This window comes from Pristiophorus japonicus, unplaced genomic scaffold (assembly GCF_044704955.1).
Source record: "Pristiophorus japonicus isolate sPriJap1 unplaced genomic scaffold, sPriJap1.hap1 HAP1_SCAFFOLD_931, whole genome shotgun sequence".
NCBI classification, from domain to species: domain Eukaryota; kingdom Metazoa; phylum Chordata; class Chondrichthyes; family Pristiophoridae; genus Pristiophorus; species Pristiophorus japonicus.
Genome location: NW_027254859.1, coordinates 1 through 70,738, shown reverse-complemented (window position 1 = coordinate 70,738; position 70,738 = coordinate 1). Strand labels below are relative to the sequence as shown.

Genomic DNA, 70,738 nt, shown 5'->3' with positions numbered 1-70,738 from the left:
TTAAGGTAGAGGTTGCACTATGCTTTTGCCATGAAGATAACCATAGCCAGCCTCAACATCAACGGCGGCAGAGGGGCACGCCGTAGATTTGACAATTTTTCGCTCCTGCGGGAGGGGAAATATGCGGTGTGCTTCCTGCAAGAAACCCACACCATTCCGGGAGACGAAGCCACGTGGCTCCTGGAATGGCAAGGAGAGGTCCGCATGAGCCACCTCACCGCCATTTCTAGTGGGGTGGCCATCTTGCTGGGCCCGCATTTTCAGCCGGAGATCTTGGGGGTCGAGGAGCCCGTGCCAGGCCGCTTGCTGCACGTAACGGTTCGCCTGGGGGACGTGCCGCTCCATCTCGTGAACGTGTACGCCCCTCATCCCGGCCCGCAGCAGACGCGCTTCTTTGAAGAGGTGTCCGCTCTTCTTGGCTCCGTCGACGTCGGCGACTGCATTGTCCTCGGGGGGGATTTTAACTGCACCCTCGAGGCGAGGGACCGCTCCGGTGCCCCGCAGTGCATGACGGCGATGGAGAAGTTGAGGGACCTGGTCGGGTCCTTCGACTTGGTGGACGTCTGGCGAAATCTCCACCCCGACTCCAGCGCCTTTACTTGGGTGAGGCCTGGAGTTGGATGGTCTAGAGTCGACCGCCTTTACGTGTCTCGGGCGTACGTTTCCTGCGTCCCGGCGGCCTCCATGCGGCCGGTGCCGTGTTCGGACCACCACCTGGTGTGGGCGGAGCTCGCTTCGCTCCGCGCGAGGACGGGGTCCGCGTACTGGCACTTTAACAACCGGCTGCTGGAGGACGTGCGTTTCCAGGACTCGTTCCGTCGATTCTGGTCCGACTGGAGAAGGAAGCAGGGGGGCTTCCCCTCCTTGAGGCTATGGTGGGACGTGGGCATGGCTCACGTCCGCGTCTTCTGTCAAGAGTACGCGAGGGGGTCGACCAAGAGGCGGGCGGCCAGAGTCGGGCGCCTAGAAAAAGAGGTGCTCGACCTGGAAGCCCGTCTCGGTCAAGTCGTCCAGGACCCGGCCCTGCGGACGGTGTACGAAGCGAAGAAGGCCGCGCTGAAGGACCTGCAGCTCGTCGGGTCCCGAGGCGCGTTCGTGAGGTCGCGGATCCGGTTCCTGCGGGATCTGGACCGCGGCTCCCCCTTCTTCTACTCGCTGGAAAAAAGGCAGAGTGTCCGTAAGCAGCTCTTGACGCTGCTGGCCGACGACGGCTCTCTCGTCTCGGATCCGGAGGGCGTCAACAACAGGGTCCGTGAATATTACGGGGCTCTGTTCTCTCCGGATCCGTCCAGCGAGGAAGCGCGTAGAGTTTTGTGGGAGGACCTGCCGAAGGTCGGCCCGGAGGGCGCCGAAAATCTGGAAGCCCCGCTAAGCTTGGCGGAGCTGACCGGTGCCCTCGCCCGGCTCTCGAGGGGAAAATTCCCGGGGCTGGACGGGCTGACCGTGGAGTTCCACAGGGCGTTCTGGGACGTCCTGGGGGGCGACTACGCGCGGGTCCTGGGGGAAAGTCTGGCGACCGGGGAGATGCCCCTCTCTTGGCGCAGGGCAGTCATCGTCCTGCTGCCTAAGAAGGGCGATCTCCGCCTCCTTAAGAACTGGCGCCCGGTCTCCCTCCTCAGCACGGACTACAAAATCTTCGCCAGGGCGATGTCTGCTCGCCTTGGTGCCGTGCTGGACCACATGATCCACCCCGACCAGTCATACACGGTCCCGGGCCGGACAATCCACGACAACATCCATCTGGTCCGGGACCTCATCCATTGTTCCCAGGAGACTGGTCTGTCGGTCACCTTCCTATCCCTCGACCAAGAGAAGGCGTTCGACAGGGTGGATCACGACTATCTGCTCGGAACTCTGCGCGCTTTCGGGTTCGGGACGCATTTCGTCGCCCGGATCCGACTTCTGTACGCCGCCGCGGAGTGTCTGATTAAGGTTAACGGGTCCTTGACGGCGCCCCTTCGCTTTAGGAGAGGGGTGCGCCAGGGATGCCCCATGTCCGGCCAGTTATACGCCGTTTGCGTGGAGCCTTTCCTGCGCCTCTTGCGGACGAGGTTGACGGGACTGGTTCTGCAAGGGCCGGGCGTGGAGGTCCTCCTCTCGGCTTACGCCGATGACGTGCTCTTCGCGGTAGAGGATCCCGCTGACCTGCGGAGGATGCGTGAGTGCCAGGAGATTTACTCGGCCGCGTCCTCCGCCAGGATCAACTGGGAGAAATGTTCCGGACTCCTGGTGGGTCAGTGGCGGGTGGACTCCCTGCCGGAGGAGCTCAGGCCTTTTGCCTGGAGCACGACCCATCTCCTCTATCTGGGAGTCTACCTTAGCCCCGACGAGGGAGCCTGGCCGGCGAACTGGCAGAAGCTGGAGGCCAAGGTCGCCGCTCGCCTAGGGCGCTGGACAGGACTGCTCCGAGTGCTGTCCTACAGGGGTCGAGCGCTAGTCATAAACCAGCTGGTGGCCGCAATGCTGTGGTACCGGCTGGTCACTTTGACCCCTCCCCCTGCGTTTGTCGCCAAGATACAGAAGAAGCTGGTGGACTTCTTCTGGAACAACAGGAAGCACTGGGTCTCTGCCGCGGTCTTGAGTCTCCCGCTTGAGGAGGGCGGTCTGTCGTTGGTGTGCGTCAGCGCCCAGCTCGCGACTTTCCGTCTTCAGACCCTGCAGAGATACCTTTACGTCGAGCCCCCTCCTAGGTGGTGCGCTCTGGCGAGGTATTTCTTCCGCCAGCAGCTCGACCTCAATTATGACACGCAGCTCCTGTTTGTGAACTTGGGGGGTGCCAGGACCGCCCTCCGGGAGCTGCCTGTCTTTTACAGGGAACTCATCAGGGTCTGGAACAAAATCTCCACCAAGCGCAGCTCTCCGCCGGCTGGAGTGGCGGCCGTCCTGCAGGAACCGCTGCTCGGGAATCCGTACCTCCACGGCCGAGGCTTTATGTGGCGATCGGAAGAGAGGGCTGTGGCTGGTGAGGTGACCAGGGTCAGGGACCTGCTCGATGGCGGAGGAGCGGGCTGGATGGCGCCAGACACGCTGGCGCGGCACCTAAATTCTGCCAACGTCCGCCACGCGGCCGATGCCATCGAATCGCTAAAAACAGCTCTGGGCCCTGACTCCGTTAGGTGCATCGAGGAGGCTCAAGCACGTGGGGAGATCCCGTCCGAACTGACCCCCGTCCGGACGGAATTCCTCATCGGCGCCAAACCCCGGAACCTCCCTCGGGGGCCGGCGCCTCACAACTTGAGCCGCCTCGGGGAAATCCCCTCCGTGCCTTTCAGTTCCGCGCGGAGGGGTTTCCTGTACGGGCTGCTCCTGCACACCCTCAACTTTGCCATCCTCGCCGGCCGTCCGGACACGCCATGGCGTACCATCTTGCCGTCCGGAGGAGGCGGGGGTCCCCGATGGAGGGCACTCTACGCAGGGGTCCTCCCACTATTCATCGGGGACTTGGCCTGGAGGGTGGTGCACGGAGCAGTGCCGTGCAACAAATTTTTAAGCCGGTTCACGGACTCCCAGGCCGCCTGCAATTTCTGCGGTCTGGAGGAGTCCGTGTTCCATGTTTTTATTGAATGCACGAGGTTGCAGCCCCTGTTCCACTATTTGAAGGGGCTGCTCCTGAAATTCTGGCTGCACTTCAGTCCCACTCTCCTGATCTTTGGGCACCCTGTGCGGAGGGGAGCGGGTAGGTCCGAAGGCCTCCTCGTAGGACTGCTCCTGGGCACGGCCAAGGGTGCCATCAGCCGGTCCAGGCAGCGGGCGGTCGAGGGGGTCGTTCAACCTGACTGCCTGCCTCTCTTCCGCTCTTACATCCGGTCCAGGGTGTCCTTGGAGATGGAGCACGCGGTGTCCACCGGTACGCTCGCGGCCTTCCGCGAGAGGTGGGCACCGGAGGGACTGGAGTGCATCATCACGCCCGGCAACCAAATTTTAATTTGATTTTACGTTTTAAAGTTAATTTGTTTTAATTGCCGGTGCTTTTAGTGTCCCCTTCCCTTTTATAGGGGGCACTGGGGAAAAATTGTGATTTTAGTGCCCAAAAAAAAAAAAGAAAAGAAAAAACACAAAAAAACAAAAAAGGGGGGAAAAAAAGGGCCTTGTAAATGTCTGGAGTGTCACCCAGGTCGGGTGGCACAGTTTAATGTTTATGTTTTGCAGGTAGACTCTAAAAGAGTTTCATGCACAAGGAACCAATGGTAGAGCAGTAGAGGCGTGTCCTGCTCAGTTGGAGCTGTGAGCAGTGAGGAGAGCAGCTAGCAACTTGAGCTCCTGCCTGGAGAGCCCTGAGACCAGCCCAGGAGGAGAAGGAAGGAAGGGGCTTCACCTTCAACTTTACCCAGAGGGAGAGGAGGAGAACAGAAAACATTTATCAACTTTTTACCACTTCTGCAAGGAGTTGGAGAGAGGGGGAAAAACCAACAACATCCAGTGTGGAAGGAGGGAGACTCTACATTTCAACAGGTGGGTGTGGGTGCATTTCCCCAAACAGACTTTGTTGTTTCGGTGGGGGGAGGAAAGAAGACCACTGAGGGCCGGAACATCGCGGGGGGTGTGTGTGTGTGTGGTAGTGTGTGTGGGGGCCTTGCTTACAACTGGGCCCCCCCCACAATTGGAACCCCCCCCACCCCCCCCCCCCCAATTGCCTAGCCTGGGATAGCTGGAGCTACCAGGCTGAAGATTGTTGTTTTTCTTAATCACCCAATTAAAGATCGTTAGGAGTGCCTGGTGGCTCCAGCTACCCCAGGTGAAGACATCTTCTCCCCCCACCTGAAGACCACCCCAAAGACTTTTGTGTTTTGCCATCTGGGGAGTGCACCCACCCACAGCTGCGAGGGGAGACCTGCCCTCGCAGCCCCCCCCCCCTTCCCACCCCCCTCTCTCTTTCTCCGTTACCCTCTGTTTCTCCCCTCTCTCTCTGAGGCCCCTTTTCTTCCTAATTTTAAAAAAAAACAAAACCCATTTAAGACAACTGAGCAGAGGGAGCAAGGCCTCTCCCCAATTGTCAACGAGGGGAGAGGTGCCTCGTTAAGGGCTCCTCTGCTCAGTTAATATACGAGGCCATTAAAGACCATTAAGGCCTGTGACTTTGGGGTGGGTGTAGCCCTTAAAGGGACCCCGTGATGGCGACCCCATCCACGCCGGTGGCAGGGCCAGCAAGGACGTATGCGCAGGTGGCAACCGCTTCCACGGCCCCTCCTGCGCCACCCGCTGCCCTGCCACCTTTCAGACTCATTACTAAAAAACACGGGGTCAAGAGCTACACTCACCCCACAATGACCATCGAGGAGTGCGTGCGGGCGATGGCTGGGGTAGTCGGCCCCTCGGCCATTGTCGCAGCCTCCAAGATGTCTGGGAAGGCCGTGTTCTTCCTGGGGTCGGAGCAGGCGGTGTCCCTGGCCCTTGAAAAGGGGCTCACGGTGGGCGGGACGTTCCTGCCGGTGGACCCTCTCGAGGCCACCGCACAGAGGGTCATCATTTCAAACGTCGCGCCCTTTGTTCCCGCTGAGCTCCTCCTCCCTCACCTACACCAACTGGGGGAGGTAAGGTCGGGGATCAACCCCATACCGCTCGGCCTCAGGGAGAACAGCCTGCGCCACGTGTTCTCCTTCCGCCGCCAGCTCTTTGTCCGGCTGGCGCGGGAGGACACGACGGAGGGGAATTTTAATGTGGTGCACGAGGGGACTGCCTACCGCGTCTTCTGGACGTCGGACGGCGTGCGGTGCCATGCCTGCAGGGAGGTGGGGCATGTTCGTAAGAACTGCCCCGCCTCCAAGGCCGCCAAACCACCGAAGGCGGCCAAGGCTGGCGCCGCCGCCACCCCTCCCGCTAGTTGCGTCCGCGTGCCGGGAGCCGTAGGTGCGCGGGCATCGTCGGAGGCCTTTGTTTTCAGGGCCTCCGGCGGGGGGGAGGGAGAGCGTCCGAGCGGAAAGAAGGCGCGGAACAAGAAGAAACATCTAGAGGCGGGTCCCCTCAGTGCGCCAGATAATTTGACCACCGCGCTCAGCCCAACCCCGTCACCGGCGAGCGCGTGGTGCCCCGAGCCCGTGTACGAGCCCTTGAATAACACCACAGAGGGGCCCGGGCGCGGGAAAGGAAAGGAAAAGGGGGGGGCGGAGCGGGAGGCCTCGGCAGACATGGGGGTCTCCCTGCCTCCGCGCACCCCCAGGAACAAAAGGAGGCGCGGCTCCGATGAGGCGGAGGGGGAACAACATCCCTCCGCGGAGGAGTCGGTGCCCGCCGCGTGTCCCGCGTCCCCCACCAGCGCTCCCAAATTGCGCTGCAGGCGCGAAGAGTCTGTCCCCGGGGAGGGTGAGGTAGTCGAGGCTGCCCAGCCGCTGCCTCCTGGGGATGGCACGGAAGATCTGCCTGTCGTGGGGGGCGTGGGGACCGCGGAGGAATGCGTAGCCGCCGGGCCGGGCGTCCCGGGGACTGAGGCGGGCGAGGCCGAAAAGGCCGAACCTGAGCCCGCCCAGCCAATACCCAACTTCCCCCGGGAGACGCTCGACCCGGCAGAAACACAATTTATTGGTTTTAATGACACTGTAGATGCTGGGCCGGGGGGTGGCAGCGGGGAGGGGGAGGAACACCCACCCTCGCCCCTTACTTTGGAGCTGGAGCACTTGGAGGGCCTGGGGATTTCCTATAGCCGGGTCTCTCCTTGTTCTCCGGTTCCTGGGGCGGGGGGGGAACCCCTTCCGCTGTCATTTCCCGACCCAGCACCATTTTTAAAAGAGCCCAGTGGGGACTCCTCTGCCGACGATCCTGGGGGTGGGATCGGGGCAGTGCCAGGGCCGGTTGGAGCGGCCGGTTCATTTGCCGTACCTTGTGCGGTCGATGGGCTGGCTGCTGGCGGCCACCTCCCGGAGGAGGACGGGGACTCGGTGGGGGACGCGGGTGAAGACCTAGAGACCACCGCCAGTGAGGCGGTGGATCTGCTCGCGGCCGCCGATGAGGCCCTCCTCATTCCTGCAAAGGAACTCCGGGACTTTTTGGCCCAGAGCCGGGGTCGCCGCGACCAAGCCCGACTGGCCCTGGAAAAATGGTCCGAGCCGGAGCTGATCAAGGGGTCTGTCCGCGCCGCCGTTAAAACCTTTGCCGCGGGTGGGCCCTTGACAAAGGAGCAGCACCTTGAGCTGCGCGAGCTCGAGGGACTCCTCGCTGGGCTGCGGAGGGAGCGGAGTTCAACAAAAGACTCCGCTCCCTCCCCCACAACAGGTTAAGGTAGAGGTTGCACTATGCTTTTGCCATGAAGATAACCATAGCCAGCCTCAACATCAACGGCGGCAGAGGGGCACGCCGTAGATTTGACAATTTTTCGCTCCTGCGGGAGGGGAAATATGCGGTGTGCTTCCTGCAAGAAACCCACACCGTTCCGGGAGACGAAGCCACGTGGCTCCTGGAATGGCAAGGAGAGGTCCGCATGAGCCACCTCACCGCCATTTCTAGTGGGGTGGCCATCTTGCTGGGCCCGCATTTTCAGCCGGAGATCTTGGGGGTCGAGGAGCCCGTGCCAGGCCGCTTGCTGCACGTAACGGTTCGCCTGGGGGACGTGCCGCTCCATCTCGTGAACGTGTACGCCCCTCATCCCGGCCCGCAGCAGACGCGCTTCTTTGAAGAGGTGTCCGCTCTTCTTGGCTCCGTCGACGTCGGCGACTGCATTGTCCTCGGGGGGGATTTTAACTGCACCCTCGAGGCGAGGGACCGCTCCGGTGCCCCGCAGTGCATGACGGCGATGGAGAAGTTGAGGGACCTGGTCGGGTCCTTCGACTTGGTGGACGTCTGGCGAAATCTCCACCCCGACTCCAGCGCCTTTACTTGGGTGAGGCCTGGAGTTGGATGGTCTAGAGTCGACCGCCTTTACGTGTTTCGGGCGTACGTTTCCTGCGTCCCGGCGGCCTCCATGCGGCCGGTGCCGCGTTCGGACCACCACCTGGTGTGGGCGGAGCTCGCTTCGCTCCGCGCGAGGACGGGGTCCGCGTACTGGCACTTTAACAACCGGCTGCTGGAGGACGTGCGGTTCCAGGACTCGTTCCGTCGATTCTGGTCCGACTGGAGAAGGAAGCAGGGGGGCTTCCCCTCCTTGAGGCTATGGTGGGACGTGGGCAAGGCTCACGTCCGCGTCTTCTGTCAAGAGTATGCGAGGGGGTCGACCAAGAGGCGGGCGGCCAGAGTCGGGCGCCTAGAAAAAGAGGTGCTCGACCTGGAAGCCCGTCTCGGTCAAGTCGTCCAGGACCCGGCCCTGCGGACGGTGTACGAAGCGAAGAAGGCCGCGCTGAAGGACCTGCAGCTCGTCGTGTCCCGAGGCGCGTTCGTGAGGTCGCGGATCCGGTTCCTGCGGGATCTGGACCGCGGCTCCCCCTTCTTCTACTCGCTGGAAAAAAGGCAGAGTGTCCGTAAGCAGCTCTTGACGCTGCTGGCCGACGACGGCTCTCTCGTCTCGGATCCGGAGGGCGTCAACAACAGGGTCCGTGAATATTACGGGGCTCTGTTCTCTCCGGATCCGTCCAGCGAGGAAGCGCGTAGAGTTTTGTGGGAGGACCTGCCGAAGGTCGGCCCGGAGGGCGCCGAAAATCTGGAAGCTCCGCTAAGCCTGGCGGAGCTGACCGGTGCCCTCGCCCGGCTCTCGAGGGGAAAATCCCCGGGGCTGGACGGGCTGACCGTGGAGTTCCACAGGGCGTTCTGGGACGTCCTGGGGAGCGACTACGCGCGGGTCCTGGTGGAAAGTCTGGCGACTGGGGAGATGCCCCTCTCTTGGCGCAGGGCAGTCATCGTCCTGTTGCCTAAGAAGGGCGATCTCCGCCTCCTTAAGAACTGGCGCCCGGTCTCCCTCCTCAGCACGGACTACAAAATCTTCGCCAGGGCGATGTCTGCTCGCCTTGGTGCCGTGCTGGACCACATGATCCACCCCGACCAGTCATACATGGTCCCGGGCCGGACAATCCACGACAACATCCATCTGGTCCGGGACCTCATCCATTGTTCCCAGGAGGCTGGTCTGTCGGTCGCCTTCCTATCCCTCGACCAAGAGAAGGCGTTCGACAGGGTGGATCACGACTATCTGCTCGGAACTCTGCGCGCTTTCGGGTTCGGGACGCATTTCGTCGCCCGGATCCGACTTTTGTACGCCGCCGCGGAGTGTCTGATTAAGGTTAACGGGTCCTTGACGGCGCCCCTTCGCTTTAGGAGAGGGGTGCGCCAGGGATGCCCCATGTCCGGCCAGTTATATGCTGTTTGCGTGGAGCCTTTCCTGCGCCTCTTGCGGACGAGGTTGACGGGACTGGCTCTGCAAGGGCCGGGCGTGGAGGTCGTCCTCTCGGCTTACGCCGATGACGTGCTCCTCGCGGTAGAGGATCCCGCTGACCTGCGGAGGATGCGTGAGTGCCAGGAGATTTACTCGGCCGCGTCCTCCGCCAGGATCAACTGGGAGAAATGTTCCGGACTCCTGGTGGGTCAGTGGCGGGTGGACTCCCTGCCGGAGGAGCTCAGGCCTTTTGCCTGGAGCACGACCCATCTCCTCTATCTGGGAGTCTACCTTAGCCCCGACGAGGGAGCCTGGCCGGCGAACTGGCAGGAGCTGGAGGCCAAGGTCGCCGCTCGCCTAGGGCGCTGGACAGGACTGCTCCAAGTGCTGTCCTACAGGGGTCGAGCGCTAGTCATAAACCAGCTGGTGGCCGCGATGCTGTGGTACCGGCTGGTCACTTTGACCCCTCCCCCTGCGTTTGTCGCCAAGATACAGAAGAAGCTGGTGGACTTCTTCTGGAACAACAGGAAGCACTGGGTCTCTGCCGCGGTCTTGAGTCTCCCGCTTGAGGAGGGCGGTCAGTCGTTGGTGTGCGTCAGCGCCCAGCTCGCGACTTTCCGTCTTCAGACCCTGCAGAGATACCTTTACGTCGAGCCCCCTCCTAGGTGGTGTGCTCTGGCGAGGTATTTCTTCCGCCAGCAGCTCGACCTCAATTATGACACGCAGCTCCTGTTTGTGAACTTGGGGGGTGCCAGGACCGCCCTCCGGGAGCTGCCTGTCTTTTACAGGGAACTCATCAGGGTCTGGAACAAAGTCTCCACCAAGCGCAGCTCTCCGCCGGCTGGAGTGGCGGCCGTCCTGCAGGAACCGCTGCTCGGGAATCCGTACCTCCACGGCCGAGGCTTTATGTGGCGGTCGGAAGAGAGGGCTGTGGCTGGTGAGGTGACCAGGGTCAGGGACCTGCTCGATGGCGGAGGAGCGGGCTGGATGGCGCCAGACACGCTGGCGCGGCGCCTAAATTCTGCCAACGTCCGCCACGCGGCCGATGCCATCGAGTCGCTAAAAACAGCTCTGGGCCCTGACTCCGTTAGGTGCATCGAGGAGGCTCAAGCACGTGGGGAGATCCCGTCCGAACTGACCCCCGTCCGGACGGAATTCCTCATCGGCGCCAAACCCCGGAACCTCCCTCGGGGGCCGGCGCCTCACAACTTGAGCCGCCTCCGGGAAATCCCCTCCGTGCCTTTCAGTTCCGCGCGGAGGGGTTTCCTGTACGGGCTGCTCCTGCACACCCTCAACTTTGCCATCCTCGCCGGCCGTCCGGACACGCCATGGCGTACCATCTTGCCGTTCGGAGGAGGCGGGGGTCCCCGATGGAGGGCACTCTATGCAGGGGTCCTCCCACTATTCATCGGGGACTTGGCCTGGAGGGTGGTGCACGGAGCAGTGCCGTGCAACAAATTTTTAAGCCGGTTCACGGACTCCCAGGCCGCCTGCAATTTCTGCGGTCTGGAGGAGTCCGTGTTCCATGTTTTTATTGAATGCACGAGGTTGCAGCCCCTGTTCCACTATTTGAAGGGGCTGCTCCTGAAATTCTGGCTGCACTTCAGTCCCACTCTCCTGATCTTTGGGCACCCTGTGCGGAGGGGAGCGGGTAGGTCCGAAGGCCTCCTCGTAGGACTGCTCCTGGGCACGGCCAAGGGTGCCATCAGCCGGTCCAGGCAGCGGGCGGTCGAGGGGGTCGTTCAACCTGACTGCCTGCCTCTCTTCCGCTCTTACATCCGGTCCAGGGTGTCCTTGGAGATGGAGCACGCGGTGTCCACCGGTACGCTCGCGGCCTTCCGCGAGAGGTGGGCACCGGAGGGACTGGAGTGCATCATCACGCCCGGCAACCAAATTTTAATTTGATTTTACGTTTTAAAGTTAATTTGTTTTAATTGCCGGTGCTTTAAGTGTCCCCTTCCCTTTTATAGGGGGCACTGGGGAAAAATTGTGATTTTAGTGCCCAAAAAAAAAACAAAAAAAAAAGAAAAAACACAAAAAAAAAAAAAAGGGGGGAAAAAAAGGGCCTTGTAAATGTCTGGAGTGTCACCCAGGTCGGGTGGCACCGTTTAATGTCTTTATGTTTTGCAGGTAAACTCAAAAGAGTTTCATGCACAAGGAACCAATGGTAGAGCAGTAGAGGCGTGTCCTGCTCAGTTGGAGCTGTGAGCAGTGAGGAGAGCAGCTAGCAACTTGAGCTCCTGCCTGGAGAGCCCTGAGACCAGCCCAGGAAGAGAGGGAAGAAAGGGGCTTCACTACCAACTTTTACCCAGAGGGAGAGGAGGAGAACAGAAAACTTTAAACATCTTTACCATTCTGCAAGGAGTTGGAGAGAGGGGGAAAAACCAACAACATCCAGTGTGGAAGGAGGGAGACTCTACATTCTACAGGTGGGTGTGGGTGCATTTCCCCAAACAGACTTTGTTGTATCGGTGGGGGGAGGAAAGAAGACCACTGAGGGCCGGAACATCGCGGGGGGTGTGTGTGTGTGTGGAAGTGTGTGTGGGGGCCTTGCTTACAACTAGGCCCCCCCCCACAATTGGAACCCCCCCACCCCCCACATTTGCCTAGCCTGGGATAGCTGGAGCTACCAGGCTGAAGATTGTCATTAATCATCCTATTAAAGATCGTTTAGGAGTGTGTGCCTGGTGGCTACAGCTACCCCAGGTGAAGACGTCTTCTCCCCCCACCTGAAGACCAACCCAAAGACTGTGTTTTTTGTGTGTTTTGCCATCTGGGGTGTGCACCCACCCACAGCTGCGAGGGGAGACCTGCCCTCGCAGCCCCCCCCCTTCCCACCCCCCTCTCTCTTTCTCCGTTACCCTCTGTTTCTCCCCTCTCTCTCTGAGAACCCTTTCCTTCCTAATTTAAAAAAAAAACCAATTAAGACAACTGAGCAGAGGGAGCAAGGCCTCTCCCCAATTGCCAACGAGGGGAGAGGTGCCTCGTTAAGGGCTCCTCTGCTCAGTTAAATATACGAGGCCAGTAAAGACCATTAAGGCCTGTGACTTTGGGGTGGGTGTAGCCCTTAAAGGGACCCCGTGATGGCGACCCCATCCACGCCGGTGGCAGGGCCAGCGAAGACATATGCGCAGGTGGCAACCGCTTCCACGGCCCCTCCTGCGCCACCCGCTGCTCTGCCACCTTTCAGACTCATTACTAAAAAACACGGGGTCAAGAGCTACACTCACCCCACAATGACCATCGAGGAGTGCGTGCGGGCGATGGCTGGGGTAGTCGGCCCCTCGGCCATTGTCGCAGCCTCCAAGATGTCTGGGAAGGCCGTGTTCTTCCTGGGGTCGGAGCGGGCGGTGTCCCTGGCCCTCGAAAAGGGGCTCACGGTGGGCGGGACGTTCCTGCCGGTGGACCCTCTCGAGGCCACCGCGCAGAGGGTCATCATATCGAACGTCCCGCCCTTTGTTCCCGCTGAGCTCCTCCTCCCTCACCTACAACAACTGGGGGAGGTAAGGTCAGGGATCAACCCCATACCGCTCGGCCTCAGGGAGAACAGCCTGCGCCACGTGTTCTCCTTCCGCCGCCAGCTCTTTGTCCGGCTGGCGTGGGAGGACACGACGGAGGGGAATTTTAATGTGGTGCACGAGTGGACTGCCTACCGCGTCTTCTGGACGTCGGACGGCGTGCGGTGCCATGCCTGCAGAGAGGTGGGGCACGTTCGCAAGAACTGCCCCGCCTCCAAGGCCGCCAAACCACCGAAGGCGGCCAAGGCTGGCGCCGCCGCCACCCCTCCCCCTAGTTGCGTCTGCGTGCCGGGAGCCGTAGGTGCGCGGGCATCGTCGGAGGCCTTTGTTTTCAGGGCCTCCGGCGGGGGGGAGGGAGAGCGTCCGAGCGGAAAGAAGGCGCGGAACAAGAAGAAACATCTAGAGGCGGGTCCCCTCAGTGCGCCAGAAAGATTGACCACTGCGCTCAGCCCAACCCAGCCACCGGCGAGCGCGGGGTGCCCCGAGCCCGTGCCCGAGCCCTTGAACAACACCACAGAGGGGCCCGGGCGCGGGCAAGAAAAGGAAAAGGGGGGGGCGGAGCGGGAGGCCTCGGCAGACATGGAGGTCTCCCTGACTCCGCGCGCCCCCAGGAACAAAAGGAGGCACGGCTCCGATGAGACGGAGGGGGAACAACATCCCTCCATGGAGGAGTTGGTGCCCGCCCCGTGTCCCGCGTCCCCAACCAGCGCCCCCAAGCAGCGCCGTAGGCGGGAGGAGTCTGTCCCCGGGGAGGGTGAAACAGTTGAGGCTGCCCAGCCTCTGCCTCCCGGGGATGGAGTGGAAGATCTGCCTGTCGTGGGGGGCGTGGGGACCGCGGAGGAATGCGTAGCCGCCGGGCCGGGCGTCCCGGGGACTGAGGCGGGCGAGGCCGAAAAGGCCAAACCTGAGCCCGCCCGGCCAATACCCAACTTCCCCCGGGAGACGCTCGACACGGCAGAAACACAATTTACTGTTTTTAATGAAACTGTAGATGCTGGGCCGGGGGGTGGCAGCGGGGAGGGGGAGGAACACCCACCCTCGCCTCTTACTTTGGAGCTGGAGCACTTGGGGAGCCTGGGGATCTCCTGTGGCCGGGTCTCTCCTTGTTCTCCGGTTCCTGGGGCGGAGGGGGAACCCCTTCCGCTGTCATTTCCCGACCCAGCACCATTTTTAAAAGAGCCCAGTGGGGACTCCTCTGCCGACGATCCTGGGGGTGGGATCGGGGCAGTGCCAGGGCCGGTTGGAGCGGCCGGTTCATTTGCCGTACCTTGTGCGGTCGATGGGCTGGCTGCTGGCGGCCACCTCCCGGAGGAGGACGGGGACTCGGTGGGGGACGCGGGTGAAGACCTAGAGACCACCGCCGCTGAGGCCCTCCTCATTCCTGCAAAGGAACTCCGGGACTTTTTGGCCCAGAGCCGGGGTCGCCGCGACCAAGCCCGACTGGCCCTGGAAAAATGGTCCGAGCCAGAGCTGATCAAGGGGTCCGTCCGCGCCGCCGTTAAAACCTTTGCCGCGGGCGGGCCCTTGACAAAGGAGCAGCACCTTGAGCTGCGCGAGCTCGAGGGACTCCTCGCTGGGCTGCGGAGGGAGCGGAGTTCAACAAAAGACTCCGCTCCCTCCCCCACAATAGGTTAAGGTAGAGGTTGCACTATGCTTTTGCCATGAAGATAACCATAGCCAGCCTCAACATCAACGGCGGCAGAGGGGCACGCCGTAGATTTGACAATTTTTCGCTCCTGCGGGAGGGGAAATATGCGGTGTGCTTCCTGCAAGAAACCCACACCGTTCCGGGAGACGAAGCCACGTGGCTCCTGGAATGGCAAGGAGAGGTCCGCATGAGCCACCTCACCGCCATTTCTAGTGGGGTGGCCATCTTGCTGGGCCCGCATTTTCAGCCGGAGATCTTGGGGGTCGAGGAGCCCGTGCCAGGCCGCTTGCTGCACGTAACGGTTCGCCTGGGGGACGTGCCGCTCCATCTCGTGAACGTGTACACCCCTCATCCCGGCCCGCAGCAAACGCGCTTCTTTGAAGAGGTGTCCGCTCTTCTTGGCTCCGTCGACGTCGGCGACTGCATTGTCCTCGGGGGGGATTTTAACTGCACCCTCGAGGCGAGGGACCGCTCCGGTGCCCCGCAGTGCATGACGGCGATGGAGAAGTTGAGGGACCTGGTCGGGTCCTTCGACTTGGTGGACGTCTGGCGAAATCTCCACCCCGACTCCAGCGCCTTTACTTGGGTGAGGCCTGGAGTTGGATGGTCTAGAGTCGACCGCCTTTACGTGTCTCGGGCGTACGTTTCCTGCGTCCCGGCGGCCTCCATGCGGCCGGTGCCGTGTTCGGACCACCACCTGGTGTGGGCGGAGCTCGCTTCGCTCCGCGCGAGGACGGGGTCCGCGTACTGGCACTTTAACAACCGGCTGCTGGAGGACGTGCAGTTCCAGGACTCGTTCCGTCGATTCTGGTCCGACTGGAGAAGGAAGCAGGGGGGCTTCCCCTCCTTGAGGCTATGGTGGGACGTGGGCAAGGCTCACGTCCGCGTCTTCTGTCAAGAGTATGCGAGGGGGTCGACCAAGAGGCGGGCGGCCAGAGTCGGGCGCCTAGAAAAAGAGGTGCTCAACCTGGAAGCCCGTCTCGGTCAAGTCGTCCAGGACCCGGCCCTGCGGACGGTGTACGAAGCGAAGAAGGCCGCGCTGAAGGACCTGCAGCTCGTCGTGTCCCGAGGCGCGTTCGTGAGGTCGCGGATCCGGTTCCTGCGGGATCTGGACCGCGGCTCCCCCTTCTTCTACTCGCTGGAAAAAAGGCACAGTGTCCGTAAGCAGCTCTTGACGCTGCTGGCCGACGACGGCTCTCTCGTCTCGGATCCGGAGGGCGTCAACAACAGGGTCCGTGAATATTACGGGGCTCTGTTCTCTCCGGATCCGTCCAGCGAGGAAGCGCGTAGAGTTTTGTGGAAGGACCTGCCGAAGGTCGGCCCGGAGGGCGCCGAAAATCTGGAAGCTCCGCTAAGCCTGGCGGAGCTGACCGGTGCCCTCGCCCGGCTCTCGAGGGGAAAATCCCCGGGGCTGGACGGGCTGACCGTGGAGTTCCACAGGGCGTTCTGGGACGTCCTGGGGAGCGACTACGCGCGGGTCCTGGGGGAAAGTCTGGCGACCGGGGAGATGACCCTCTCTTGGCGCAGGGCAGTCATCGTCCTGCTGCCTAAGAAGGGCGATCTCCGCCTCCTTAAGAACTGGCGCCCGGTCTCCCTCCTCAGCACGGACTACAAAATCTTCGCCAGGGCGATGTCTGCTCGCCTTGGTGCCGTGCTGGACCACATGATTCACCCCGACCAGTCATACACGGTCCCGGGCCGGACAATCCACGATAACATCCATCTGGTCCGGGACCTCATCCATTGTTCCCAGGAGGCTGGTCTGTCGGTCGCCTTCCTATCCCTCGACCAAGAGAAGGCGTTCGACAGGGTGGATCACGACTATCTGCTCGGAACTCTGCGCGCTTTCGGGTTCGGGACGCATTTCGTCGCCCGGATCCGACTTTTGTACGCCGCCGCGGAGTGTCTGATTAAGGTTAACGGGTCCTTGACGGCGCCCCTTCGCTTTAGGAGAGGGGTGCGCCAGGGATGCCCCATGTCCGGCCAGTTATACGCCGTTTGCGTGGAGCCTTTCCTGCGCCTCTTGCGGACGAGGTTGACGGGACTGGCTCTGCAAGGGCCGGGCGTGGAGGTCGTCCTCTCGGCTTACGCCGATGACGTGCTCCTCGCGATAGAGGATCCCGCTGACCTGCGGAGGATGCGTGAGTGCCAGGAGATTTACTCGGCCGCGTCCTCCGCCAGGATCAACTGGGAGAAATGTTCCGGACTCCTGGTGGGTCAGTGGCGGGTGGACTCCCTGCCGGAGGAGCTCAGGCCTTTTGCCTGGAGCACGACCCATCTCCTCTATCTGGGAGTCTACCTTAGCCCCGACGAGGGAGCCTGGCCGGCGAACTGGCAGGAGCTGGAGGCAAAGGTCGCCGCTCGCCTAGGGCGCTGGACAGGACTGCTCCGAGTGCTGTCCTACAGGGGTCGAGCGCTAGTCATAAACCAGCTGGTGGCCGCAATGCTGTGGTACCGGCTGGTCACTTTGACCCCTCCCCCTGCGTTTGTCGCCAAGATACAGAAGAAGCTGGTGGACTTCTTCTGGAACAACAGGAAGCACTGGGTCTCTGCCGCGGTCTTGAGTCTCCTGCTTGAGGAGGGCGGTCAGTCGTTGGTGTGCGTCAGCGCCCAGCTCGCGACTTTCCGTCTTCAGACCCTGCAGAGATACCTTTACGTCGAGCCCCCTCCTAGGTGGTGCGCTCTGGCGAGGTATTTCTTCCGCCAGCAGCTTGACCTCAATTATGACACGCAGCTCCTGTTTGTGAACTTGGGGGGTGCCAGGACCGCCCTCCGGGAGCTGCCTGTCTTTTACAGGGAACTCATCAGGGTCTGGAACAAAGTCTCCACCAAGCGCAGCTCTCCGCCGGCTGGAGTGGCGGCCGTCCTGCAGGAGCCACTGCTCGGGAATCCGTACCTCCACGGCCGAGGCTTCATGTGGCGGTCGGAAGAGAGGGCTGTGGCTGGTGAGGTGACCAGGGTCAGGGACCTGCTCGATGGCGGAGGAGCGGGCTGGATGGCGCCAGACACGCTGGCGCGGCGCCTAAACTCTGCCAACGTCCGCCACGCGGCCGATGCCATCGAGTCGCTAAAAACAGCTCTGGGCCCTGACTCCGTTAGGTGCATCGAGGAGGCTCAAGCACGTGGGGAGATCCCGTCCGAACTGACCCCCGTCCGGACGGAATTCCTCATCGGCGCCAAACCCCGGAACCACCCTCGGGGGCCGGCGCCTCACAACTTGAGCCGCCTCGGGGAAATCCCCTCCGTGCCTTTCAGTTCCGCGCGGAGGGGTTTCCTGTACGGGCTGCTCCTGCACACCCTCAACTTTGCCATCCTCGCCGGCTGTCCGGACACGCCATGGCATACCATCTTGCCGTCCGGAGGAGGCGGGGGTCCCTGATGGAGGGCACTCTACACAGGGGTCCTCCCACTATTCATCGGGGACTTGGCCTGGAGGGTGGTGCACGGAGCAGTGCCGTGCAACAAATTTTTAAGCCGGTTCACGGACTCCCAGGCCGCCTGCAATTTCTGCGGTCTGGAGGAGTCCGTGTTCCATGTTTTTATTGAGTGCACAAGGTTGCAGCCCCTGTTCCATTATTTGAAGGGGCTGCTCCTGAAATTCTGGCTGCACTTCAGTCCCACTCTCCTGATCTTTGGGCACCCTGTGCGGAGGGGAGCGGGTAGGTCCGAAGGCCTCCTCGTAGGACTGCTCCTGGGCACGGCCAAGGGTGCCATCAGCCGGTCCAGGCAGCGGGCGGTCGAGGGGGTCGTTCAACCTGACTGCCTGCCTCTCTTCCGCTCTTACATCCGGTCCAGGGTGTCCTTGGAGATGGAGCACGCGGTGTCCACCGGTACGCTCGCGGCCTTCCGCGAGAGTTGGGCACCGGAGGGACTGGAGTGCATCATCACGCCCGGCAACCAAATTTTAATTTGATTTTACGTTTTAAAGTTAATTTGTTTTAATTGCCGGTGCTTTTAGTGTCCCCTTCCCTTTTATAGGGGGCACTGGGGAAAAATTGTGATTTTAGTGCCCAAAAAAAAACAAAAAAAAAAAAGAAAAAACACAAAAAAAAACAAAAAAGGTGGGAAAAAAAAAAGGGCCTTGTAAATGTCTGGAGTGTCACCCAGGTCGGGTGGCACCGTTTAATGTTTTTATGTTTTGCAGGTAAACTCCAAAAAGAGTTTCATGCACAAGGAACCAATGGTAGAGCAGTAGAGGCGTGTCCTGCTCAGTTGGAGCTGTGAGCAGTGAGGGAAGCAGCTAGCAACTTGAGCTCCTGCCTGGAGAGCCCTGAGACCAGCCCAGGAACAGAAGGAAGGAAGGGGCTTCACCTTCAACTTTTATCCAGAGGGAGAGGAGGAAGCAGAAAACTTTGAACATCTTTTACCATTCTGCAAGGAGTTGGAGAGAGGGGGAAAAACCAACAACAAACCAGTGTGGAAGGAGGGAGACCCAACATTCTACAGGTGGGTGTGGGTGCATTTCCCCAAACAGACTTTGTTGTATCGGTGGGGGGAGGAAAGAAGACCACTGAGGGCCGGAACATCGCGGGGGGTGTGTGTGTGTGTGGTAGTGTGTGTGGGGGCCTTGCTTACAACTGGGCCCCCCCCACAATTGGAACCCCCCCCACCCCCCCCAATTGCCTAGCCTGGGATAGCTGGAGCTACCAGGCTGAAGATTGTTGTTTTTCTTAATCACCCAATTAAAGATCGTTAGGAGTGCCTGGTGGCTCCAGCTACCCCAGGTGAAGACATCTTCTCCCCCCACCTGAAGACCACCCCAAAGACTTTTGTGCTTTGCCATCTGGGGTGTGCACCCACCCACAGCTGCGAGGGGAGACCTACCCTCGCAGCCCCACCCCCTTCCCACCCCCCTCTCTCTTTCTCCGTTACCCTCTGTTTCTCCCCTCTCTCTCTGAGGCCTCTTCCTTCCAAATTTACAAAAAAAAACAAAACCAATTAAGACAACTGAGCAGAGGGAGCAAGGCCTCTCCCCAATTGTCAACGAGGGGAGAGGTGCCTCGTTAAGGGCTCCTCTGCTCAGTTAATATACGAGGCCATTAAAGACCATTAAGGCCTGTGACTTTGGGGTGGGTGTGGCCCTTAAAGGGACCCCGTGATGGCGACCCCATCCACGCCGGTGGCAGGGCCAGCAAGGACGTATGCGCAGGTGGCAACCGCTTCCACGGCCCCTCCTGCGCCACCCGCTGCCCTGCCACCTTTCAGACTCATTACAAAAAAACACGGGGTCAAGAGCTACACTCACCCCACAATGACCATCGAGGAGTGCGTGCGGGCGATGGCTGGGGTAGTCGGCCCCTCGGCCATTGTCGCAGCCTCCAAGATGTCTGGGAAGGCCGTGTTCTTCCTGGGGTCGGAGCGGGCGGTGTCCCTGGCCCTTGAAAAGGGGCTCACGGTGGGTGGGACGTTCCTGCCGGTGGACCCTCTCGAGGCCACCGCGCAGAGGGTCATCATTTCAAACGTCCCGCCCTTTGTTCCCGCTGAGCTCCTCCTCCCTCACCTACACCAACTGGGGGAGGTAAGGTCGGGGATCAACCCCATACCGCTCGGCCTCAGGGAGAACAGCCTGCGCCACGTGTTCTCCTTCCGCCGCCAGCTCTTTGTCCGGCTGGCGCGGGAGGAGACGACGGAGGGGTCTTTTAATGTGGTGCACGAGGGGACTGCCTACCGCGTCTTCTGGACGTCGGACGGCGTGCGGTGCCATGCCTGCAGAGAGGTGGGGCACGTTCGCAAGAACTGCCCCGCCTCCAAGGCCGTCAAACCACCGAAGGCGGCCAAGGCTGGCGCCGCCGCCACCCCTCCCCCTAGTTGCGTCCGCGTGCCGGGAGCCATGGGTGCGCGGGCATCGTCGGGGGCCTTTGTTTTCACGGCCTCCGGCGGGGGGGAGGGAGAGCGTCCGACCGGAAAGAAGGCGCGGAAGAAGGCGAAACATCTAGAGGCGGGTCCCCTCAGTGCGCCAGAAAGATTGACCACTGCGCTCAGCCCAACCCAGCCACCGGCGAGCGCGGGGTGCCCCGAGCCCGTGCCCGAGCCCTTGAACAACACCACAGAGGGGCCCGGGCGCGGGCAAGAAAAGGAAAAGGGGGGGGCGGAGCGGGAGGCCTCGGCAGACATGGAGGTCTCCCTGACTCCGCGCGCCCCCAGGAACAAAAGGAGGCACGGCTCCGATGAGACGGAGGGGGAACAACATCCCTCCGTGGAGGAGTTGGTGCCCGCCGCGTGTCCCGCGTCCCCAACCAGCGCCCCCAAGCAGCGCCGTAGGCGGGAGGAGTCTGTCCCCGGGGAGGGTGAAACAGTTGAGGCTGCCCAGCCGCTGCCTCCCGGGGATGGAGTGGAAGATCTGCCTGTCGTGGGGGGCGTGGGGCCAGTGGAAGAATGCGTAGCCGTTGGGTCGAGCGTTCCGGGGATTGAGGCGGGCGGGGCCGAAAAGGTCGAACCTGAGCCCGCCCAGCTATTATCCAACTTCCCCCGGGAGTCGCTCGACCCGGCAGAAAAACAATTTATTGGTTTTAATGACACTGTAGATGCTGGGCCGGGGGGTGGCAGCGGGGAGGGGGAGGAACACCCACCCTCGCCTCTTACTTTGGAGCTGGAGCACTTGGGGAGCCTGGGGATCTCCTATGGCCGGGTCTCTCCTTGTTCCCCGGTTCCTGGGGCGGAGGGGGAACCCCTTCCGCTGTCATTTCCCGACCCAGCACCATTTTTAAAAGAGCCCAGTGGGGACTCCTCTGCCGACGATCCTGGGGGTGGGATCGGGGCAGTGCCAGGGCCGGTTGGAGCGGCCGGTTCATTTGCCATACCTTGTGCGGTCGATGGGCTGGCTGCTGGCGGCCACCTCCCGGAGGAGGACGGGGACTCGGTGGGGGACGCGGGTGAAGACCTAGAGACCACCGCCAGTGAGGCGGTGGATCTGCTCGCGGCCGCCGCTGAGGCCCTCCTCATTCCTGAAAAAGAACTCCGGGACTTTTTGGCCCAGAGCCGGGGTCACTGCAACCAAGCCCGACTGGCCCTGGAAAAATGGTCCGAGCCAGAGCTGATCAAGGGGTCTGTCCGCGCCGCCGTTAAAACCTTGGCCGCGGGCGGGCCCTTGACAAAGGAGCAGCACCTTGAGCTGCGCGAGCTCGAGGGACTCCTCGCTGGGCTGCGGAGGGAGCGGAGTTCAACAAAAGACTCCGCTCCCTCCCCCACAATAGGTTAAGGTAGAGGTTGCACTATGCTTTTGCCATGAAGATAACCATAGCCAGCCTCAACATCAACGGCGGCAGAGGGGCACGCCGTAGATTTGACAATTTTTCGCTCCTGCGGGAGGGGAAATATGCGGTGTGCTTCCTGCAAGAAACCCACACCGTTCCGGGAGACGAAGCCACGTGGCTCCTGGAATGGCAAGGAGAGGTCCGCATGAGCCACCTCACCGCCATTTCTAGTGGGGTGGCCATCTTGCTGGGCCCGCATTTTCAGCCGGAGATCTTGGGGGTCGAGGAGCCCGTGCCAGGCCGCTTGCTGCACGTAACGGTTCACCTGGGGGACGTGCCGCTCCATCTCGTGAACGTGTACGCCCCTCATCCCGGCCCGCAGCAGACGCGCTTCTTTGAAGAGGTGTCCGCTCTTCTTGGCTCCGTCGACGTCGGCGACTGCATTGTCCTCGGGGGGGATTTTAACTGCACCCTCGAGGCGAGGGACCGCTCCGGTGCCCCGCAGTGCATGACGGCGATGGAGAAGTTGAGGGACCTGGTCGGGTCCTTCGACTTGGTGGACGTCTGGCGAAATCTCCACCCCGACTCCAGCGCCTTTACTTGGGTGAGGCCTGGAGTTGGATGGTCTAGAGTCGACCGCCTTTACGTGTCTCGGGCGTACGTTTCCTGCGTCCCGGCGGCCTCCATGCGGCCGGTGCCGTGTTCGGACCACCACCTGGTGTGGGCGGAGCTCGCTTCGCTCCGCGCGAGGACGGGGTCCGCGTACTGGCACTTTAACAACCGGCTGCTGGAGGACGTGCGGTTCCAGGACTCGTTCCGTCGATTCTGGTCCGACTGGAGAAGGAAGCAGGGGGGCTTCCCCTCCTTGAGGCTATGGTGGGACGTGGGCAAGGCTCACGTCCGCGTCTTCTGTCAAGAGTACGCGAGGGGGTCGACCAAGAGGCGGGCGGCCAGAGTCGGGCGCCTAGAAAAAGAGGTGCTCGACCTGGAAGCCCGTCTCGGTCAAGTCGTCCAGGACCCGGCCCTGCGGACGGTGTACGAAGCGAAGAAGGCCGCGCTGAAGGACCTGCAGCTCGTCGGGTCCCGAGGCGCGTTCGTGAGGTCGCGGATCCGGTTCCTGCGGGATCTGGACCGCGGCTCCCCCTTCTTCTACTCGCTGGAAAAAAGGCAGAGTGTCCGTAAGCAGCTCTTGACGCTGCTGGCCGACGACGGCTCTCTCGTCTCGGATCCGGAGGGCGTCAACAACAGGGTCCGTGAATATTACGGGGCTCTGTTCTCTCCGGATCCGTCCAGCGAGGAAGCGCGTAGAGTTTTGTGGGAGGACCTGCCGAAGGTCAGCCCGGAGGGCGCCGAAAATCTGGAAGCTCCGCTAAGCCTGGCGGAGCTGACCGGTGCCCTCGCCCGGCTCTCGAGGGGAAAATCCCCGGGGCTGGACGGGCTGACCGTGGAGTTCCACAGGGCGTTCTGGGACGTCCTGGGGAGCGACTACGCGCGGGTCCTGGGGGAAAGTCTGGCGACCGGGGAGATGCCCCTCTCTTGGCGCAGGGCAGTCATCGTCCTGCTGCCTAAGAAGGGCGATCTCCGCCTCCTTAAGAACTGGCGCCCGGTCTCCCTCCTCAGCACGGACTACAAAATCTTCGCCAGGGCGATGTCTGCTCGCCTTGGTGCCGTGCTGGACCACATGATCCACCCCGACCAGTCATACACGGTCCCGGGCCGGACAATCCACGATAACATCCATCTGGTCCGGGACCTCATCCATTGTTCCCAGGAGGCTGGTCTGTCGGTCGCCTTCCTATCCCTCGACCAAGAGAAGGCGTTCGACAGGGTGGATCACGACTATCTGCTCGGAACTCTGCGCGCTTTCGGGTTCGGGACGCATTTCGTCGCCCGGATCCGACTTTTGTACGCCACCGCGGAGTGTCTGATTAAGGTTAACGGGTCCTTGACGGCGCCCCTTCGCTTTAGGAGAGGGGTGCGCCAGGGATGCCCCATGTCCGGCCAGTTATACGCCGTTTGCGTGGAGCCTTTCCTGCGCCTCTTGCGGACGAGGTTGACGGGACTGGCTCTGCAAGGGCCGGGCGTGGAGGTCGTCCTCTCGGCTTACGCCGATGACGTGCTCCTCGCGATAGAGGATCCCGCTGACCTGCAGAGGATGCGTGAGTGCCAGGAGATTTACTCGGCCGCGTCCTCCGCCAGGATCAACTGGGAGAAATGTTCCGGACTCCTGGTGGGTCAGTGGCGGGTGGACTCCCTGCCGGAGGAGCTCAGGCCTTTTGCCTGGAGCACGACCCATCTCCTCTATCTGGGAGTCTACCTTAGCCCCGACGAGGGAGCCTGGCCGGCGAACTGGCAGGAGCTGGAGGCCAAGGTCGCCGCTCGCCTAGGGCGCTGGACAGGACTGCTCCGAGTGCTGTCCTACAGGGGTTGAGCGCTAGTCATAAACCAGCTGGTGGCCGCAATGCTGTGGTACCGGCTGGTCACTTTGACCCCTCCCCCTGCGTTTGTCGCCAAGATACAGAAGAAGCTGGTGGACTTCTTCTGGAACAACAGGAAGCACTGGGTCTCTGCCGCGGTCTTGAGTCTCCCGCTTGAGGAGGGCGGTCAGTCGTTGGTGTGCGTCAGCGCCCAGCTCGCGACTTTCCGCCTTCAGACCCTGCAGCGATACCTTTACGTCGAGCCCCCTCCTAGGTGGTGCACTCTGGCGAGGTATTTCTTCCGCCAGCAGCTCGACCTCAATTATGACACGCAGCTCCTGTTTGTGAACTTGGGGGGTGCCAGGACCGCCCTCCGGGAGCTGCCTGTCTTTTACAGGGAACTCATCAGGGTCTGGAACAAAGTCTCCACCAAGCGCAGCTCTCCGCCGGCTGGAGTGGCGGCCGTCCTGCAGGAACCGCTGCTCGGGAATCCGTACCTCCACGGCCGAGGCTTTTTGTGGCGGTCGGAAGAGAGGGCTGTGGCTGGTGAGGTGACCAGGGTCAGGGACCTGCTCGATGGCGGAGGAGCGGGCTGGATGGCGCCAGACACGCTGGCGCGGCGCCTAAATTCTGCCAACGTCCGCCACGCGGCCGATGCCATCGAGTCGCTAAAAACAGCTCTGGGCCCTGACTCCGTTCGGTGCATCGAGGAGGCTCAAGCACGTGGGGAGATCCCGTCCGAACTGACCCCCGTCCGGACGGAATTCCTCATCGGCGCCAAACCCCGGAACCTCCCTCGGGGACCGGCACCTCACAACTTGAGCCGCCTCGGGGAAATCCCCTCCGTGCCTTTCAGTTCCGCGCAGAGGGGTTTCCTGTACGGGCTGCTCCTGCTCACCCTCAACTTTGCCATCCTCGCCGGCCGTCCGGACACGCCATGGCGTACCATCTTGCCGTCCGGAGGAGGCGGGGGTCCCCGATGGAGGGCACTCTACGCAGGGGTCCTCCCACTATTCATCGGGGACTTGGCCTGGAGGGTGGTGCACGGAGCAGTGCCGTGCAACAAATTTTTAAGCCGGTTCACGGACTCCCAGGCCGCCTGCAATTTCTGCGGTCTGGAGGAGTCCGTGTTCCAGGTTTTTATGGAGTGCACAAGGTTGCAGCCCCTGTTCCACTATTTGAAGGGGCTGCTCCTGAAATTCTGGCTGCACTTCAGTCCCACTCTCCTGATCTTTGGGCACCCTGTGCGGAGGGGAGCGGGTAGGTCCGAAGGCCTCCTCGTAGGACTGCTCCTGGGCACGGCCAAGGGTGCCATCAGCCGGTCCAGGCAGCGGGCGGTCGAGGGGGTTGTTCAACCTGACTGCCTGCCTCTCTTCCGCTCTTACATCCGGTCCAGGGTGTCCTTGGAGATGGAGCACGCGGTGTCCACCAGTACGCTCGCGGCCTTCCGCGAGAGGTGGGCACCGGAGGGACTGGAGTGCATCATCACGCCCGGCAACCAAATTTTAATTTGATTTTACGTTTTTTAAGTTTAATTTGTTTTAATTGCCGGTGCTTTTAGTGTCCCCCTCTCCTTTTATAGGGGGCACTGGAAAAAAGGAAAAATTTGATTTTAGTGCCCAAAAAAAAAACACAAAAAAAAACAAAAAAAAAAAAACAAAAAAGGGCCTTGTAAATGTCTTGTGTGTGTCATCCAGGTCGGGTGGCACGGATACATGTTTTATGTTTTCGCAGGTAAACTCAAAAGAGTTTCATGCACAAGGACCCCCAGGTCCCTCTGCACCGCAGCATGTTGTAATTTCTCCCCATTCAAATAGTATTCCCTTTTTTTGTTTTTTTTCCCAAGGTGGATGACCTCACACTTTCCGACATTGTATTCCATCTGCCAAACCTTAGCCCATTCACTTAACCTATCTAAATCTCTTTGCAGCCTCTCTGTGTCCTCTACACAACCCGCTTTCCCACTAATCTTTGTGTCATCTGCAAATTTTGTTACACTACACTCTGTCCCCTCTTCCAGGTCATCTATGTATATTGTAAACAGTTGTGGTCCCAGCACCGATCCCTGTGGCACACCACTAACCACCGATTTCCAACCCGAAAAGGACCCATTTATCCTGACTCTCTGCTTTCTGTTAACCAGCCAATTCTCTATCCATGCTAATACATTTCCACTGACTCCGCGTACCTTTATCTTCTGCAGTAACCTTTTGTGTGGCACCTTATCGAATGCCTTTTGGAAATCTAAATACACCACATCCATCGGTACACCTCTATCCACCATGCTCGTTATATCCTCAAAGAATTCCAGTAAATTAGTTAAACATGATTTCCCCTTCATGAACCCATGCTGCGTCTGCTTGATTGCACTATTCCGATCTAGATGTCCCGCTATTTCTTCTTTAATGATAGTTTCAAGCATTTTCCCCACTACAGATTTTAAACTAACCGGCCTATAGTTACCTGCCTTTTGTCTGCCCCCTTTTTTAAACAGAGTCGTTACATTAGCTGCTTTCCAATCCGCTGGTACCTCCCCAGAGTCCAGAGAATTTTGGTAGATTAAAACGAATCCATCTGCTATAACTTCCGCCATCTCTTTTAATACCCTGGGATGTATTTTCTCAGAACCAGGGGACTTGTCAATCTTGAGTCCCATTAGCCTGTCCAGCACTACCCCGCTAGTGATAGTGATTGTCTCCAGGTCCTCCCTTCCCACATTCCTGTGACCAGCAATTTCTGGCATGGTTTCTGTGTCTTCCACTGTGAAGACCGAAGCAAAATAATTGTTTAAGGTCTCAGCCATTTCCACATTTGCCATTATTAAATCCCCCTTCTCATCTTCTAAGGGACAAACATTTACTTTAGTCACTCTTTTCCGTTTTATATATCTGTAAAAGCTTTTACTATCCGTTTTTATGTTTTGCGCAAGTTTACCTTCGTAATCTATCCTTTATTGCTTTCTTAGTCATTCTTTGCTGTCGTTTAAAATTTTCCCAATCTTCTATTTTCCCACTAACCTTGGCCACCGTATACGCATTGGTTTTTAATTTGATACTCTCCTTAATTTCCCTGGTTATCCACGGCTGGTTATCCCTTCTCTTACCGCCCTTCTTTTTCATTGGAATATATTTTTGTTGAGCACTATGAAAGAGCTCCTTAAAAGTCCTCCACTGTTCCTCAATTGTGCCACCGTTTAGTCTGTGTTTCCAGTCTACTTTAGCCAACTCTGCCCTCATCCCACTGTAGTCCCCTTTGTTTAAGCATAGTATGCTCGTTTGAGACACTACTTCCTCACCCTCAATCTGTATTACAAATTCAACCATACTGTGATCACTCATTCCGAGAGGATCTTTTACTAGGAGATCGTTTATTATTCCTGTCTCATTACAGAGGACCAGATCTAAGATAGTGTTCTGTAACATACTGTTCTAAGAAACAATCCCGTATGCATTCTATGAATTCCTCCTCCAGGCTACCCCGTGCGATTTGCTCAGACCAATCGATATGTAGGTTAAAATCCCCCATGATTACTGCCGTTCCTTTTTCACATGCCTCCATTATTTTCTTGATTATTGCCCGCCCCACCATGAAGTTATTATTTGGGGGCCTATAAACTACGCCCACCAGTGACTTTTTCCCCTTACTATCTCTAATCTCCACCCACAACGATTCAACATTTTGTTCATTAGAGCCAATATCGTCTCTCACAACTGCCCTGATATCATCCTTTATTAACAGAGCTACCCCACCTCCTTTCCCTTCTTGTCTATCTTTCTGAATCGTCAGATACCCCTGTATGTTTAATTCTCAGTCTTGGCCACCCTGCAACCACGTTTCTGTACTGGCCACCAAATCATACCCATTTGTAATGATTTGTGCCGTCAACTCATTTACTTTATTTTGATGTTTTAATACTAGTTTTTAATCCATGATTTTTAGTTTTGACCCCTCCTGCAGCCCCTTTACATTCAGTGGCCCTTTTTGTTTTTTGCTTTGGGTTTCTCTGCCCTCCACTTTTACTCATCTCCTTTCTGTCTTTTGCTTTTGTCTCCTTTTTGTTTCCCTCTGTCTCCCTGCATTGGTTCCCATCCCCCTGCCATATTAGTTTAACTCCTCTCCAACAGCACTAGCAAACACTCCCCCTCGCACATTGGTTCCGGTCCTGCCTAGGTGCAGACCGTCCGGTTTGTACTGGTCCCACCTCCCCCAGAACCGGTTCTAATGCCCCAGGAATTTGAATCCCTCCCTGTTGCACCACTGCTCAAGCCACGTATTCATCTGAGCTATCCTGCGATTCCTACTCTGACTCGCACGTGGCACTGGTAGCAATCCTGAGATTACTACTTTTGAGGTCCTATGTTTTAATTTAGCTCCTTAAATTCATGTCGTAGGACCTCTTCCCTTTTTTTACCTATATCGTTGGTACCAATGTGCACCACAACAACTGGCTGTTCACCCTCCCTTTTCAGAATGTCCTGCACCCGCTCCGAGACATCCTTAACCCTTGCACCAGGGAGGCAACATATCATCCTGGAGTCTCTGTTGCGGCCGCAGAAACGCCTATCTATTCCACTTACTATCGAATCCCCTATCACTATCGCTCTCCCACTCTTTTTCCTGCCCTACTGTGCAACAGAGCCAGCCACGGTGCCATGAACTTGGCTGCTGCTGCCCTCCCCTGATGAGTCATCCCCCTCAACAGTACTCAAAACGGTGTATCTGTTTTGCAGGGGGATGACCGCAGGGGACCCCTGCACTACCTTCCTTGCACTGCTCTTCCTGCTGGTCTTCCATTCCCTAGCTGGCTGTTCTCCCTTCACCTGCGGTATGACCAACTCACTAAACGTGCTATTCACATCATTCTCAGCATCATGGATGCTCCAGAGTGAATCCATCCTCAGCTCCAACTACGCAATGCGGTCTGTCAGGAGCTGGAGGTGGATACACTTCCCGCACACGTAGTCGTCAGGGACACTGGAAGCGTCCCTGAGTTCCCACATGGTACAGGAGGAGCATAACACCTGACCGAGCTCTCCTGCCATGACTTAACCCTTAGATAGGCAACAACAATGCTAAAGTTTACTTACTGTTATAGAAGAGAAAAAAGAAAAACTTCTCACCAATCACCAGCCAATCACTTACCCCCTTGGCTGTGACGTCACCTTTTTGTTTCTTTCTACTTCTTTTTTGCCTTCTCCCTATAGCTGCACCGGCTGGGCCTTTTGCAGGCCTCTCGCCGTCCCCGGAACTCACGGCTCTCCACGCACCTCCACACGCTGTTCCCGACTGCCGCCGCATTGGGCCTTTTGTACTCTTTTTGTCTCTGTACCCCCTCCAAAGCCAGTATATCCTTCCTTAAGTAAGGTGACCAAAACTGCACGCAGTACTCCAGGTGCGGCCTCACCAATACCCTATATAGTTGCAGCAGGACCTGCCTGCTTTTGTACTCCATCCCTCTCGCAATGAAGGCCAACATTCCATTCACTTTCCTGATTACCTGCTGCACCTGCAAACTAACTTTTTGGGATTCATGCACAAGGAGGTCGCCGCTCGCCTAGGGCGCTGGACAGGACTGCTCCGAGTGCTGTCCTACAGGGGTCGAGCGCTAGTCATAAACCAGCTGGTGGCCGCAATGCTGTGGTACCGGCTGGTCACTTTGACCCCTCCCCCTGTGTTTGTCGCCAAGATACAGAAGAAGCTGGTGGACTTCTTCTGGAACAACAGGAAGCACTGGGTCTCTGCCGCGGTCTTGAGTCTCCCGCTTGAGGAGGGCGGTCAGTCGTTGGTGTGCGTCAGCGCCCAGCTCGCGACTTTCCGTCTTCAGACCCTGCAGAGATACCTTTACGTCGAGCCCCCTCCTAGGTGGTGTGCTCTGGCGAGGTATTTCTTCCGCCAGCAGCTCGACCTCAATTATGACACGCAGCTCCTGTTTGTGAACTTGGGGGGTGCCAGGACCGCCCTCCGGGAGCTGCCTGTCTTTTACAGGGAACTCATCAGGGTCTGGAACAAAGTCTCCACCAAGCGCAGCTCTCCGCCGGCTGGAGTGGCGGCCGTCCTGCAGGAACCGCTGCTCGGGAATCCGTACCTCCACGGCCGAGGCTTTATGTGGCGGTCGGAAGAGAGGGCTGTGGCTGCTGAGGTGACCAGGGTCAGGGACCTGCTCGATGGCGGAGGAGCGGGCTGGATGGCGCCAGACACGCTGGCGCGGCGCCTAAATTCTGCCAACGTCCGCCACGCGGCCGATGCCATCGAGTCGCTAAAAACAGCTCTGGGCCCTGACTCCGTTCGGTGCATCGAGGAGGCTCAAGCACGTGGGGAGATCCCGTCCGAACTGACCCCCGTCCGGACGGAATTCCTCATCGGCGCCAAACCCTGGAACCTCCCTCGGGGGCCGGCGCCTCACAACTTGAGCCACCTCGGGGAAATCCCCTCCGTGCCTTTCAGTTCCGCGCGGAGGGGTTTCCTGTACGGGCTGCTCCTGCACACCCTCAACTTTGCCATCCTCGCCGGCCGTCCGGACACGCCATGGCGCACCATCTTGCCGTCCGGAGGAGGCGGGGGTCCCCGATGGAGGGCACTCTACGCAGGGGTCCTCCCACTATTCATCGGGGACTTGGCCTGGAGGGTGGTGCACGTAGCAGTGCCGTGCAATAAATTTTTAAGCCGGTTCACGGACTCCCAGGCCGCCTGCAATTTCTGCGGTCTGGAGGAGTCCGTGTTCCATGTTTTTATTGAATGCACAAGGTTGCAGCCCCTGTTCCACTATTTGAAGGGGCTGCTCCTGAAATTCTGGCTGCACTTCAGTCCCACTCTCCTGATCTTTGGGCACCCTGTGCGGAGGGGAGCGGGTAGGTCCGAAGGCCTCCTCGTAGGACTGCTCCTGGGCACGGCCAAGGGTGCCATCAGCCGGTCCAGGCAGCGGGCGGTCGAGGGGGTCGTTCAACCTGACTGCCTGCCTCTCTTCCGCTCTTACATCCGGTCCAGGGTGTCCTTGGAGATGGAGCACGCGGTGTCCACCGGTACGCTCGCGGCCTTCCGCGAGAGGTGGGCACCGGAGGGACTGGAGTGCATCATCACGCCCGGCAACCAAATTTTAATTTGATTTTACGTTTTTAAGTTTAATTTGTTTTAATTGCCGGTGCTTTTAGTGTCCCCCTTCCCTTTTATAGGGGGCACTGGGGAAAATTGTGATTTTAGTGCCCAAAAAAAAAACAAAAAAAGAAAAACACAAAAAAAAAACACAAAAAAGGGGGAAAAAAAAAAAGGGCCTTGTAAATGTCTGGAGTGTCACCCAGGTCGGGTGGCACCGTTTAATGTTTTATGTTTTCGGAGGTAAACTCAAAAGAGTTTCATGCACAAGGACCCCCAGGTCCCTCTGCATCGCAGCATGTTGTAATTTTGTAATTTCTCCCCATTCAAATAATATTCCCTTTTACTGTTTTTTTCCCAAGGTGGATGACCTCACACTTTCCGACATTGTATTCCATCTGCCAAACCTTCGCCCATTCGCTTAACCTATCCAAATCTCTTTGCAGCCTCTCTGTGTCCTCTACACAACTCGCTTTCCCACTAATCTTTGTGTCATCTGCAAATTTTGTTACTCTACACTCTGTCCCCTCTTCCAGGTCATCTATGTATATTGTAAACAGTTGTGGTCCCAGCACCGATCCCTGTGGCACACCACTAACCACCGATTTCCAACCCGAAAAGGACCCATTTATCTCGACTCTCTGCTTTCTGTTCGCCAGCCAATTCTCTATCCATGCTAATACATTTCCTCTGACTCCGCGTACCTCTATCTTCTGCAGTAACCTTTTGTGTGGCACCTTATCGAATGCCTTTTGGAAATCTAAATACACCACATCCATTGGTACACCTCTATTCACCATGCTCGTTATATCCTCAAAGAATTCTAGTAACCACTGCTCTCTGTTCCTATCCACGTGGAACGCATTGCCTGAAAAATGGTGGAAATTACTTTCAAGAAGAAATTGGAAATGTACTTGAAAGGGAGGAGTTATGGGATTCTGGGGAAAGAGTGGGGGTGTGGGACTAATTGGACAGGTTTTCAAAAAGCCGGCACAGACTCGATGGACTGAATAACCTCCTCCTGCACTGTATGATTCCATGATTATTGGTCACTAATAAAGTAGATAAGAGATTGTCAATGGATGTTGTCTAGAGACTTCCAGAAGGCTTTCCATAGAGTGTCACACAACAGATGTGGTCCTGAGCTGTAGTTGGCCTTCTGCGACTGGTGGGTACCGGAGGGACTGGAGTGCATCATCACCCCAGCAAACAGAACTCTAATTTAATCTGCTAAGTTTCCTTTTAATTGTGGTGAAGTTCCAGTCTTTATGGGTTGTGCCCTTTAAGAAGGGGGCATCTGCTTCCCTCTGAATGGCTGATGGCGATTATCATCCACCAGTGGAATCAGAGTGAGCTGCAGTTGGAATATAAACATTAATTGAAGGCGTCAGTCACAACATTCAATAAATCTAAATTAATAAAAATGACTGGAAAAAATATTTTCCAGAGTTGACTAAATTGTGGGCGCGTCTACACTGAGTGTGACAGTTTTTAATGACACCAAGTGCTGGGGTTTCAGTTTATTTTGTTGTCCTTGCTCCAAACACATTTCACCTGCTTCCAATCACATTCTCGTTAGGTGGAAGATCAAGACATTTAATGGCGGCTGTCTCACCCAGCCTGCAGTGCGATACAGAATGTGCCACCCGACTCTCTGACACCTCCTCCTACCTCCCCCAGACCATGACCCCGCTACCCAACATCAAACCATTGTTTCCCAGACTGTCACTGATCTTAATGCCTCTGGAGATCTTCCCTCCACGGCCGCCAACCTCAAAGACCCCCAACCACGCACAGCCCGCTTCTACCTCCTTCCCAAGATCCACAAACAGGACTGCCCTGGTAGACCCATCGTTTCACCCTGATCTCAGCTCTATTTGTTCTCCCCTTGTCCAGTCTCTTCCCGCCTACATCCATGATTCTTCTGATGCCCTCCACCATTTTAACAGTTTCCAGTTTCCTGGCCCCAACCATCTCCTTTTCACCATGGATGTCCAATCCCTCTACACTTGCATCCCCCACCAGGACAGCCTGAGGGGGCTTCGCTTCTTCCTCGAGCAGAGGCCCAACCAGTCCCCATCCACCACCACCCTCCTGCGCCTGGCTGAACTTGTTTTCACATTGAACAACTTCTCCTTTGACTCCACTCACTTCCTTCAAATTATGGGAATCCTATGCCTGCTTTTTTGTGGGATATGTGGAAAATTCTTTGTTCCAGTCCTCCTCAGTTCCTTCCCTCACCTCTTCTTCTGGTACATCGATGACCGTATCGGTGCGGTTTCCTGCTCTCACCCTGAACTGGAAAATTTCATTCACTTTGCTTCCAATTTCCACCCTTCCCTTACCTTCACATGGTCCATATCTGACTCTTCCCTTCCCTTCCTTGACTTCTCTGTCTCCATTTCTGGGGATAGGCTATTGACAAACATTCAATGACTGTCTGCTGGCTGCCACAGCTACCTGGACTACAGTTCCTCCCACCCCGCTTCCTGTAAGGACTCCATTCCATTCACCCATTTCTCATCTCCGTCGCACCTGCTCTGATGATGCCACCTTCCACACTAGTGCCTCTGATATGTCCCTTTTCCCTTAACCAAGGATTCTCCTCTGCTGTGGTTAACATGGCCCTTGACCGTGTCTGTTCTATTTCCCGCCATTCTGCTCTCATCCCTTCCTTGCCCTCCCAGAACCAAGATGGGGTTCCCCTTGTCCTCACCTTTCACCCCACCAGCCTCCACATTCAATGGATCATCCTGCACCCTTTCCGCCTCCTCCAGGGTGGTCCCACAACCAATCACATCTTCCCCTCCCCTCTCAGTATTCCGAAGGGATCGCTCCCTCTGAGACATGCTGATCCACTCCACAGTCACCCCCAGCACCCCTCCCCTTTCCACGGCAACTTACCGTGCAAGCACAGGAGCTGCAACACCTGCCCTTTTACCTCCTCCATTCCCACTGTCCAGGGCCCCAAACACTTCTTCCAGGTAAAACAGTGCGATTTACTTGTACTTCTTTCAATTTATAATGTATTCCCTGCTCACAATGTGGTCTCCTCTACAATGGGGAGTTCAAACACAGATTGGGTGACTGCTTTGTGGAAAACCTCCATTCAGTCCGCGAGGGTGACCCCGAGCCTCTGGTCGCCTGTCTCCGGTCCACTCCCACTCCCACATCTCTGTCCTCGGCGTCCTACACTGTTCTAATGAAGCTGAGTACAGACTCGAGGAACAGCACCTCATCTTCTGTTTAGGCCTTCTGGACTCGACATAAGAGTTCAACAATTTCAAACCATAACTTCTGCTCATATTTTTTTTCTTTTCTGTTTTTTTGTCTTTCCCATGGCAGCTGTTGATGATTCTGCCATCTCCATTTACGCCCTATCAAGACTCATAGAAACATAGAAAATAGGAGCAGTAGTAGGCCATTCGGCCCTTCAAGTCTGCACCACCATTCAATATCATGGCTGATCCTCTATCTCAACACCATATTCCTGCTTTTCCCCATACCCCTTAATGCCTTTTGTTTCTAGAAATCAATCCATCTCCCTCTTAAATATATTCAGTGACTTGGCCTCCACAGCCTTCTGTGGTAGAGAATTCCACAGATTCACCACCCTCCAAGTGAAAAAATTTCTCCTCATCTCGGTCCTAAATTTCCTACCCCGTATCCTGAGACCTCCTTGTTCTTGACTTCCCATCCAGGAGAAACATCCTCCCCGCATCCAGTCTGTCCAACCCAGTCAGAATTTTATACGTTTCTATGAGATCCGCCCTCATTCTTCTAAACTCTAGTGAATACAGGCCTAGTCGATCCAATCTCCTCATTCGACAGTCCTGCCATCCCAGGAATCAGTCTGGTGAATCTTCGCTGCACTCCCTCTATGGCAAGTATACCCTTTCTTAGGTAAGGAGACCAAAACTGCACACAATACTCCAGATGCGGTCTCACCAAGGCCCTGTACAACTGTAGTAAAACATCCTTGCTTCTGTACTCAAATCCTCTTGCAATGAAGGCCAACATACCATTTGCCTTCCTAACTGCTTGTTGCACCTGCTTGTTTACTTTCAATGACTGGTGTACAAGGACACCCAGGTCTCTCTGTACATCGACACTTCCCAAGTCATAACCATTTAAATAATACTTTGTCCTTATGTTTTTCTTGCCAAAGTGGATAACTTCACATTTATCCACGTTATATTGCATCTGCCTTGTGTTTGCCCACTCACTCATCCTATCTAAATCGCCTTGTAGCGTCTTTGCATCCTCCTCACAATTCATAATCCCACCTAGTTTTGTGTCGTCAGCAAACTTGAAAATATTACATTTGGTTCCCTCATCCAAATCATTTATATATATATATATTGTGAATAGCTGGGGTCCAAGCACTGATCCCTGTGGTACCCCACTAGTCACTACCCACCACCCCAAAAAAGACCTGTTTATTCCTACTCTGTTTCCTGTCAGATAACCAATTTTCAATCCATGCCAATACATTACCCCCAATCCTATGTGCTTTAATTTTGCACACTAACCTCTTATGTGGGACTTTATCAAAGGCCTTCTGAAAATCCAAATACACTACATCCACTGGTTCTCCCTTATCTATTATATCAGTTACATCTTCAAAAAAGCTCCAGTAGGTTTGTCAAACGTGATTTTCCTTTCATAAATCTATGTTGACTTTGTTTAATTCCGTTGATATTATCTAAGTGTGCCGTTATCACATCCTTTATAATAGACTCTAGCATTTTTGCTACTACTGATGTCAGGCTAACCGGTCTGTAGTTCCCCGTTTTCTCTCTCCCTCCTTTTTTAAATAGTGGGGTTACATTTGACACCCTCCAATCTGCAGGAACTGATCCATAATCTAAAGAATTTTGGAAGATGACAACTAATGCATCTACTATTTCCATGGCTACCTCTTTTAGTACTCTGGGATGCAGATCATCAGGCCCTGGGGATTTATCGGCCTTCAGTCCCATTAGTTTCTCCAGCATTATTTTCTTACTAATACTCATTTCCATTAATTCCACTTGCTCACTAGACCCTTGGTTCCCTAGCATTTCTGGGAGGTTATTTGTGTCTTCTTCCGTGAAAACAGAACTGAAGTATTTATTTAATTGTTCTGCCATTTCCTTGTTTCCCATTACAAATTCTCCTGTTTCTGTCTGTAAAGGACCTACATTTGTCTTCACTAATCTTGTTTTTTTACATACTTATAGAAACTTTTGCAGACATTTTTTTATGTTCCTTGCAAGTTTCCTCTCATACTCTATTTTTCTCCACTTAATCATCTCTTAGTCCTCATCTTTTGTTTCTTACCATCTCCTTTTGCCTCGCACCATCATCCCTTTTGTTTCTTAATCTCTTCTGCCTTCCACTCTATCACAGACCTTCCCTTTTGTTCTTTCCTCACCACCCCCCCCCCCCCCCATATCCCTGCCTCTACACTTGCTTCAAATCCTGTTACAGCTCTAACTTTTTCCAATTCTGATGAAGGATTAACAAAATGTTAACACTGTTTCTCTCTCCACAGACGCTGCTAAGTTTTTCCAGCATTTTTTATTTTTATTTAAACATAAGCGTGTCCCTTACAACGGAGGCAGCACGTGCCTGGAGCAGCTGGAGGGAGTTTTGAACCTGGAACAGCAGGAGAGAGTTTTGAACCTGGAACAGCAGGAGGGAGTTTTGACCCTGGAGCAGCAGGAGGGAGTTTTGAACCTGGAACAGCAGGAGGGAGTTTTGAACCTGGAGCAGCAGGAGGGAGTTTTGAACCTGGAGCAGCAGGAAGGAGCTTTGAACCTGGAACAGCAGGAGGGAGTTTTGAACCTGGAGCAGCTGGAGGGAGTTTTGAACCTGGAGCAGCAGGAGGGAGTTTTGACCCTGGAGCAGCTCGAGTCTGGAGCCAACACAGGTCCTGTCAAGGGGACGAAATGAGAAATAAAAAGTAATAAAATTAGCACATCACAAGGATGGAGATTGTTTCTTCCAATATTAATTGAATCACTGGACAGGGAATGAATCTTAAAGAAAGCTAATAACTGATTTAATTTGCTTCAATTGCTGAGTTTCTAATTTTAACTTAATTTATAATTATGGTATATATTATTTTTGTTTAATTATAATTAATCTTTATTATAGTGATTTTACTATTGTATACTCCTTATTGTATTATTTACAATGTAATTTGAATTTTTTTTTTTTTTAAAGTGTTTTTGCCTGTCTATCTGCTGCACATTTTGGCTGCCGCTTTGGACCCGAGCCATTTACCTCTTTTTACACTTCCTTCTCATGCTTTTTCTCTCTTTCCCTCAATGGTCAATATCCAACATGCTGTAAAATTGTTGTGAAGCACCTTAGGATGTTTTACTGCGTTAAAGGCGCTATATAAATAAAAGTTATTATTTCAGGTTCAGCACGGATTAGACGTAGAGTAAAGCTCCCTCTACATTGTCCCATCTAACACTCCCAATGCAGGTACAGCACGGGGTTCGATCCAGATTAAAGCGTCCTCTACACTGTCCCATCAAACACTCCCAGGGCAGTTACAACATGTGTTAGATACAGAGTAAAGCTCCCTCTACAATGTCCCATCAAATACTCCCAGGGCAGTGTCGAGGGAACTTTACTGAGATCCATCACCTCAATGAGCACAAAAATTCACCGAAAGGGAGTAACATAAACCCAACAGCTGCTGCACAACAGAGATACTGAGGGACAGAGAGTGTTCGGGACAATGACATTTCTCACTCAATAAGGTATAAATTGATCCTGTACCTCTCCCCATTAATCCTGGGCTCCACACGGGTTGAATCCTGCTGTTTCCCTTCCTGTCACAGCACTGAGCTAAACCTAGTCCATAATGCGCAGGGCTCAGGGAGGTTGGTTGCTGGGCACTACAGTGATGTCATAAAGCAGGACCATTCAGCCCAGCGGGTCCTCTCCTTGTCCCTTTAAAGGTGGAGAGTTGGGACATCCTGTCTCAACACACATTCCCCCTGTTCATACTGAGAATCCCCAGGGAAGGCCCAAGGCCCAGAGTGTGGAACACGACTAAGGGGAAAAAAGGAGAGAAGGGGAGGTAAGTCAAGTACTAGGGAGTGAGGGACACCAAGCTTCAGGTTTAGAGCCTGTAAACTTCAGGAGGGGTAGACCGAGTTCAGTAGTTTCAGGATCCAGGGAGAGAACAAGGAGCAGATTTGGAGACTGGTGTGGATTCCAGCACAGTGAGGATGTGGGGGGAGGGAGGTTGTGTAGGGCCATGTATTAGGGGTGTAGGAGGAACAAGAGAGGAAAGGTCAGAGGAGCAATTACTGCAGCAGTGTCCATAAATAGTGAGAGAGAAGGTGGGGGTTAGAGTGGACCATGGAGAGTCTGTTAAACTGTCTGTGTGCTGTGACCAGCTTTCCTTCTGTTAAAAATAGCCTCCTGTAGCCCATTAAATTCCACCAATGTCCTTTGGTCCAGTCTCTCTTTGTAAAACATCGGCTGTTATTAAAGCTTCTTATTCTGACTCACTCACAGAGAGAAATGAGCTGCAGAACTGGCCACACTATCAGCTTTAAGGAGACATTTCCATTTGGAGATTGGATTGCCCATTGAGTTTGACTAAATTGATGTTAAAGTAACAATGCTGCTTTGCCCCGTGACAACACATCAGAATATTTCCCACAGGTTAAAATCCAATATTACAGGGACTCACTGCCCTGGATAGTTGAAGTGGACCCTGTCATATAATAGAATTTTCTGTCCTGTCATCTTGTAGATTCATCTTTTAGAATGTTGTGGGAACTCAGTTTTCAGATGGGATTTAATGACCGACTGAATCCTGCCAGACAGGGAGCAGATAATCAGCCTCTCCCAGTATCGATGAGTTTCCAGCTGGGATGGGGGGAACTGAACTCATTCCCACACTCCCATTTCCATGGTTTCTCCATGGTGGCGGTGTCCTCATGTTTCTCCAGGTTCAATATCCAATGGCTGATGAAATACAGGTCCCAATGAATACATTGACTGTTAGATGTTGATGGGATGTTTGGTTTAAGCTTCCCGTCTGTAAATCCTCCCTGTCTCGGCTATATACTGCTTTTCTGGACTGCAACCGTTCAAGAAAGTGGCTCACCATCACCTTCTCAAGGACAGTTAGGTATGGGCAATAAATGATGGCCTTGCCAGTGCTGCCCACATACCAGGAATTTTTTAAAAAGTTAGGAAGAAACCAGTCAGGATTGGAAAACTATTGACAAAGAATTCAAGGGGTTCTTCCATTTGGGATCGTTATTTATTTTGTCCACTCAAGGAGTTAGATAACAGACTTTCACCTGCAAATATAGAGCTGGGTTATTGGGCCGTGATGTGTTTACTTTTGTTGAGTACATTTGCTGAGTGGATTTAAATTGAAAACTAGGTTTGCAGGCATGATTCTCTATCCACACATCGAAAGTGAGGGAGATGCTGTGGGGCACACGCTAAGTCCAGTAGCTGGAAGTGATTAACAGACTGGGTTTTGTGTTTAGTGACCCCAGGCGTGTTACCGATACCATCCCTGGATACCAAGGCTAGGAGAGGCACTCTAAAGGTATGGAGATCTGGGACTTGTCCATGAGAGAAATGAAAGATATGAGAACTGAAATGATCTAGAGTTAGAAAGGAGAAAAGATCCAAAAATGGAACAGTCTGTAACAGGACACCAATTAGTCTCCTCTTACCTTGGAGATGTCAAGGACATGACACATTGTGTTTGAAACAAAGCTAATTTATTTGAAAGATATCAAAACACAAAATCCAGCCCAGTTATTGGGGTTATCAGCAGAAACAAACCCCAACTGTCAGAATGAACATGGTTCAGTCCTGGATGTGATTGTTGGGGCAGGAGAGCGGCCTCTCCCCAGTGTGAACTCACTGGAGTGTCAGAAGGTTAGATGACTGATTGAATCCTTTCCCACACACACAGCAGGTGAACAGCCTCTCCCAGTGTGAACTTGTTGGTGTCTCAGCAGGTTGGATGAGGTAGTGAATCCCTTCCCACAATCAGGGCAGATGAATGGTCTCTCCCCAGTGTGAACCCGTTGGTGTCTCAGCAGGGTGGATGACTGAGTGAATCCCTTCCCACAATCAGGGCAGATGAATGGTCTCTCCCCAGTGTGAACTCGTGTGTGCCTCAGCAGTTGGGATGACTGAGTGAATCCTTTCCCACACACAGAGCAAGTGAACGGCCACTTCCCAGTGTGAGTATGTTGGTGTGTCAGCAGATCATTTTTTATTTTAAAACTCTTCTCACAGTCAGAACATTTAAAAGGTCTCTCCCCAGTGTGAACTCGCTGGTGTGTCAGCAGGATGGATGAACGACTGAATCTCTTCCCACATACGGAGCAGGTGAACGGTCTCTCCCTAGTGTGAGTGCGTTGGTGATTCATCAGCTCATTTGTGCTTTTAAAGCTCTTCTCACAGTCAGAACATTTAAAAGGTCTCTCATCAGTGTGAAATCGCTGGTGTGTCAGCAGGTTGGATGAGTGAGTGAATCCCTTCCCACACTCTGAGCAGGTGAACGGCCTCTCCCCAGTGTGAACTCGCCGTTGTGTCAGCAGGTTGGATAACCGAGCGAATCGTTCACCACACACTGAGCAGGTGAACGGCCTCTCTCCAGTGTGAGTGCGTTGATGATTCAGCAGATCCCTTGTGCTTTTAAAGCTCTTCTCACAGCCAGAACATTTAAAAGGTCTCTTATTGGTGTGAATAAGTTGGTGAGACGTGAGGTGGGATAACTGAGTGAATCCCTTCCCACACACGGAGCAGGTGAATGGCCGCTCCCCAATGTGGATTCGCTTGTGCACTGTGAGGTGGGATGACACAGTGAATCCCTTCCCACACACTGAGCAGGTGAATGGCCTCTCCCCAGTGTGAACTCGCTGGTGTCTCACCAGGCGGGATGAGACAGTGAATCCCTTCCCACACACGGAGCAGGTGAACGGCCTCTCCCCGGTGTGAATTCGCTGGTGTTCCGTGAGCGTGGATGACTGCCTGAATCTCATTCCACAGTGAGAGCAACTGAACGGTCTCTCATCAGTGTGAATCTGCTGGTGTCTCACCAGGTGGTATGACTGAGTGAATCCCTTCCCACACACGGAGCACGTGAATGGCCTCTCCCCAGTGTGAACTCGCTGGTGATTCAGCAAAGTGGATGACTGAGTGAATCCCTTCCCACAGTCCCCACATTCCCACGGTTTCTCCATGGTGCAGGTGTCCTTGTGTCTCTCCAGGTTGGACGATCAGTTGAAGCCTCGTCCACACACAGAACACGTGTACAGTTTCTCCCCGCTGTGAATGGTGCGATGTTTTTTCAGGATGTGTAACTGGTTAAAGCTCTTTCCACAGTCAGTCAGTGTACTGGAACACTCTCACTCGGGTGTGTGTGTCTTGGTGCTTTTCCAGTCACACTGATGTTTGAAATCTTTTTCCACAAACAGAACAAACATTTCTCCTTCCACTTTCACGGTCCGATGATATTCAGGTTGCAACGAATCGAGTGACTGTCACATCTTGATGTGATGTTTGGTTTGAGTTTCCCATCTGTAAATCCTCCCCTTCTAATACCCTGTAAAAGGAGTTTACAAAAGTCATTACTGTAAGTACAGGATAGAAAGTTAGAACAGACAATTCTAATATTTATGGAACATTCTTTCCTCTCTTGTTCCCCAAAACATGTGGTCCAATCAAACAAATAACAGAAAAAATAAGCAACGAAGTCACAACAATAGCAAAGGGAACCTTCCCAACTAAATCAGGATGTTGTTACCAGTGTCTATGACACACTCTGTATGCTGAGGCGGAACATATGAAGTGTACCAATGGACACCGCATTCTCCAGGGTCACTCAGACAAGACCGCGGAAGATAGGCAGACAGCCAGAGCAACCACCCACCATGGGTCCCCCGGCCATCCTGGACCTACAAATTGCTGTTTTAGCCAGGCCCAAGGGAAGGTCCAGGAGAAGAACCAGCAGCTTGTTCACACTGTTCAGAAACCATTTAAATGTTCCGACTGTGGGAAAAGCTTTAAAACACCCAGGTAGCTGAAGGGACACCAGCGAGTTCACACTGATGAGGCCATTCAAATGTTCCGACTGTGGGAAGAGCTTTAAAAGACCCAGGAAGCTGAAGGGACACGAGCGAGTTCACTGAAGGGACACTGGGGAGAGGCCGTTCACCTGCTCCGAATGTGGGAAAGGATTCACTGAGTCATACATGCTGAAGACACCAACTTGTTCACACTGATGAGAGACCCTTTAAATGTTCTGACTGCGGGAAAGCTTTAAAAGCTCCGTGGAGCTGAAGAGACGCCAGCTCATTCACTGGTGAGAGGCTGTTCACCTGCTCCTTGTGTGGGAAGGGATTCACTCAGTCATCCACCCTCCTGTCACACCAGCTTGTTCACATGGACGAGAGACCCTTTAAATGTTCTGACTGTGGGCAGTGCTTTAAAAGCTCTAAGAGCCTTAAGAGACACCGGCGTGTTCACACTGATCATAGAATCCTACAGCACAGAAGGAGGAGCTTCGGCCCTTCATGTCTGTGCTGCCATTTTGAAAGAGCTGTCCAATTTAGTCCCCTACCCCAGCTTTATCCCCATAACCCTACAATCTTGTCCCCTTCAAGTACATGCCCAATTGCTGTTTGAAAGTTCTTATAGAACCTGATTCCACCATCCTTTCAGATGGTGCATTCCAGACCTTAACATCCCTCTGTGTGAAAATATTTCCCCGCTAGTTCTTGCGGCAATTATTTTAAATCTGTGCCCTTTGGTTACTGACCCTTTTGCCAGAGGAAACAGTTTCTCCCTACTTGCTCTATCATAACCCCTCCTAACTTTGAATACCTCTATTAGGTCTCACCTTAATCTTATCTGCTCGAAGGGGAACAATCCCAGCTTCTCCTACTCTCCACATAACTGAAGTCCGTCATCCCTGGTAACATCGTGGTAAAGCTCCTCTGTACCCTCTCCAAGGCCTTGTCATCCTTCCGAAAGTGTGGTGCCCAGAACTGTACACAAGTCTCCAGCTGAGGCTAAAACCGTGCAGCCATACAGAGCCCTGGTTAGAAACATAGAAAATAGGTGCAGGAGTAGGCCATTCGGCCCTTCGAACCTGCACCACCATTCAATAAGATCATAGCTGATCATTCACCTCAGTACCCCTTTCCTGCTTTCTCTCCATATCCCTTGATCTCTTTAGCCATGAGGGCCACATCTAAGTCCCTCTTGAATATATCTAACGAACTGGCCTCAACAACTCTGTGGTAGAGAATTCCACAGGTTCACAATTCTGAGTGAAGAAGTTTCTCCTTATCTCGGTCCTAAATGGTTTACCCCTTATCCTTAGACTATGATCCTTGGTTCTGGACTTCCCCAACATCGGGAACATTCTTCCTGCATCTAACCTGTCCAGTCCCGTCAGAATTTTATATGTTTCTATGAGATCCCCTCTCATTCTTCTAAACTCCAGTGAATACAGGCCCAATCGATCCAGTCTCTCCTCATATGTCAGTCCTGCCATCCGGGGAATCAGTCTGCAGAACCTTCGCTGCACTCCCTCAATAGCAAGAATGTCCTTCCTCAGATTAGGAGACCAAAACTGAACACAATATTCCAGGTGAGACCTCACTCACCAAGGCTCTGTACAACTGCAGCAAGACCTCCCTGCTCCTATACTCAAATCACCTATGAAGGCCAACATGCCATTTGCCTTCACCATCTGCTGTACCTGCATGCCAACTTTCAATGACTAATGCACCTCCCCCTTTCCTAATCTGCCGCCATTCAGATCGTATTCTGCCTTCATGTTTTTGCCACCAAAGTGGATAACCTCAAATTTATCCACATTATACTGCATCTGCTATGCATTTGCTCACTCACCTAACCTGTCCAAGTCACCCTGCAGCATCTTAGCATCCTCCTCACATCTCACACAGCCACCCAGCTTAGTGTCATCTGCAAACTTGGAGATACTCCACTCAATTACTTCATCTAAATCATTGATGCATTGAATAGCTGTAAATAGCTGGGGTCCCAGCACTGAGCCCTGCGACACCCCACTAATCACTGCCTGCCATTCTGAAAAGGACTTGTTTATCCCGACTCTCTACTTCCTGTCTGCCAACCAGTTCTCTATCCATGTCAATACATTATCCCCAATACCATGTGCTTTAATTTTGCACACCAATCTCTTGTGTGGGACCTTGTCAAAAGCCTTTTGAACGTCCAAATACACCACATCCACTGGTTCTCCCTTGTCCACTCTACTAGTTACATCCTCAAAAAATTCCAAAAGATTTGTCAAGCATGATTTCCCTTTCATAAATCCATGCTGACTTGGACCGATCCTGTCACTGCTTTCCAAATGCGCTGCTATTTCATCCTTAATAATTGATTCCAACATTTTCCCCATCACTGAAGTCAGGCTAACTGGTCTATAATTAGTCCCTTTCTCTCACACTCCCTTTTTAAAAAGTGGTGTTACATTAGCTACCCTCCAGTACATAGGAACCGATCCAGAGTCGATAGAATGTTGAAAAATGATCACCAATGCATTCATTATTTCTAGGGCCACTTCCTTAAGTACTCTGAGATGCAGGCACTGGAGATTTATCAGCCTTCAATCCCATCAATTTCCCTAACACAATTTCCAGACTAATAAGGATTTCCTTCAGTTCCTACTTCTCACCAGACCCCAGGTCCTCTAGTATCTCCAGAAGATTATTTGTGTCTTCCTTCGTGAAGACAGAACCAAAATATTTGTTCAATTGGTCTGCCATTTCTTTGTTCCCCATTATAAATTCACCTGATTCTGACTGCAAGGAACCTTCGTTTGTCTTCACTAATTGTTTTCTCTTCACATATCTATAGAAGCTTTTGCAGTCAGATTTTATGTTCCCAGCAAGCTTCCTCTCAAACTATTTTACCCCTCCTAATTAGACCCTTTGTCCTCCTCTGCTGAATTATAAAATTCTCCCAGTCCTCAGGTTTGCTGCTTTTTCTGGCCAATTTATATGCCTCTTCCTTGGATTTAACACTATCCTTAATTTTCCTTGTTTGCCACGGTTGAGCCACCTTCCCCATTTTATTTTTACTCCAGACAGGGATGTACAATTGTTGAAGTTCATCCATGTGATCTTTAAATGTTTGCCATTGCCTATCCGCCATCAATCCCTTAAGTATCATTCGCCAGTCTATTCTAGCCAATTCACGTCTCATACCATCAAAGTTAGAGAGTCGGAATAAACGGGTCCTTTTCAGAATGGCAGGCAGTGACTAGTGGAGTGCCGCAGGGCTCAGTGCTGGGACCCCAGCTCTTTACAATATACATTAACGATTTAGATGAAGGAATTGAGTGTAATAGCTCAGAGTTTGCGGGTGACACTAAGCTGGGTGGCGGTGTGAGCTGTGAGGAGGACGGCAAGAGGCCGCAGGGTGAATTGGACAGGTTAGGTGAGTGGGCAAATGCATGGCAGATGCAGTATAATGTGGATAAATGTGACGTTATCCATTTTGGGGGCAAAAACACGAAGGCAGAATATTATCTGGATGGTGGCAGATTAGGAAAAGAGGAGTTGCAACGAGACCTGGGTGTCATGGTTCATCAGTCACTGAAAGTGGGCATGCAGGTACAGCAGGCGGTGAAGAAGGCAAATGGCATGTTGGCCTTCATAGCTAGGGGATTTGAGTATAGGAGCAGGGAGGTCTTACTGCAATTGTACAGGGCCTTAGTGAGGCCTCACCTGGAATATTGTGTACAGTTTTGGTCTCCTAATCTGAGGAAGGACGTTCTTGCTGTTGAGGGAGTGCAGCGAAGGTTCACCAGACTTATTCCAGGGATGGCTGGACTGTCATATGAGGAGAGACTGGATCAACTGGGCCTTTATTCACTGGAGTTTAGAAGGATGAGAGGGGATCTCATAGAAACATATAAGATCCTGACGGGACTGGACAGGTTAGATGCGGGAAGAATGTTCCCGATGTTGGGGGCGTCCAGAACCAGGGGACATAGCCTTAGGATAAGGGGTAGGCCATTTAGGACTGAGATGAGGAGAAACTTCTTCATTCAGAGAGTTGTTAACCTATGTAATTCCCTGCCGCAGTGAGTTGTTGATGCCAGTTCATTGGATATATTCAAGAGGGAGTTAGATATGGCCCTTACGGCTAAGGGGATCAAGGGGTATGGAGAGAAAGCAGGAAAGGGGTACTGAAGGAATAATCAGCCATGATCTTATTGAATGGCGGTGGAGGCTCGAAGGGCCGAATGGCCTACTCCTACATCTATTTTCTATGTTTCTATGTTACCTTTCCTTAAGTTCAGGACCTTCATCTCTGAATTAACTGTGTCACTCTCTATCTTAATAAAGAATTCTACCATATTATGATCACACTTTCCCAAGCGGCCTCGCACATCAAGATTGCTAATTAGTCCTTTCTCATTACACATCACCCAGTCTAGGATGGCCAGCCCTCTAGTTGGTTCCTCGACATATTGGTTTGGAAAACCATCCCTAATACACTACAGGAAATTCTTCGCCACCGTATTGCTACCAGTTTAGTTTGCCCAATCTATATGTAGATTAAAGTCGCCCATGATAACTGCTGTACCTTTTTGCACGCATCCCTAATTTCTTGTTTGATGCTGTCCCCAACCTTATTTCTACTGTTTGCTGGTCTGTACACAACTCCCACTAGCGTTTTCTGTCCTTTGCTATTCCGCAGCTCCACCCATACAGATTCTACATCATCCAAGCTAATGTCTTTCCTTACTATTGCGTTAACTTCCTCTTTACCAGCAAAGCTATCCCACCACCTTTTCCTTTCTGTCTATCCTTCCTAAATGTTGAATACCCCTGGATGTTGAGTTCCCAGCCATGGTCACCCTGGAGCCATGTCTCCGTGATGCCAAATATATCATATTCATTAATTTCTGCCTGTGCAGTTAATTCATCCTCCTTATTATGAATACTCCTCGCATTGAGGCACAGATCCTTCAAGCTTGTCTTTTTAAACACACTTTGCCCCTTTAGAATTTTGCTGTAATGTGGCCCTTTTTGATTTTTGCCTTGGGTTTCTCTGCCCTCCTCTTTTACTTTTCTTCTTTCTATCTTTTGCTTCTGCCCCCATTCTACTTCCCTCTATCTCCCTGCATAGGTTCCCATCCCCCTGCCATATTAGTTTAACCCCTCCCCAACAGCACTAGCAAACACTCCCCCAAGGACATTGGTTCTGGTCTTGCCCAGGTGCAGACCATCCTGTTTGTAATGGTCCCACCTCCCCCAGAACCGGTTCCAATGTCCCAGGAATTTGAATCCCTCCCTTCTGCACCACTCCTCAAGCCACATACTCATCTTCGCTATCCTGCGATTCCCCCTCTGACTAGCATGTGGCACTGGTAGCAATCCTGAGATTACTACCTTTGAGGTCCTACTTTTTAAATTTAACTCCTAGCTCCTTCACCTTGTAGGACCTCATCCCGCTTTTTACCTGTATCGTTGGTACCTATATGCACCACGACAACTGGCTGTTCACCCTCCCCCTCCAAAATGTCCTGCAACCGCTCCGAGACATCCTTGACCCTTGCACCAGGGAGGCAACATTCCATCCTGGAGTCTCGATTGCGGCCGCAGAAACGTCTATCTATTCCCCTTACAATAGAATCACCTCCCACTATAGCTCTCCCACTCTTTTTCCTGCCCTCCTGTGCAGCAGAGCCACCCACGGTGCCTTGGACTTGGCTGCTGCTGCCCTCCCTGGATGAGTCGCCCCCCCAGCAGTACCCAAAACGGTGTATCTGTTTTGGAGGGGGATGACCGCAGGGGACCCCAGCACTACCTTCCTTCCACTGCTCTTCCTGGTGGTCTACCATTCCCTATCTGTCTGTGTCACCTTTACCTGCAGTAAGACCAACTCACCAACGTGCTATTCACGGCATCCTCAGCATCATGGATGCTCCAGAGTGAATCCAGGTGATGCTAGATCAATTGTTAAATCTGAGATTGATAATTTATTTTTTGAAAACCATCATGGGATATGAACCAAAGATGGGTGTGCAGTTAGGTCGCAGATCAGCCCTGATCTCATTGAATGATAGAACAGGCTTGAGGGGCTGAATAGCCTACTCCTGTCCTATGATCCTAACTAGTGATTTGTAAATGTTTAGTGTAACTTCCATTGTATTCAATGGCCCTATTTGTAAAGCCAAGTACCTCATATACTTTCTGAACTGCCTTACCAACTTGTCGTTGCACTTTCAACGATTTGTGAATATGCACCCTCAGGTCCCTCTGTCTTGAACCCCCTCAAAATATTGCCAGTTAGATTATACTGTTATCCATGTTGTTTCTCCAAAAGTGCATCACTTCACACTTATCCGCATTTTATTGCATCTGCCATTTGTCTGACCATTTCACCATTCTGTCTATGTCCTCCTGACGTCTGCTACTATCATGCTCACGATTTACAATGTTGCCAAGTTTTGTTTCATCCGTAAACTTCAAAATTGTACACCCAAACCCAAGTCCAGGTCATTTATATATCACAGATAGATAGATTTTTAATCAATAAGGGAATTAAGGGTTACGGGGACCGGCCGCATAAGTGGAGCTGAGTCCACGGCCAGATCAGCCATGATCTTATTGAATGGCGGAGCAGGCTCGAGGGGCTAGATGGCCTACTCCTCTTCCTAATTCTTATGTTCTTATAACAAGAAAAGCGATGGTGCTAATACGAACCCCTGGGAACCCCACCACATACTTCCCTCCAGTCAGAAACATATCCATTCAGCCTCCTATGCATTAGCCAATTATATACTCAAATTACCAGCATCCAGGCCCAGCGGGAGATCGAGAGCCAGCGGCAGTTGGTGAGAGGCGGGAGCGGCCTATAAAAGGCCCAGCTTGTGCAGCTACAGCGGGAGAGAAAGCAAAATAGAAGTAGAAAGGAATCAAAAGGTGACGTCACAGCCAATGGGGTAAGTGATTGGTGAGTAGCTTTTCTTTTTATTTTTTATATCAGTAAGTGAACAGTAACATTGTTATTACCAATTTAAGGGTATCTAAGGGTTAAGTCATGGCAGGAGAGATCGGTCACGTGATATGCTCCTCCTGTACCATGTGGGAACTCAGGGACACTTCCGGTGTCCCTGACGACCACGTGTGAGAGAAGTGTGGCCGCCTCGAGCTCCTGACGGTCCGCGTTGCGGAATTGGAGCTGAGGGTGGATTCACTCTGGAGCATCCACGATGCTGAGAATGACGTGAGTATCACGTGTAGTGAGTTGGTCTTATCGCAGGAGAAGGGTCCACAGCCAGATAGAGAATGGAAGACCAGCAGGAAGAGCACTGCAAGGAAGGTAGTGCAGGGGTCCCTGTTGTCATCCCCCTGCAAAACAGATACACCGCTTTGAGTACTGTTGGGGGGGGGGGTGATGACTCATCAGGGGAGGGCAGCAGCAGCCAAGTTCATGGCACCGTGGCTGGCTCTGCTGCACAGGAGGGCAGGAAAAAGAGTGGGAGCGCGATAGTGATAGGGGATTCAATGGTGAGGGGAATAGATAGGCGTTTCTGCGACCGCAACCGAGACTCCAGGATGGTATGTTGCCTCCCTGGTGCAAGGGTCAAGGATGTCACGGAGCGGGTGCAGGACATTCTGAAATGGGAGGGAGAACAGCCAGTTGTCGTGGTGCACATTGGTACCAATGACATAGGTAAAAAAAGGGATGAGGTCCTACGAAACGAATTTAAGGAGCTAGGAGCTAAATTAAAAAGTAGGACCTCAAAAGTAGTAATCTCGGGATTGCTACCAGTGCCACCACGTGCTAGTCAGAGTAGGAATCGCAGGATAGCACAGATGAATACATGGCTTGAGCAGTGGTGCAGCAGGGAGGGATTCAAATTCCTGGGGCATTGGAACCGGTTCTGGGGGAGGTGGGACCAGTACAAACCGGACAGTCTGCACCTGGGCAGGACCGGAACCAATGTCCTAGGGGGAAGTGTTTGCTAGTGCTGTTGGGGAGGAGTTAAACTAATATGGCAGGGGGATGGGAACCAATGCAGGGAGACAAAAGCAAAAGACAGAAAGGAGATGAGGAAAAGTGGAGGGCAGAGAAACCCAAGGCAAAGAACAAAAAGGGCCACTGTACAGCAAAATTCTAAAAGGACAAAGGGTGTTAAAAAAACAAGCCTGAAGGCTTTGTGTCTTAATGCAAGGAGTATCCGCAATAAGGTGGATGAATTAACTGTGCAAATAGATGTTAACAAATATGATGTGATTGGAATTGCGGAGACGTGGCTCCGGGATGGTCAGGGCTGGGAACTCAACATCCAGGGGTATTCAACATTCAGGAAGGATAGAATAAAAGGAAAAGGAGGTGGGGTAGCATTGCTGTTTAAAGAGGAGATTAATGCAATAGTTAGGAAAGACATTAGCTTGGATGATGTGGAATCTATATGGGTAGAGCTGCAGAACACCAAAGGGCAAAAAACGTTAGTGGGAGTTGTGTACAGACCTCCAAACAGTAGTAGTGATGTTGGGGAGGGCATCAAACAGGAAATTAGGGGTGCATGCAATAAAGGTGCAGCAGTTATAATGGGTGACTTTAATATGCACATAGATTGGGCTAGCCAAACTGGAAGCAATACGGTGGAGGAGGATTTCCTGGAGTGCATAAGGGATGGTTTTCTAGACCAATATGTCGAGGAACCAACTAGGGGGGAGGCCATCTTAGACTGGGTGTTGTGTAATGAGAAAGGACTAATTAGCAATCTCATTGTGCGAGGCCCCTTGGGGAAGAGTGACCATAATATGGTGGAATTCTGCATTAGGATGAAGAATGATACAGTTAATTCAGAAACCATGGTCCAGAACTTAAAGAAGGGTAACTTTGAAGGTATGAGGCGTGAATTGGCTAGGATAGATTGGCGAATGATACTTAAGGGGTTGACTGTGGATGGGCAATGGCAGACATTTAGAGACCGCATGGATGAATTACAACAATTGTACATTCCTGTCTGGCGTAAAAATAAAAAAGGGAAGGTGGCTCAACTGTGGCTATCTAGGGAAATCAGGGATAGTATTAAAGCCAAGGAAGTGGCATACAAATTGGCCAGAAATAGCAGCGAACCTGGGGACTGGGAGAAATTTAGAACTCAGCAGAGGAGGACAAAGGGTTTGATTAGGGCAGGGAAAATGGAGTACGAGAAGAAGCTTGCAGGGAACATTAAGGCGGATTGCAAAAGTTTCTATAGGTATGTAAAGAGAAAAAGGTTAGTAAAGACAAACGTAGGTCCCCTGCAGTCAGAATCAGGGGAAGTCATAACAGGGAACAAAGAAATGGCAGGCCAATTGAACAAGTACTTTAGTTCAGTATTCACTAAGGAGGACACAAACAACCTTCCGGATATAAAAGGGGTCGGAGGGTCTAATAAGGAGGAGGAACTGAGGGAAATCTTTATTAGTCGGGAAATTGTGTTGGGGAAATTGATGGGATTGAAGGCCGATAAATCCCCAGGGCCTGATGGACTGCATCCCAGAGTACTTAAGGAGGTGACCTTGGAAATAGCGGATGCATTGACAGTCATTTTCCAACATTCCATTGACTCTAGATCAGTTCCTATCGAGTGGAGGATAGCCAATGTAACCCCACTTTTTAAAAAAGGAGGGAGAGAGAAAACAGGGAATTATCGACCGGTCAGCCTGACCTCAGTAGTGGGTAAAATGATGGAATCAATTATTCAGGATGTCATAGCAGCGCATTTGGAAAATGGTGACATGATAGGTCCAAGTCAGCATGGATTTGTGAAAGGGAAATTATGCTTGACAAATCTTCTGGAATTTTTTTGAGGATGTTTCCAGTAAAGTGGACAAAGGAGAACCAGTTGATGTGGTATATTTGGACTTTCAGAAGGCTTTCGACAAGGTCCCACACAAGAGATTAATGTGCAAAGTTAAAGCACATGGGATTGGGGGTAGTGTGCTGACATGGATTGAGAACTGGTTGTCAGACAGGAAGCAAAGAGTAGGAGTAAATGGGTACTTTTCAGAATGGCAGGCAGTGACTAGTGGGGTACCGCAAGGTTCTGTGCTGGGGCCCCAGCTGTTTACGTTGTACATTAATGATTTAGACGAGGGGATTAAATGTAGTATCTCCAAATTTGCGGATGACACTAAGTTGGGTGGCAGTGTGAGCTGCGAGGAGGATGCTATGAGGCTACAGAGTGACTTGGATAGGTTAGGTGAGTGGGCAAATGCATGGCAAATGAAGTATAATGTGGATAAATGTGAGGTTATCCACTTTGGTGGTAAAAACAGAGAGACAGACTATTATCTGAATGGTGACAGATTAGGAAAAGGGAAGGTGCAACGAGACCTGGGTGTCATGGTACATCAGTCATTGAAGGTTGGCATGCAGGTACAGCAAGCGGTTAAGAAAGCAAATGGCATGTTGGCCTTCATAGCGAGGGGATTTGAGTACAGGGGCAGGGAGGTGTTGCTACAGTTGTACAGGGCCTTGGTGAGGCCACACCTGGAGTATTGTGTACAGTTTTGGTCTCCTAACTTGAGGAAGGACATTCTTGCTATTGAGGGAGTGCAGCGAAGATTCACCAGACTGATTCCCGGGATGGTGGGACTGACCCATCAAGAAAGACTGGATCAACTGGGCTTGTATTCACTGGAGTTCAGAAGAATGAGAGGGGACCTCATAGAAACGTTTAAAATTCTGACGGGTTTAGACAGGTTAGATGCAGGAAGGATGTTCCCAATGTTGGGGAAGTCCAGAACCAGGGGTCACAGTCTAAGGATAAGGGGTAAGCCATTTAGGACCGAGATGAGGAGAAACTTCTTCACCCAGAGAGTGGTGAACCTGTGGAATTCTCTACCACAGAAAGTAGTTGAGGCCAATTCACTAAATATATTCAAAAGGGAGTTAGATGAAGTCCTTACTACTCGGGGGATCAAGGGGTATGGCGAGAAAGCAGGAAGGGGGTACTGAAATTTCATGTTCAGCCATGAACTCATTGAATGGCAGTGCAGGCTAGAAGGGCTGAATGGCCTGCTCCTGCTCCTATTTTCTATGTTTCTATCCCTTCAATTCCCTGTGCTTCTATTTTCCGATTAACTCACTTATGTGGTACTTTATCAAATGCCTTTTGAAAGTCCATATACACAACATCTACTGCACTACCTTCATCAACCTGAGACTCATAGAATCATGGAAAATTACAGCATGGAAGGAGGCCATTTCAGCCCATCGTGTCCACGTCGGCTGACCAAGAGCTATCCATCTATCCAGCTCTTGGTCCGTTGCCTTGTAGGTTGCAGCACTTCAAGTGCACATCCAAGCAATTTTTAAAATTTGGTGAGGGTTCCTGCCTCTTCCACCCTTTCAGGCAGTGAGTTCCAGACCGCCACCACCCTCTGGGTGAAGACATTTCCCCTCATATCTCCTTTAAACCTTCCCCCAATTACTTTAAATCTATGCCTCCTGGTTGTTGCCCCATCTGCTGATGGAAACAAGTCCTTCAAATCAATTTTATCTCGGTCCCTCATAATTTTATACATCTCAATTAGGTCTCCCCTCATCCTTCTGTGTTCCAAATAAAACAACCGCAGCTTATCCAATCTTCCTTTATAGCTAAAATTCTCCAGTCCATACAACATCCTCATAATTCTCCTCTATACCTTTTATAGTGTAATCACATCTTTCCTGTAATGTGGTGACCAGAACTGCACGCAGTACTCCAGCCGTGGCCTAACCAGTGTTTTACACAGTGCTGGAAGGTGGGATGAGGCTGGGTAGCTCTTTTTCGACCAACACGGACACAAGGGGCCAAATGACCTCCTTCTGTGTCGTAATTTTTTATGATTGTATGAGTAAGATTATGAAAGGGTTTGATAGGGTAGGTGTAGAGAAAATGCTTCTACTTGTGGGGGAGACCAGAGCTCGAGGCCATGAATTTCTGTAGTCCCTTTAACATAGTGAAACGTTGTAAGGCACTTCACAGGAGCATTGTGAGATAATAGAGCCGCATAAGTAGAAATTCGTGTAAATGACCAAAAGCTTGGTCAAAGAGGTAGGTTTTAAGGAGCATCTTGAAGGAGGAAAGAGAGGTAGAGAGAGGTGAAGAGGTTTAGGCAGGGAGTTCCAGAGCTTGGGGCCTAGGCAACAGAAGGCACGGCCACCAATAGTTGAGCGATTATAATCAGGGATGCTCAAGAGGGCAGAATTAGAGGAACAGATATCTCAGGGGGTTGTGAGGTTGATTACAGAGATAGGGAGGGTCGAGGCCATGGAAGGATTTGAAAATAAGGATGAGAATCTTGAAATCGAGGCATTGTTTAACCAAAAACCAATGTAGGTCAGCGAGCACAGGGGTGATGAGTGAACGGGACTTGGAGTTAGGAAAGGGGCAGCTGAATTTTGGATCATAGAAATTTACAGCATGGAAGGCCATTTTGACCCATTGCGTCCATTCCAGTCGACAACAGGAAACAGGTCCTTCATATCAACTTTATCGAGGCCCCTTATAATTTTATACACCTCAATCAGGTCTCCTATTAACCCTCTGTTACTTCATCAAAGAACTCAATAAGGTTAGTCAGACACAATTTGCCTTTAACAAATCCATATTGGCTGCCCCTTATTAATCCATGCTTCTCCAAGTGAGAATTAATTTTGTCCTTGACAAAGGTCTCGAGTCATTCACGCACCACTTACGTTAGAGTGATTGGCCTGTAGTTACCAGATTTAGCCCTCTCCCTTTTTATAAACAGGGATATAATATTTGTAATCCTCCAGTTCTCTGCCATCACTCCCATAATCCACTTCCATCTTTCCTCCTTATGAGAATATGCTTGGTTTGTACCCGGTGTCACATTTTGTTTAATAATGCTCCCGTGAAGCACGTTGGGACCTTTAAGATACTGTATAAATACAAGTTGTTGTTGTCTGAACTGACAATACATTGCGCAGAAGTAAAATATAGTATTTTTAGTCCTAAATATTAAATATTTTGTTCCACAGAAGCATGGGACGTGTATGTTTTTATTCATGAATTTAAAAAGTCTATATTAAAATCTGAGCCGGTGGGTTGTGAGCCCAAGAGCCTTGTGTCCAATAAGGACAATAAATGCCCCCAGCCTCCCCTGGCCCTGATGGCCGCCGGGGTGGCAGCTCCCGGGGGAGCTCCTCTGCTGAATAACTTTATCCCTTGCCGTCTGTTGCCATCCGACACCCTTTCTCCCAGAATCTCCCCGCTTTAAGCTCTCCCTGGCCCCAATAGGGGGCACATTTCTTACCGCTTAAGCACAAATCCATGCTGCAAGGGCAGTTACCTGAGCACACTGCCCATCCCCCAAACATGCCTGTTCTTCACCTCCATCAGTTAGTGCGGGATCTCCACCTCCATCAGTGAGTGCGGGATCTCCACCTCCATCAGCGAGTGCGGGATCTCCACCTCCATCAGCGAGTGCGGGATCTCCACCTCCATCAGTGAGTGCAAGATCCCCACCTCCATCAGTGAGTGCGGGATCCCCACCTCCATCAGTGAGTGCGGGATCTCCACCTCCATCAGTGAGTGCGGGATCTCCACCTCCATCAGTGAGTGCGGGATCTCCACCTCCATCAGTGAGTGCGGGATCTCCACCTCCATCAGTGCGTGCAGGATCTCCACCTCCATCAGTGAGTGCGGGATCCCCACCTCCATCAGTGAGTGCAGGATCCCCACCTCCATCAGTGAGTGCGGGATCCCCACCTCCATCAGTGAGTGCGGGATCTCCACCTCCATCAGTGAGTGCGGGATCTCCACCTCCATCAGTGAGTGCGGGATCCCCACCTCCATCAGTGAGTGCGGGATCTCCACCTCCATCAGTGAGTGCGGGATCCCCACCTCCATCAGTGAGTGCGGGATCCCCACCTCCATCAGTGAGTGCGGGATCCCCACCTCCATCAGTGAGTGCGGGATCTCCACCTCCATCAGTGAGTGCGGGATCCCCACCTCCATCAGTGAGTGCGGGATCTGCACCTCCATCAGTGAGTGCGGGATCTCCACCTCCATCAGTGAGTGCAGGATCTCCACCTCCATCAGCGAGTGCGGGATCTCCACCTCCATCAGTGAGTGCGGGATCTCCACCTCCATCAGTGAGTGCAGGATCCCCACCTCCATCAGTGAGTGCCACCTCCATCAGTGAGTGCAGGATCCCCACCTCCATCAGTGAGTGCGGGATCTCCACCTCCATCAGTGAGTGCGGGATCTCCACCTCCATCAGTGAGTGCAGGATCTCCACCTCCATCAGTGAGTGCGGGATCTCCACCTCCATCAGTGAGTGCAGGATCTCCACTCAAACCCATCTTTAACCCGCCGCACTTTCCTGCTGCCCAGCCCGTGCTCCCCCGCCAGTTGTGGCCGGCCCAGCGGCTCCTCGCGGACACCATCGGCGTCCGGGGAGCTCCCGCCCAACTCACAGCGGACCACTGCACTGCTCCAGGCGGCCCCCGGGATCTCAGCGGCCGGCGGTGAGCCTTTGACCAACTGCCAAAGCCGCTTTGGGCCGAGCTCCCGCGCGAGCCCTTCCTCCGGCCGCATCCTGACCAACGGACGGCCCAACTCGCGCCCTGCGGCTCAGCCAATCAGCGGCGCAAGTCCCGCCCCTCTGGCTCCCCGATTGGCTGGAGGTCCCGCCGCCGGCTCGTCCTCCAGCCCCGACCTGCTCGCTCCCAATTGGACGAAAGCTCCTCCAGCCCCGCCCTACTCGCTTCCCCCATTGGTCGGAAGCTCCCGTCAATCAGGCTGTGGGAGCGGGTCACGTTTCCCTTGAGCGCGCTCCGCCAAACTGACCAAGCACAGCGCGGGGCCCGGATGGACGGACTCAGGTTTGGATTTCCCTTTATTCGCTCCCTATCCCCCCTCCCTCCCCCCGCTCGATTCTCTACCCAATCCGAGCGGAGAAAACTCACTGCGCGTCACCGATCGCTGCTCTGTCACGGACAGAAAGGCCTTTCCCCGGAAGGCTCAGCGTCGAGTCCGTACCACAGCATCCGAGCAGCACCGAGTGGTGATGGGGCGGGTGGTGTTTTCTGGGCATGCGCGGTTATTACCGAGGGTGACCGAGAGGGGACGTTGTGGCGGACACGGTGCCGCGTGCGCATGCGCGGCTGCTGGTGAGACCTGTGACATCATAGAGTCAGAGCCAGTGACATCTCAGAAGGAGGCCATTCGACCCATCGTGTCATCGCAACAACGCTCTTCTCAATCTTCCTCGGTGCAACGCTTCAGCTCGCCTTTAACAAGCTCCATCATTGAGTGCAGGATCTCCACCTCCATCAGTGAGTGCAGGATCTCCACCTCCATCAAGCAATGTGTCCTCACACATTGCTTTCCCTCCCATCTTTATATCGTCAGCAAACTTGGCTATGTTACACTCGGTCCTTCCTCCAAGTCGTTAATATATTTTGTAAATAGTTGGGTTCCCAGCACTGATCCCTGCAGCATCCCACTGGTTACTGAATGCCAACCCGTGAATGAACCATTTATCCCTACTCTTTGTTTTATGTTCATTAGCCAATCCTCTATCCATGCTAATATATTACCCCTAACCCCGTGAACTTGTATCTTGTGCAGTAACCTTTTATGTGGCACCTTGTCAAATGCCTTCTGAAAGTCCAAATACACCACATCAACTGGTTCCCCTTTATCCGCCCTGTTCATTACATCCTCAAAGAATTCTAGCAAATTTGTCAAACATGACTTCTCCTTCATATATCTATGCTAACTCTGCCTGACCGAATTTTGCTTTTCCAAAACTCCTGCTACTGCTTCTTTAATAATGGACTCCAACATCTTCCCAAGCATAGATGTGAGGCTAACTGGTCTATAGTTTCCCACTTTTTGTCTGCCTCCTTTTTTAAATAGGGGCGCTGCATTTTCAGTTTTCCAATCTGCTGGAACCTCCCCAGAATCCAGGGATGCAACCACTATCCCTGCCGCTACTTCTTTTCAGACCCTAGGATGCAAGCCATCAGGTCCAGGGGATTTATCTGCCTTTAATTCCATTATCTTACTGAGTACCACCTCCTTAGTGATTGAGATTGTGTTAAGTTTCTCCCCCCCCCCCCCCCCACATTAGTCCCTTGACTATGCACTGTTGGAATATTGTTAGTGTCCTCTACTGTACAAAATATTTGTTCAGAGTTTCTGCCATCTCCATGTTCCCCATTACTAATTCCCTGGTCTCATCCTCTAAGGGACAAACATTTACTCTAGCCATTCTTTTTTTTTTATATACCTATAGAAACTCTTGCTATCAGTTTTTATATTTTGTGCTAGTTTACTTTCATAGTCTAACTTCCCTTTCTTAATCATTTTTTTAGTCATTCTTTGTTGGCATTAAACGCTTCCCAATCTTCTGTCCTCCCACTAGTTTTGGCCATTTTGTATGCCCTTGTTTTTAATTGGATACTTTATTTCTTTAGTTAGCCACGGATGGCTATCTTTTCTCTTGCACCCGTTTCTCCTCACTGGAATATATTTTTCTTGAAAGTTGTGAAAATTCTCCTTAAATGTACGTCATCAACTGTCCTATGCGTTAATCTATTTTCCCAGTCCACTTTAGCCAACTCTGCCCTCATACCTTCATAGTCTCCTGTATTTAAGCTTAGTACGCTGGTTAGAGATCCAACTTTCTCACCCTCCATCTGAATTTGAAATTCAACCATGCTATGATCACTCATTCCAAGGGGATCCTTTACTAGGAGATTGTTTATTAATCCTGTCTCATTACAGGACCAGATCTAAAATAGCCTGCCCCCTGGTTGGTTCCGTTACATACTGCTCAAGGAACCTGTCCCTTATGCACTCCATGAACTCTTCCTCAAGGCTGCCCTCTCTATTTCCTGGTTTATGCTCCGACCAACAGAGTTGCTACTGTTAGGGGGCTTATAGATTACGCCCACCAGTGATTTTTCCCTTTATTATTCCTTATCTCCACCCAAACTGTTTCAACATCCTGATCATTTGAGCTAATATCCTTTCTCACTATTGTAGTGATTCCTTCCTTTATCAATAGAGCTACCCCACCTCCTCTTCCTTATGTCTGTCCTGCTTGATTGTCAAGTACCCCTGAATATTTAATTCCCAGTCCTGATCACCTTGCAACCATGTCTCTGTAATGGCTTTCAGATCATATCCATTTATTTCAATTTGTGCCGTCAACTCATCTATTTTGTTACAAATGCTGCGTGGATTTAGACAACGTGCCTTTAAATTTGTTTTTTTACCCTTTTTTCCTGCTTGTTTCCTCTCTCCTTCAAACTCACTTTCCACATTTTTGCTTTCTAATTCCAGCTTTACTCCCCTCCCTACTGAATCTATTTTCAGGTTCCCATCCCCCTGCCAAGCTAGTTTAAAACCTCCCCAATAACACTAGCAAACCTCCCCGCGAGGATATTGGTCCCGGCTCTGTTGAGGTGCAATCCATCCGGCTTGTACAGATCCTACCTCCCCCAGAAACGGTCCCAATGCCTCAGGAATCTAAAGCCCTCCCACCTGCACCATCTCTCCAGCCACCTATTTATCTGCTCTATCTTCCTATTTCTGTTCTCACTAGCTCATGGTACTGGGATTAATCTGCAGATTACTACCTTTGAGGTCCTGCTTTTTAATCTCTCTCCTAGCTCCCTAAACTCTGCCTGCAGGACCTCATTCCTCTTTCTACCTATGTCATTGGTACTGGTATGACCACAACCTCTGGCTCTTCACCCTCTCCCCCCAGAATGCCCTGCAGCCGCTCAAAGACATCCTTGACCCTGGCACCAGGGAGGCAACATACCATCCTGGAGTCACATTTGCAGCCACAGAAACGCCTGTCTGCTCCCTTGACTACCGAATCCCCTACCACTATAGCTCTTTCATTCTTCTTCCTCCCCCCACCCCCCCCGTGCAGTTGAACCACCTGTGGTGCCGTGGATTTATCTCTGGCTGCACTCCCCAGAGCCACCATCGCCCTCACCGGTACTCAGAACAGAATACCGGTTGGAGAGCGAGATGGACTCCTCAGGGGATTCCTGCCCTGCCTGCCTAGTCTTCCTCTTCTGTCCAGGGGTCACCCACTCCCTGTCTGCCTGCACACTCTTAAGCTGCGGGGTGACCATCTCCTGAAATGTGCTATCCACGTTGCTCTCAATCACGCGGATGCACCAAGGTGATTCCAGCTGCCGCTCAAGCTCCAAAACAGAGCTCGAGTTGGTGCAGCTGGAGAAACCACCTGCACACGTGATCGTCCCGGCTGTGTGAAGCATCCAGGATTTCCCACATGCCACAAGATGTGCAATCCACGGGACTGAGCTGCCCTGCCATCCCTCTAGTTACACTCACAACTATCAAGTAGAACTAAACTCTAAACCACACACCCAGCCACTACTCAGCAAACAGCCAATTTAATTAACTGGTTGTCCTTAGATAATAAAGATCACATATATTTAATCGCAGTTCCTAACCTACAACAATGCGAAAGGTTCCTTAAAGAAAAGAAAAAATACTCTCCAATCCACCAGCCAATCACTTACTTGCTTGGCTGTGACATCACACTTCGATTTAGATTTTTTTTACTTTCTGTCCCTGCTGCAGCTCCCCCGCCCGCTCAGGTCTCGCGATGCTGTCCTCCTCCCGATCGGCCGCTGCTCCAAGCTGCCGCTGCCCTTTGTACTCCCCCGCCCGTTCAGGTCTCGCGATACTGGCCTCCTCCCGATCGGCCGCTGCTCCAAGCTGCCGCTGCCCTTTGTACTCCCCCGCCCGTTCAGGTCTCGCGATGCTGGCCTCCTCCCGATCGGCCGCTGCTCCAAACTGCCGCTGCCCTTTGTACTCCCCCGCCCGCTCAGGTCTCGCGTTGTTGGCCTCCTCCCGACACGCTCAATGACCCAGCCTCCACAGCTCTCTGGGGCAGAGAATTCCACAGATTTACGACTCACTGAGAGAAGAAATTTCCTCTCATCTCAGTTCTAAATGGGCGACCCCTTATTCTGAAACTAAAGCCCCTCGTTCTGGATTCCCCCACGAGTGGAAACATCCTCTCTGCATCTATGAGAGTCTGGGCCTTACATTAAACATCCATAAGACAAAGGTCTTCTACCAACCTGCCCCCGCCACAAACCACTGCTCCCCCGAGATTATCACGATCCACGACAAGACCTTGGACAATTTGGACCACTTTCGATACCTCGGGAGTCTACTGTCAGCAAGGCCAGACATCAATGGTGAAGTCCTACACCACCTTCATTGTGCCAGTGCAGCCTTCGGTCGCCTGACGTAAAGAGTGTTCGAACAACAGGATCTCAAACTTGGCACCAAGCTCATGGTCTACAGAGCAGTAGTGATACCCGCCCTCCTATATGCTTCAGAGTCATGGACTAAGTACAGTAGACACCTCAAGGCACTGGAGAAGTACCACCAACGCTGCCTCTGCAAAATACTGCAAATCCATTGGCAGGATAGGCGCACCATCATCAGTGTTCTCGCTCAGGCCAATGTCCCGAACATCGAGGCATTGACCATTGCTTGATCAGCTCCGATGGATGGGCCACATTGTCCGCATAACCGATACAAAACTCCCGAATCAAGCACTCTACGGCAAGTGAGTCCCAGGAAGAAAAAGAAAGTGATTCAAGGACACCCTCAAAGCCTCCTTGAAAAAATGTAACATCCCCACCGACTCTTGGGAATCTCGGGCCCAAGGACACGCAAAGTGGAGGAGAAGCATTCGAGAAGGCCTAAGCCTAACCCTTTGTCATGAGCACATGGAAGCCAAATACAAACAGTGGAAGGAGCGTGCGACAAACTAAGCACCCCACCCACCCGTCCCTTCAACCAACACCTGCCCCACCTGTGACAGAGACTGGAGATCCCACATAGGACTCATTAGTCACCTTAGAACTCGTATTGGTGTGGGGCAAGTCTTCCTCGACTCCGGGAGGCTGCCGAAGAAGAAGAATTTCCAGCTCTTGGTCACTAGCCTTGTAGGTTACAGCACTTCAAAAGAAACAAAGACTTACATTTATATAGCACCTTTCACCAGATGTCTCAAAGCCCTTTACAGAGAATTAAGTACTTTTGGAGTTTAGTCACTGTTGTAATGTGGGAAACGCGGCAGCCAGTTTGCACACAGCAAGCTCCCACAAACAGCAATGTGATAATGACCAGATAATCTGTTTTTGTTATGTTGATTGAGGGATAAATATTTGCCAGGACATTGGGGATAACTATTCAAGTAGTGCAATGGGATCTTTTACGTCCACTTGAAAGAGCAGACAGGACCTCAGTTTAACGTCTCATCTGAAAGACGGCACCTCCGACAGTGCAGCACTCCCTCAGCACTGCACTGGAGTGTCAGTCTAGATTTATGTGCTCAAGTCCCTGGAGTGGGACTTGAACCCACAACCTTCTGACTCAGATGCAAGTGTGCTACCCAATAAGCCAAAGCTGACCGCTCTTCGAAGGGAAATAGGTCCTCCCGATCCACTCTATCTAGGCCCTTCATAATTTTATACACCTTTAAACCTTCTACCAATTACTTTAAAGCTATGCTCCCCAGTTATTGACCCCTGTGCTAAGGGAAATGAGTCCTTCCTATCCATTCTATCTAGGCCCCTCAAGTGCATATCCAGGTACATTTAAATGCTATGAGGGTTTCTGCCTCTATCACCCTTTCAGACTCACTCCTCAAATCCCCTCTAAACCTTTGACTAATTACATAGAAAATAGATGCAGGAGTAGGCCATTCGGCCCTTTGAGCCTGCACCACCATTCAATATAATCATGGCTGATCATGCAACTTCAGTACCCCATTCCTGCTTTCTCTCCATACCCCTTGATCCCTTTAGACGTAAGGGCCACATCTAACTCCCTTTAGACTATATCGAACGAACTGGCCTCAACAATTTTCTGTGGTAGAGAATTCCACAGGTTCGCAATTCTCTGAGTGAAGAAGTTTCTTCTCATCTCGGTCCTAAATGGCTTACCCCTTATCCTTAGACTGTGACCTCTGGTTCTGTGCATCTCCAACATCGGGAACATTCTTCCTGCATCTAACCTGTCCAATCCCGTCAGAATTGTATATGTTTCTGTGAGATCCCATCTCATTCTTCTAAATTCCAGTGAATATAAACCTAGTCGACCCAGCCTTTCTTCATATGTCAGCCCTGTCATCCCAGGAATCAGTGTGGTGAACCTTCGCTGCACTCCCTCAATAGCAAGAATGTCCTTCCTCAGATTAGGAGACCAAAACTGGACACAATATTCAAGGTGTGGCCTCACCAACATCCTGTACAACTGCAGTAAGACCTCCTGCTCCTATACTCAAATCCTCTCGCTATGAAGGCCAACATGCCATTTGCTTTCTTAACCGCCTGCTGTACCTGCATGCCAACATTCAATGACTGATGTACTATGACACCTAGGTCTCATTGCACCTCCCCTTTTCCTAATCTGTCACCATTCAGATAATATTCTGCCTTCCTGTTTTTGCCACCAAAGTGGATAACCTCACATTTATCTACATTATACTGCATCTGCCATGCATTTGCTCACTCACCTAACCTGTCCAGGTTACCCTGCAGCCTCTTAGCATCCTCCTCACAGCTCACACTGCCACCTAGTTTAGTGTCATCTGCAAACTTGGAGATATTACACTCCATTCCTTCGTCTAAATCATTGATGTATATTGTAAGTAGCTGGGGTCCCAGCACTGAACCTTGCGGTACCCCACTAGTCAGTGCCTGCCATTCTGAAAAGGACCCATTTACTCATACTCTTTGCTTCCTGTCTGCCAACCAGTTCTCAATCCACATCAGCACATTACCCCCAATCCCATGTGCTTTAACTTTGCACATTAATCTCTTGTGTGGGACCTTGTCGAAAGCCGTCTGAAAGTCCAAATACACATCAATTGGTTCTCCCTTGACCACTCTACTGGAAACATCCTCAAAAAATTCCAGCAGATTTGTCAAGCATGATTTCCCTTTCACAATTCCGTGCTGACTTGGACCTATCATGTCACCTCTTTCCAAATGCGCTGCTATGACATCCTGAATAATTGATTCCATCATTTTACCCACTACCGATGTCAGGCTGACCGGTCTATAATTCCCTGTTCTCTCTCTCCCTCCTTTTTAAAAAAAGTGGGGTTATATTGGCTACCCTCCACTCCATAGGAACTGATCCAGAGTCAATGAAATGTTGGAAAATGACTGTCAATGCATCCGCTATTTCCAAGGCCACCTCCTTAAGTACTCTGGGATGCAGTCCATCAGGCCCTGGGGATTTATCGGCCTTCAATCCCATCAATTTCCCCAACACAATTTCCCGACTAATAAAGATTTCCCTCAGTTCCTCCTTACTAGACCCTCTGACCCCTTTTATATCCGGAAAGTTGTTTGTGTCCTCTTTAGTGAATACCAAACCAAAGTACTTGTTCAATTGGTCTGCCATTTCTTTGTTCCCCATTATAACTTCCCCTGATTCTGACTGCAGGGGACCTATGTTTGTCTTTACTAACCTTTTTCTCTTTACATATCTGTAGAAGCTTTTGCAGTCCGTCTTAATGTTCCTTGCAAGCTTCCTCTCGTACTCTATTTTCCCTGCCCTAATCAAACCCTTTGTCCTCCTCTGCTGAGTTCTAAATTTCTCCCAGTCCCCGGGTTCGCTGCTATTTCTGGCCAATTTGTATGCCACTTCCTTGGCTTTAATACTATCCCTGATTTCCCTTGATAGCCACGGTTGAGCCATCTTCCCTTTTTTATTTTTACTCCAGACAGGGATGTACAATTGTTGTAGTTCATCCATGCGGTCTCTAAATTTCTGCCATTGTCCATCCACTGTCAACCCCTTAAGTATCATTCGCCAATCTATCCTAGCCAATTCACGCCTCATACCTTCAAAGTTACCCTTCTTTCAGTTCTGGACCATGGTCTCTGAATTAACTGTTTCATTCTCCATCCTAATGTAGAATTCCACCATATTATGGTCACTCTTCCCCAAGGGGCCTTGCACAACGAGATTACTAATTCATCTAGCAGCGTAATGTCAGCGAGTGGTGATTGATTGCCCTGGGAACCAACAGGAAGAGAGGTCAGAGGCCGGAGGGCCCAGGGAGCAGCGTGTTCTGCAACCAATCGCGGTGCTTGAGGGATGGATCCTGAGTCGGCCTGTCAGCTGAGTCAGTGAGAACCCCTGTTAAACAATTCATTTTTAAAAAGTTAAATCAAGATTTATTTTGTCAACCAAACAGTTTAACATTTGTCAGTATTTTGTTTTCCTGGAGTTCCTATTATAAGTTTCAGACACTTCATTGCCATGTGGACCAAGTGTTTGAAGATCATTCAATTCCCTCTCTACATGTCACTGTTAGTTAAAGGGACAGAGATTGATTTCCTCTCATTGTACATCTGTCATCGTTAAAGTAACATCCTTCCTGTTAGTGAGTCACAGTCTGCACTGGGGGAGACGGCTGGTGGCTTCAGCTTTTAAAATTCTCATCCTCTTGTTCAAATCCCTCCAAGGCCTCACCCCTCCCTATCTCTGTAACCTCCTCCAGCCCACCAACCCTCTTAATAAGGAGGAACCATTTTCAGTGTCAGAAGGGTCGGTAACCAGAGGGACAGATTTAAGGTGTTTGGCCAATGAACCAAATGCTACATGAGGGGACAAATTAAGCAGTGAGATGTTATGACCTGGAACGCACTGCCTGAAAGGGTGGTGGAAGCAGATTCACCAGTAACTTCTTTAGGTGACTCTTTGTGCTCATTGAGGTGATGGAGGTTAGTGCCGGGCAACAGGACATTTTATAAGAACAGAAGAATTAGGAGCAGGAGGAGGCCATACCACCCCTCGAGCCTGCTACGCCATTCAATAGGATCATAGCTTATCTTAAACTTTTTATCAGTCAGAGCATCTCATGTCACCCTCTGGGATTCCTGGGGCAGGGACAGTCTAATTTACATACAGAATATAGCTCCATCAACACTTCCCTGAGAGTGTTTGATGGGACAGTGTAGCGTGAGCTTTACTCTGTATCTAACCCGTGCTGTACCTGCCCTGGGAGTGTTTGATGGGACACTATAGAGGGAGCTTTACTCTGTATCTAATCCGTGCTGTACCTGATTGAAGAGTGCTTCAGACAGACACTTGGTGCTCAGAATACCCCGTTCCCCAGCACTGACATCCATCACCTCCATGAGAATATAATTTAACTGTAACTAAAAGATAAGAGAAACCCATCAGTTCCTCCTCCGGACACAGATCCAGAGGGACAGTGAGTGTCCCGAACATTGTTGTCCAGTGTGCTCGATAGTTCTTCCCTGGGTCTAAGCCTTTTGGTGATGATTTGAATTTGATGCCCTCGAGTTACTGACTCGCCGACTGGTGGAAATAGTTTATCCTCATTTACCTGATCAAATTCTGACCACTTCCTTCAGATCTCCAATTACCCTTTGTTCTAATGAAAAGAGACCCAGTTTCTCCAATCGCCCCTGATAACTAAAGGCTCTTGTCCCTGGTATCATCTCAGTGAATCTCTCTGCACCCTCTCCATGGCCTCGACATCCTTCCTGGTGTAAGATCCCCAAGACCTGACACAATATTCGAACTGCATCCTAACCAATGATTTGTACAGGTTTACATAGAAACATAGAAATTAGGTGCAGGAGTAGGCCATTTGGCCCCTCGAGCCTGCACCACCATTCAATAAGATCATGGCTGATCATTTAACCTCAGTACCCCTTTCCTGCTTTCACTCTATACCCCTTGATCCCTTTGGCCGTAAGGGCCATATCTATCTCCCTTTTGAATATATCTAACGAACTGGCATCAACAACTCTGTGCGGTAGAGAATTCCACAGGTTAACCACTCTCTGGGATCAGGTTTCGGGCCGCGCCTGATTTCCATGCTTAAAACCGCGCCTAAAACTTGCCTCGGTATTCTCCCCACTGCTGGAACGTTCCAGGCACTTTGCGCAGCGGAGCACAAGCTGTGGGGGGGCGGAGCCAGGTCCCGGCGCTGCACACACTGCTGGGATCGCTGCACATGTGCGCTAGAGTGTGCGTGCATGTGCAGTAGCTCCAGGCAGCCCCCGTTCAGCTCCCGCTCTGCTCCCCCGCCCTGCATGTCCTTGGTGGGGTCCGCCCGCCCGGCATCTTGCTCGGGGCGCGCCCCGCCTGAAGTCTTCGGCCCGACTTCCTTTCGTCGGCCGGGCCCGTTCAGCCTCCCCGCCCCCCTCCCGCCTCTCCTCCCCCGCCCCCCGCCCTCTCCTCCCCCGCCCCTCCTCTCTGCACCTCTCCCCCCCTCCCTCTCCCTCCCTCCCTCCCCCTCCCCCTCCCCTCCCTCCCCTCCCCCTTCCCCTCCCTCCCTCCCCTCCCTCCCTCTCCCCTCCCTCCCTCACTCTCCCCTCTTCCCCTCCCTCCCCCCTCTCCTCCTCTCCTCTTCCCCCTCCCTCCCCTTCCCCTCCCTCCCCCCTCCCCTCTCTCCCCCCTCTCCTCTCCCCCTCCCTCCCCCCTCTCCTCTCCCCCTCTTCTCTCCCCCTCCCTCCCCCCTCTTCTCTCCCCCTCCCTCCCCCCTCTCCTCTCCCCCCACCCACCCTCTCCTCTCCGCCTCCCTCCCTCTCCTCTCCCTCTCCCTCCCTCCCTCTCCTCCCCCCCTCTCCTCCCCCTCTCCCTCTCCCCCTCCCTCCCTCCCCCCCCCTTCCTCCCCCCTTCCTCCCTCTCCTACCCTCTCCTCTCCCTCTCCTCTCCCCCTCCCTCACCTCTCCCCCTCCCTCCCTCTCCTCTCCCCCTCCCTCCCTCTCCCCCTCCCTCCCTCTCCTCTCCCCCTCTTTCCCTCTCCTCTCCTCTCCCCCTCTTTCCCTCTCCTCTCCTCTCCCCCTCTTTCCCTCTCCTCTCCCCCTCCCTCCCCTCTCCCCCTCCCTCCCCTCTCCCCCTCCCTCCCTCTCCTCTCCCCCTCCCTCCCTCTCCTCTCCCCCTCCCTCCCTCTCCTCTCCCCCTCCTCTTCCTCTCCCTCCCTCCCTCCCACTCCTCTCCCCCTCCTCCCTCCCTCCCACTCCTCTCCACCTCCCTCCCTCTCCTCTCCCCCTCCCTCCCTCTCCGCTCCTCCTCCTCCCTCTCCTCTCCCCCTCCCTCCCTCCCTCCCTCCTCCTCTCCCCCTCCCACCCTCCCTCTCTTCTCCCCCTCCCTCCCTCTCTTCTCCCCCTCCCTCTCCTCCTCCCCTCCCTCTCCTCCTCCCCCTCCATCCCTCCTTCTCCTCGCCCCCTCCCTCCCTCCCTCCCTCTCCTCTCCCCCTCCCTCCCTCTCCTCTCCCCCTCCCTCCCTCTCCTCTCCCCCTCCCTCCCTCTCCTCTCCCCCTCCCTCCCTCTCCTCTCCCCCTCCCTCCCTCTCCTCTCCCCCTCCCTCCCTCTCCTCTCCCCCTCCCTCCCTCTCCCTCCCTCTCCTCTCCCCCTCCCTCCCTCTCCTCCCTCCCTCCCACTCCTCTCCCCTCCCTCCCTCCCTCCCACTCCTCTCCCCTCCCTCCCTCTCCTCTCCCCCTCCCTCCCTCTCCTCTCCCCCTCCCTCCCTCTCCTCTCCCCCTCCTCTCCCCCTCCCTCCCTCCCTCCCTCTCCTCTCCCCCCCTCTCCTCTCCCCCCCTCTCCTCTCCCCTCTCCCCTCCCCCCCTCCCTCTCCCCCTCCCTCCATCTCCCCCTCCCCCTCCCTCCCTCTCCTCCCCCCTCCCCCTCCTCCTCCCCCCTCCCTCCCTCTCCTCCCCCCTCCCTCCCTCCCTCTCCTCTCCCCCTCTTTCCCTCTCCTCTCCCCCTCCCTCCCTCTCCCCCTCCCTCCCTCCCTCTCCTCCTCCCTCCCTCCCCCTCCCTCCCTCCCCTCTCCCCCTCCCTCCCTCTCCTCTCCCCCTCCCTCCCTCTCCTCTCCCCCTCCCTCCCTCTCCTCTCCCCCTCCCTCCCTCTCCTCTCCCCTCCTCTTCCTCTCCCTCCCTCCCTCCCACTCCCCTCCCCCTCCCTCCCTCCCTCCCACTCCTCTCCACCTCCCTCCCTCTCCTCTCCCCCTTCCTCCCTCTCCGCTCCTCCTCCCTCCCTCTCCTCTCCCCCTCCCTCCCTCCCTCCCTCCCCCTCCTCTCCCCCTCCCTCCCTCCCTCTCTTCTCCCCTCCCTCCCTCTCTTCTCCCCCTCCCTCTCCTCCTCCCCTCCCTCTCCTCCTCCCCCTCCATCCCTCCTTCTCCTCGCCCCCTCCCTCCCTCCCTCCCTCTCCTCTCCCCCTCCCTCCCTCTCCTCTCCCCTCCCTCCCTCTCCTCTCCCCCTCCCTCCCTCTCCTCTCCCCCTCCCTCCCTCTCCTCTCCCCTCCCTCCCTCTCCCTCTCCCCCTCCCTCCCTCTCCTCTCCTCTCCCCCTCCCTCCCTCTCCTCTCCCCCTCCTCTTCCTCTCCTCTCCCTCCCTCCCTCCCACTCCTCTCCCCCTCCCTCCCTCCCACTCCTCTCCCCCTCCCTCCCTCTCCTCTCCCCCTCCCTCCCTCTCCTCTCCCCCTCCCTCCCTCTCCTCTCCCCCTCCCTCCCTCTCCTCTCCCCCTCCTCTCCCCCTCCTCTCCCCCTCCCTCCCCTCCCCCTCCCTCCCTCCCTCCCTCTCCTCTCCCCCCCTCTCCTCTCCCCCCCTCTCCTCTCCCCCTCTCCCCTCCCCCTCCCCCCCTCCCTCTCCCCCTCCCTCCATCTCCCCTCCCCCTCCCTCTCCCCTCCCCCCTCCCTCCCTCCCTCCCTCCCCCTCCCTCCCTCCCTCCCCCCTCCCTCCCTCCCTCCCTCCCCCTCCCTCCCTCCCTCCCCTCCCCCCTCCCTCCCTCCCCTCCCTCCCCTCCCCCCTCCCTCCCTCCCCCCTCCTCCCCTCCCCCCTCCCTCCCTCTCCTCTCCCCTCCCTCCCTCTCCTCTCCCCTCCCTCCCTCTCCTCCTCCCCCCCTCTCCCTCCTCCCCCCCTCTCCTCCCCCTCCCTCCCTCTCCTCCCTCCCTCCCTCCTCCTCCCTCTCCTCCTCCTCCCTCCCTCCCTCTCCTCCCCTCCCCTCCCTCTCCTCTCCCCCTCCCTCCCTCCCTCCCACTCCTCTCCACCTCCCTCCCTCTCCTCTCCCCTCCTCCCTCTCCGCTCCTCCTCCCTCCCTCCCTCCCCTCCCTCCCTCCCTCCCTCCCTCTCCCGCCTCCCTCCCTCTCCTCTCCCCTCCCTCCCTCCCTCCCTCCTCTCCCCTCCCTCCCTCCCTCTCCTCTCCCCTCCTCTTCCTCTCCTCTCCCTCCCTCCCTCCTCTCCTCTCCCCCTCCCTCCTCCCTCCCACTCCTCTCCCCCTCCCTCCCCTCTCCTCTCCCCTCCCTCCCTCTCCTCTCCCCCTCCCTCCCTCTCCTCTCCCCCTCCCTACCTCTCCTCTCCCCCTCCCTCCCTCTCCTCTCCCCTCCCTCCCTCCCCCTCCTCCTCCCTCCCTTCTCCTCTCCCCCTCCTCTCCCCCTCTCCCCTCCCCCCTCCCTCTCCCCCCTCCCTCCATCTCCCCCTCCCCCCTCCCTCCCTCTCCCACTCCCCCCTCCCTCCCTCCCTCCCCTCCCTCCCTCCCCTCCCCACCCCTCCCCCC

General features: G+C 53.7%; 1 protein-coding gene across 3 annotated transcripts; it reads right to left on the bottom strand.

The window, feature by feature from the left end:
- Positions 1-39,842: 39,842 nt before the first annotated feature.
- LOC139257928 (zinc finger protein 271-like) lies at positions 39,843-57,177 on the bottom strand. Of its 3 annotated transcripts, none has more exons than XM_070874675.1 (2): positions 57,081-57,177; positions 39,843-41,691 (listed from the first exon to the last, which is right to left on the bottom strand). In XM_070874675.1, exon 2 carries the CDS (start codon positions 41,327-41,329, stop codon positions 40,007-40,009), a length of 1,323 nt encoding a protein of 440 aa, XP_070730776.1. In that variant the 5' UTR covers positions 41,330-41,691; positions 57,081-57,177; the 3' UTR covers positions 39,843-40,006. The 3 variants fall into 3 exon arrangements, with proteins under 3 accessions (XP_070730776.1, XP_070730777.1, XP_070730775.1); XM_070874676.1 differs by lacking the exon at positions 57,081-57,177 and adding an exon at positions 56,589-56,663; XM_070874674.1 differs by lacking the exon at positions 57,081-57,177 and adding an exon at positions 48,948-49,003.
- Between the last annotated feature and the right edge of the window lie 13,561 nt (positions 57,178-70,738).

Excerpts from the sequence above, each read along its gene's own strand:
- LOC139257928 (XM_070874675.1), bottom strand. The coding sequence starts at position 41,329 with ATGGAGAAACCGTGGGAATGTGGGGACTGTGGGAAGGGATTCACTCAG.